The 72,089-nt window shown below is 38.4% G+C and overlaps 1 protein-coding gene and 3 pseudogenes across 2 annotated transcripts; 3 read left to right on the top strand and 1 right to left on the bottom strand.

Annotated features, from left to right (window-relative positions):
• Window positions 1-4,057: 4,057 nt before the first annotated feature.
• On the top strand, window positions 4,058-11,021 carry LOC143578979 (uncharacterized; annotated as a pseudogene).
• Window positions 11,022-43,081: 32,060 nt separating this feature from the next.
• On the top strand, window positions 43,082-46,438 carry LOC143578969 (protein DETOXIFICATION 43-like; annotated as a pseudogene). Its single transcript, XR_013143369.1, has 13 exons — window positions 43,082-43,155; window positions 43,249-43,370; window positions 43,501-43,794; window positions 43,872-44,064; window positions 44,457-44,592; window positions 44,663-44,759; window positions 44,864-44,964; window positions 45,326-45,489; window positions 45,560-45,631; window positions 45,713-45,828; window positions 45,916-46,011; window positions 46,178-46,299; window positions 46,396-46,438. The product of XR_013143369.1 is annotated as a protein DETOXIFICATION 43-like (transcript).
• A 4,647-nt stretch (window positions 46,439-51,085) lies between these two features.
• LOC143578968 (zinc finger CCCH domain-containing protein 30 pseudogene) lies at window positions 51,086-53,239 on the bottom strand (annotated as a pseudogene).
• Window positions 53,240-65,382: 12,143 nt separating this feature from the next.
• LOC143578983 (uncharacterized) lies at window positions 65,383-71,384 on the top strand. Its single transcript, XM_077062408.1, has 11 exons — window positions 65,383-65,438; window positions 65,521-65,588; window positions 67,153-67,234; window positions 69,988-70,071; window positions 70,166-70,205; window positions 70,311-70,356; window positions 70,444-70,502; window positions 70,590-70,657; window positions 70,748-70,837; window positions 70,925-70,977; window positions 71,171-71,384. The coding sequence occupies exons 1-11, from the start codon at window positions 65,383-65,385 to the stop codon at window positions 71,242-71,244; spliced, it is 720 nt and encodes a 239-aa protein (XP_076918523.1). The 3' UTR covers window positions 71,245-71,384.
• The last annotated feature ends 705 nt before the right edge of the window (window positions 71,385-72,089 follow it).

The raw sequence follows: 72,089 nt of genomic DNA, 5'->3' as shown, positions 1-72,089 counted from the left end.
AAGCGGTTGCACTCTCATCGTGTAGGTAGAGTACAATGGCGGCGGTTTGGCTAGAGGACTTGATAAGCGAGTTACTTGACAAGGAAATTTAAGCGGTGGTGCTAGCTACATATCGATAATACATCGGTAATAGCTCTCATGAAGAATAGGGTTTTCCATGAAAGGAGCAAACACATTAAATCCCGATTTCACTACATTCGAGCATATGTTGAATATGAAGAAGTGTTGAGCATGCATGTTAGCGGTGTTAATCAGTGTGCCAATATCTTGATGAAGGCTTTTGAAAGAATCAAATTTGAGGAGATGCGGGAATTACTTGGAGTTGAAGACTTGTTAGTTTCAAGTTTGAAATTTCGGGGGTGATTGATGGGAATTTCGCTTTAACAGGTTACTTGGCGTGCAATGTTAAGTAATAGCTTTTGATGACTTGATAATTATAAAAATTAAACATGTTTAGATTTAATTGTTTAAGATAATTATATGTCCTATGCTCCTATTATTTAGCAATCATAATTGTAGTTTAACGTGTATATGTTAGCTAGATTATCTATGTTAAGGTTATTGATTGTAACCGAGTTTTATAAAGTTCGTGTTTGGGTGTTTTGCCACATACGTGCTCATGTTCGACCAATACTACTTGGTACCAATTACATTAATACATACTTTGGACAATAGCCTTTTTTTTGTTTCATAAAAGCGTTATATTTAAATTTGACGAGTTTATACAAGCGTGACAAGTGTGGAAACAAGAATAAACCCGTTAGCCAATGGAATTTTGTGCATGTAACAACACGTGTTATTCCTATATATAATGCATGTTACCTAGATGTATTTAAGTTTTAAAAAGAGGGTGATAGATCTGACATGCACAAGTTATGCTGTACAATCCGTTCAAAAATTAATGTTGTACAATCTGTTCAAAAAATAATCAATGTTGTACGACATAAATAGTTTTAATACACGTTTCAAAGCTTCTTGAAGGGCTAAAATGAAATTTCTTTCCGCTACTAACAAAAATTACAACATGTCGCTTGCAAACTCAATTAAAATTGTGCGAATTTAAAAGAACTCTATTTAACGACATTTACATTTTTTTTTTATTTTTAACATGCAAGTTATATTTACCAAAAAAAATACGTGCACCGATTATAAAAGTAGATGTAACGAACGTTTATGTTAATGGACAATTATATAAATGGGGATACTATCTTATCGACGGGATCTATCCCCCTTGGTCGATGTTTATGAAAGCGTTTCCATTTCCCGTCAGGATGAACAAAAAGAGGTTAAAAAAAACTATAGAGCCGTCAAGAAAAAATGTAAGCAAGCTCTCGGAGTTCTAAAGGGAAAATGTAGTATTCTAAGGTGACCCATACGGGCTATGATCGTAGACAAGATTAGGAGAGTGGCGTATGTGTGCATTTTGTTGCACAACATGATTATAAAGAACGATGAATATGGGGTACAACCGTCAACCGTATACACAAGAAATCCTCTAATCGGGCCCATTTTTTACGATACTTTTTGATGGATGAAAATATACACTACCGACTTCGATTTGATCTTGTAAATCATCTTGCAACTTTAAATCTGCCACACCTCGACTTGGGCAAAGATAGTTTAGTTTTATATCCATGTAATTTATTTTTTTATTATGTTTTCCTATTTTTGGTGCATGTGATTAATGTGTTTTAGGGTAGTAATTAAGAACATTTAATAAATGACGTAAAAACGCTTAATTTTAGTTTATCTTTCATTTTTTTTAATAACTAATATTCTTTCACCCATGTTTTGAGTGAGACTAGAACCCACAACTATTTGGTTGAAGGCCATACATCTTTGCCACTAATCCAAGTTAGTGGTTGTGGTTAATTTTAGTTTATCGAGAATAAATTTATGAAGAAATAATAAAGAAACAATTATTTAAAAAGTCATTATGATTCTCATAAAAACAGCTCTATATATATAGTAGTAAATGGGATAGAGAAGGCACAACAACATCGGCCGCTGTTCCACACCGAGTGGAAGAGACTGGAGACCTCCTTCTTACACGTATGTTTCTCTTCCTTAACTTCTACCAACTTATTAATAATATAAATATAAATAACAACTTCTGGGCATTTCAAAGTTTCGATATTTACTATGATTCATTGATACATACTAATGTAGGAATTATAAGTTATCATTCTTTTTTTGTTGGTTGATAAGGATACTTCCCTATTCATATTTTCTTTTTTAACATACTTGCCGTTATAGAATTGCTTCCTGAGTAGGGTGTAAACAAGTCAAGTCGCTCATATACTCAAGATCCACTTCTTAAAGCTTCATATATCGAGCTTGATGCCATGAACAAAGCTTTATTCCAAGAGTACAAATTAATCATAAAAGCACAAGTGAACAACTGATCATTTGTAGACGGTTTTAAGTTAGGTTTCGGTTGCACCACCTATTACTTATTGCTACAAAGATTCATGTTGCATGTACAAGAATCTGGCAACATTGCAATGAAAACTCTTTAAAAGGTCTTATGGACAAAGGGTGGTTGACACTTTGGTGATCAAGCAAAAGTACATGCATATGAGATGTGGGAAGGGCACCTAGAACGAGGGGATAAATTCTCTTTGTTATATAGAAAATAACGTAAATGGTTTTCTTATGGGGTGATAGTTTTAATGCTAGTGATTGTTATGGTCTCATTTGAAACATGGTTTAAGTGGGTTTTTTTATATTAGTGGATTCTTATTTGATGGTGTTTTTACATGAGTCAGATCTAAATCATTAAAATCAGCGGTCTAAAAAGACTCACTCGGGAAGACTTTTATTGGGTAGTTCCAAACTGTTTTACAGTGTTTCTAAATTAAAATAAATCATACTTATACATTATTTACTACTTAATAATTGGTTAAGGAAAGTTAGAAAAACTAATTTGATACTTTATTTAATTAATAAAGTATTTTATATGAACTAAAATCTTCCTAACATTACTCGAACTTCAAGAGAGGAAGTATTGATGATAGGGTAACTCTGGACTTCTGGAGCACTTGTACGTATCGGTCATGCATCAACTCGAAACACTTGTCCTATATACGACCTTCAGAAAATGACAAGTGTACGTTCTAGATCACACATGGAATATACCTTGTGACATTTTAAAACACCAGCTAGAATATTCCAATCCAATTTATATGAACCAAAATCGAATTTCATTTTCTGTTCCATTAATTGATCAAACCGAATAATAGGAATTGTATTTTTACCTTTTACATGTATAATAAGTTACCCACGCCATTTGGTGTGGTGACAAGGATGATAAACTTTAAAATGGAGGTTGAGAGTTTGTCCTCTTGTTGAGGTGGTTGTAAATAATAATTTGGCTGTTAAAAAAAATGTATAATAAGTTAAAATAGAAAACCAAAAAATATTTAATAATTATTTTATTCACGAACAAATACGCATATTCACTTGTGAATGCGCTATAATTTGTAATCAACCGTACAAATAAAATGTACATACAGGCAGTATCATAGAAATCGTTAGGCGCTAGTCGAGTGGTGGTTAGTCTCGATTAATTGGATTAATCACATTTGAATTTATATATTTCAATTTGACCGACTTCAACCAAATAACAATTAATCAGCCACTTGTCGGTTAGTATTGCTTAGCGACTGATCAGGATTAATCAGCGCCTTGATACAATTTTTTCAACCATGCATGCAAGTAAATAATATTAGTGTATCTTTTAATAGTTTAGCATATATATTCACTAGCAAATACAAGTATTCGTCTGAAAATTAATTGTTTTTTTGCGTTTTCTAAACTTCAAATTTGCTTCATTTTTTATTTTATTTTATTTTTGGCTTAGTTATTCGAATGCGAATTTGATTCGTCTTAAAAGAACTATAAATCACACAAAGTAAAAAAAAACTGTAAACATATATAATTTCTTATTTTTTGTATAAAAACGTTCCTGATTTATTGAACTTTTATTGAACAGTTGTTATTGTTAAATGAATTTATGTCAACTTTACAGTTTGTACGTTCAATCTATCTTTCTGCTATGGAAGCGGACGGTATTTCAGCTTCGAGTGTCTCAAAATGGAACTTTCCGATCCTTGTTTTCTTCAAAGATTCTAGGTACTTATGTAGTTATGTTCTAGCTTTCTACCAATTAACAGCCATTTGTGTAGCATGCATGTTAGTCAAGTACTTATGTTCTTTTTGTATATGACTCGTTTTCATAGGATTGCACTCAAGTTGGACAAACTCGGTCGTGAAATACTTTCGGTTGCTATACCCGTGACCATGGCGTTAGCTGCCGATCCTGTTGCTTCTTTGATCGACACAATTTACATCGGTCGTCTAGGTACGCTTTCGTAGCTCATGCAATTGACCTATTGTCACAAACTATTATTTTCTTACGACATCCACTACTTTTATTGGTAAACGTACACCATTGTTCACTATAAGACTTGAACCATCAGTCTTATGAAAAAGGATAACATAAATACATATTTTGGTACCACCCTGTCAAAAGCCCTTGTCAGCTGTCACAAACTAAAAGTTTATGGCCATATACAGGACCTGTGGAGATTGCGGCTGTTGGAATATCAGTCGCGCTTTTTAATCAAGTTTCAAAAGTCGCAATATTCCCGCTTGTTAGTATTACAACGTCGTTTGTTGCCGAGGAGGAGACGATAGATAAAATCAACACGGAGACAATGGAGGCTGAGGACATGAAGAACGGTTATGTTGATAAAGTTGACACCAAAGGAGAGACGTTAGAGATTGTGCAAGTTGGAGAAGAGCAAAATGGTTTGACAGAAAAGGACGCGGAAAAAGAGTCTGCTACACTTGAAGACGGTACGCCTTTGTACATAGTTAATTATGATCTAGGCCATGGTCCCATTGTTTGTTTCTTTTGGTAAAGACGGTAAACTCTTTATATAAGTTGGATGAAGTTTATTAAACTTCAATTTGTGATCTTGTGCATTAGTCACTTACTTTTATCATTAATCAGATTCCAAAACGAGCCCAGGCAAGCCTACCACTATTACGGATGGTGTCACAAACGCACCAGATGCCAAGATAGCGAAAAGAAATATTCCTTCGGCTTCAACCGCACTGTTGTTCGGTTTAGCGCTTGGTGTTCTCGAAACACTCTTCCTAGCACTTCTTGCCAAACCACTTTTGAGTTTGACAGGCGTTAAACCCGTAAGTAAATTCTATTCACTCCTACAAATATGTGAAATATAAACCTATTTTCCCTCCACATTCAAATTTTGTAAGGGTTCTCCAATGTTAAAACCGGCATACAAGTATTTGACCCTCCGATCACTTGGAGCTCCCGCGGGTTCTTATTTCTTTGGCAACTCAAGGAATCTTTCGCGGTTTCAAAGATACTAGAACTCCTTTTTATGCCACGGGTATACTCTTACACCCTTTTCTTTCTTTCAGGGGCAAAAACAAGGGGGGCTAGAGGGTCGTACTGACCCTCATTCACCTGAGTTTGTCGGATTTTTATATATATAAATATGAGTTTTTTTAAGAAAAGATAACCTTATGAGTTATGATGACTAAAAAGTTCTAGTTCTGCCATCACCACTGTGGACAAACCTGTTTACAGAAATAGATTCTTTTAAAATGAATTGAAGTTAGAAGTGTGGATTCTTTTTGTTGGATTTTAAATAAGCAGCGACTTTAAATGAGAAGAAAACGAGTTAAATTTGTTATTTGAGATAGCAACCTTAATTATGTCATCATGTAAATTTGAAAAAAAAAAACACTATTTTAATGAAAATTCAGTTGTGCTTGATCTCTACTGATTAATCTGTGTTGTGTTATCCTTCAGTTGCAGGCGATGTTGCGAATGTTATCTTGGATCCACTTCTTATATTCACTTGCAAATTGGGTGTTAGCGGTGCAGCCATTGCACATGTTCTTTCCCAGTAATCATTCTATAATATTCACATACCATATGGGGTCACACCTTGATCATGTGCCTAAACACCTTTTTTCTTTCACAGATACTTGATATCATTAATTATGCTAGTCAAGTTGATGCAACAAGTTAATCTACTGCCTCTGAGTCTTAAGTCTTTGCAGTTCAGCAAGTTTCTTAAAAGTGGTACACTCGCAAACTTGATTCAGCACTTTCATAGTTGTTGTCACCATAAAATTAACTAATACTTTTGTGCTTTGTAGGTTCGTTATTGTTGTTTCGAGTCATAGCAGCAACCATCCCCGTGACATTGGCTGCATCGTTGGCTACAAGATTGGGTGCAACAACTATGGCTGCATTCCAAATTTGCTTGCAGGTTTGGTTGACCTCTTCGCTTCTTTCAGATGGTTTAGCCGTTGCTGGACAGGTTAGCACCTTATGCGTTACATTTATACTTTTGATATACTTATTATTTTTTTTTATGTTTTTGGCAGAAGTAGGTTGTTTAGGACTAGGGATGTAAACAAACCAAGTATGAAATTTACTAGGCCCGTGTTCAACTTGTTTAACTTACAAGAGCTCGAGCTCAGCTCATGAGAATTTATTCAAGCTTTAACTTGACTCGTTTATTATTTTAATAAACGCATATTCAATTATAATAATTTCATATACTTTAAATATAATTTTTTTATATTTAACAGAATACATACTATTTAGTAATTTTTATCATCACTTTATATATCATAATTATCATTATATAAATATATGTTTAATATAATAAGTTAAAAAGGTGGACAATATCTACAATCAATGATGAATTTGTGTCACAATAACTTCAAAATAGAGATGTGATCTAGGGCTTTACAAATCAATATGATTCCATGTCAAGATCGTTCTTTGTAAATAAAGAAAATAACTATGTAAATTAATTTAATATTATCTTCATCTAAAGTTCTTGTTTATTTTGTTTTTGTTTTTCTAAAATTTTTAAGTACTTGTACATTTAAATATTTTAAGTTTTAATTTTAATTTTTAATTTTAATTTTATTTTATTTTTATTTTTATTTTGTATTTTATTTTTATTTTTATTTCATTTTTATGCTTATGCTTAAGAGATCGTTAGTGCAAAGTTTAACAGTAACGGACCGACAAAAAAAAATTATAAAAATTAAACAAGTGCGTGGATTCGGTGAGTAAATGTTTTTTGTGTTTGAAAATGCAAATATTTTAAAGACCGAGGACCGAGAATGTATTTTTGGTGAATACTCGCGATGTTTTGACCTTATCACGAAATAGGCTGACCCTATATAAATGAAAAACCCAAAATATCTTTCACTATTCACCAAACACTTTCACTTTTCACTCACTCTCTTCTCTCTTATCTTCAACTCTCAAACCCTAAATCTTCTTCAAATCTTCAACGATCCGGACTACTTTTTATCAAATATGCCGTTGAATCCTGAATATCCTCCCTCGGTATAACTTCATAAACCCCTCGTTTCCTTCGATTCATCCTTGTTTCTGGGTTCTCATGGATCGAGACGGTGGTTATTATGAACCGTCGGCTAGATCTAAAGATAGATATTCATAATTTGTGTTGCTATCATGCTTAGATTCTGATATTAGGACTTTAGATCGAGTTTATCATCATTAAAATTGTTAGTTTTAGGTTTGTTTGTTGAACAGTTCGTAGATCTAGGCTTGTTCATATGTTCAAGGGTTCGATTGATCATGTAAATCTAAGGGGTTTGCCTTCAAACTTTCCAGAAACCTAATTCAGGTCTGGGTGACACCCAAGGAAAGGAAAAGGAATCAAAATTTAAGCCAGGGAACTTTTTCGCTTGGAAGGAGGTTTCGCTTCTCATGGTCATGCGAAGCGAAATGCCTTTTGTTTCGCTTCTCATGGTCATGAGAAGCGAAATGCTTTTGGCTTCGCTTCTCATGGTCATGAGAAGCGAAATGCTCTCTGTTTCGCTTCTCATGATCATGCGAAGTGAAATTCTCTTTGTTTCGCTTCTCATGGTCATGCGAAGCGAATTGAGTCCTTGTTTCGCTTCGCTTGGTCATGCGAAACGAGACACCTTTTTGTTTCGCTTCGTGATGTGTATCTAATAACCCTATAAAAATGACCCTCACAACTAAGCTTTAAATATAAAATGAAAATCCTAAAACCACACACAACCGGCAAGTGTACCGATCACAAGTAGTATAGACCTAGGAAGTCCGAGTATCGAACACGTGGACACGTTAGAACGCTAAAGATCACTAACCCTAGACAAGACCTACCTTAAAATAATATTATATTGATTTTTGATTTCTTTTAACTTAACTGAACTAACTAGATTAACTAACAAAACTTACCAAAAATAGAAAACTTAACGGAAAACTAATTGTGTTAACTTAGGAATGGAGAAAAACGTCTACCTAGGTCTGAATCAAATTGTAGGCCTAACAAGCTAATGGATTGAATGACTTCAAGACACCGGTCCCTAAAGATGACACAACTAAGGATCGCTCAGGCTCACTAGATCACCTCTCGGTCTCACTCAACAAGCCTAAACTACTCAAAATCGCCTAAAACGACCAAACCGGGAAACAATTGCTAACGTGTTCTAATGAAGGATCACCTCTCGGTCTCACCAACACTCGACCCTAATGGAAATGAATACTACACAACCAAGGATAGCGGAACAATTCAACTTAAACTAAAATAGATCAACTAGTTGCTCAAAACACCTAAACCTGACTCGCGCAATCCTTATTCTAGCATGCAAAGGCAATGAGACAACCCTAACTTCCTATCACCTCTCGGTCTCAAAAGTGTCTAACCGCTATACTTTAATCAATTAACCATGCAACAAAACCCTACGGTGGTACCTACCGCAAACAAACCCTAAACACAAAGTCTAGAATCAAACAATGCACCGATCAATCAATACAAAACTAATCAATCAACACACGGGGTTTATGCAATGAATCACCAAAATTTCCAGCCATTAAACACAACCTATTTCATGTCTAAATCAAACTTTGCAATAGCAATTAAGGTCTATTAATCAAACAATCCAACAAGCTCATCAAACACTAACAAGAATCATCATTCCTAGGTAGAACTAACAAATTTAGCCAATAATCATCTTTGGACAGCCATGAACATTAAATAAAACCATTAATAAACTCATACCAATCATCTTAACAATTTTCCAACGATCAACAATAATCATAAACACTTCAATCTCTAACACAATTGCAAAACAAATTAACAATTGATCAAGAAAATAAAGTTTGATGAACAATGAAAAAGATGTAAGGATATCGGGTGTTTCCGGGGCTGTTCTTGCTGTAAAAAACGATGGAGATTCAATCCCGAGGCTTGGTTCTTGTGTCTTCTTCCTTCCTTAGCCGCCACAACCTTCAAACCCTAGCCGAAAAAGCTTTTTTTCTTTTTTTCTCCCCTGCTGCTGCTGCTGTTCGGCTGCTGTCCAGCAGCTCTAGGGGTTTTAAATTCTTTATATTATAATATTATAATAGTATTTGGGCCTCCATGATGCATACGGGTTGGGCCTTGAGCTTTGTCTTGAACTTGTATGCGTAAAAGGCTCATAGAATGCTCGAAAAGTCCCGGTTTTTACCTTTCTTTTACCCAAAACCTACAAGATTAATAAATGTACGTAAAACCTATCTAAAACGAATTAAAACATATAAAATATAATATAATACGTAGATAAAACGTGCGGAAAATACGAGTGTTTTACAACACATCACTTCGCATCCCATGCGCAGCGAAATAAGTGTCATGCGAAAAAGTCATACTTAGCAAGATTCTTGAAAATTTCAAACTGAAGCTACAGGACTGTTTGGGCTATTGTGGACTGCTAGACTGTTTGGACTATCGAACTGTTTTGGACTTAATATTTGTACATATTGAACTAAATAACTTATAAATTAACTTATTAACCTATTAAAACTAAAATTGTATATAATTAATCAATTAAATTCTATAATATGTAAATACTTAATGCATATGTATATAACTTTTCTTGATTATTAATATGATTTTATATATATTTTATCATGTTTTAATGATGATTCTCATGATCTTATGGTTTAATTTCAGGGTCATAATAACTTTTGTGCTCTTGGGTTGCCAAAGGCAAAGGACGACAAAGTTTTCACGTCTATTGTCAAGGGGCTCAGGCAATCACCCCTGGCACATGTTATCACAGCCAATCCAGCCATTTATTATAAATGGGTCTTGGACTTCTGGGCGTTTGCCAAGGTTGTCGATGATTCTTTATCGTTTACAACAACAGTTGCGAGAAAAGAGTTGACCATCACTGAAGCTGATATTCGGGTGTTGAAGATTGCTGACCAGCCAGATTATACATATGAGAAGGGAGACAGGAAGAAGCCGGTTGATTTTGTTACACAAATGGGATACGACACTGAGTGGAACAACCTCGAGAAGAAACATCTTCCACCATACTGGAGGTTTCTATTCCACATAGTCACTCATTGCTTTGCTGATATTCGTGGAGGAGTTGATAGCATGAGTGCTGACTGGGTCCGCATTATGTTTGCATTGACGACTCGAGAGAAGTTCAATTACTCTCGAAGGATATTCCTATGCATGTTGGGGAATATTAAGAGTGGGGGGACATGGCTTATGTACCCAAGATTTGTACAGATGCTTCTTGATGATCTAATTCCAGATGTCCCTAGGCCAGGATCAAAGAAAGCTAGGGACAAGAAGTCGTTTCCCGAGCCCTATCATGTGAATGATATCAAGATGTCAATATTTGGTGTGTTGTTGAGCACCAAGACAAAGGGACATCAGTATGTGGGACCACGTCCATGTCCTAAATTTGGGTTGTTCGAGGAGACAGAGCCTGCTGGGAATGAGGCTTCTGAAGAGAGTGGAGAGATTCAGGCAACTGAGCCAGAAGTAGATGTTGAAGTTGAGGCAGAACAAGATTCATCTAATGAGCCTCCTGAGGATCGCACAAAAGCTAAACATGATCTAAAAAGAAAGGAGACTGAGAAGAGCAAGATTATTGAATTAAAGGAGGAAGAGGAAGACTAGCCGCCATTGAAGCGTCTGAGGAAACTTGGGGACTCCCAGAAGTCATCCAAGATTCTTGTCAAGATTCCCTCACAAGACAAACCATCTGACCAACCCAAAATCACCAAAGAAGCCCTAGCCCAAGCCCTCAAAGCATTAAATGTAACAAAAATCCAAATCCCTACCTACACGAAGCCAAAGACAAGAAAGAAATCCAAATCCAAGAAAACCAAAACCTTACTCCACGACTCACCTGAATCCTCACCCGAATCCACTCCAACAGACCAACCAATTTCTACCTTCCTACCCCAAATACCATCCTCACCACCCCAAGACCAGCCTACAACTCCAATCAAACAACTAACCCAAACCGAACCCGAATCTTCTCAAATCATAACACCACCTACCCAACCAACCACCTCAATATTCACATCATCCATCTTCAGCTCACTAATCCAAACAACCAGCTTATGGAGCCAAACCGTTATAACTTCCCCAACCCAAACCATAACACCACCTATGACACAACCAACACCACCCACCACTACAACTTCACCAATCCTTATCCAACACATCACCCTACCTTTGCAAACAACCTCACCACCCATAATGTCCACCACCCCACCATCCACCATTATTTAACCAAACCCATTGCCCGAGGAAAGTCTTCGACACCTCTAGTGTACTCCGATCCTATCCTCGATAGGATCGTCACACTGGAGGAATCAAACGCTAAAAGGGCGGAGCAAGAAATTGTGCTCCTCAAGTTTATCAAAGAAATGAAGCAGAAGGCGGTGGAGGATGAGGAAGAGAAGGCGGCTCTGATGGAGAGGATAAGGGTGTTGGATGAGCAAAAGGAAGCAAGCAACGCAATTGCTGAAAATCAAAGATTATTGACCAACACCTTCCACACCCGAATCCAGAATCTTCAAGTACTAATGAATCGAGAAGCTTCGGAAAACGCAAACCTGAGAGCAGATAATTCAAGACTTGGAGACAGATTGGCCACTCTTGAAAGAAACCTGCCATCTACAAGTGCTCTCAGGACTAGTGTCAACAACAAGATTGAGGATGCTACTTGAAGATGGGATGTTGAGAAAGAAGCTACAAACTCCAGAGTCACAAACTTAGAAAATCAGCTCGCTTCATCCGCTTCCCTTGATACACTCAGAGCTGAAATGCAGGCTATTCAAGAAAAGGTGATGGAACATGATCGTCTTAATGAGCTCCAACTGAAGACAAACGAAGAGTTGGTGAGCAAATATCAAGCAGCCTCAGACTTTATGGGTATCCATGAAGATGACTTTCATGGTTTGGAGGATCGACTTGATAAAGTTTTCAAGAGCTGGAGAAGGTCTGGTGAGACTTCTCAGGCTGGTGGTTCGCAGCCTACCGCAGGTCCGAGTGTGGCCTTGCGAGGAGTTAGAATGGGAGTGTCTGAAGGTGAGGCGACTGTTGGTCGTTTGGTACAACAGGGCGGCCAGTCTAGCTGTGTTGGTGGTAGTAATGATGGTGATGACGAAGATGAGAATGAGGAAGATGATGAAGATGAAGATGATGACGATGATGATGTTCATGATAGCTATGATGAGGACGACGATGGTGATGATGATGGCGGAGACGGTGGAAATGGAGGAGCCGGGGCAGCAGGAGGTGGAGGTGGAGATAACACTCAATCACCTCCACAAACTCAATATGAAGTTCAGGACCCTGCTGCTCACGACTCGGCTGGCAAAGTCAAGGAGCATGATACACAGATTACTGACATGTATAAAGATTTATTTCCTGATGACTTTGCAGGTGTTATGGATGACTTTATTGAAGCGAGAAAGAACTTGGAGCATCTTATTGAACATAATACATAGGAAGGGATTGAAGATGACTACATAAACTACTCACCTAATCCAGACACTCCTCCTGCTCAAGTTCAAGCTTCAGAGACTCCTGCTGCTGATCCCGTCTCCAATCAAACTGCAGACTTGACACAGGAGCCACCAAAAAAGAAGTGGAAGAATCATATTGTGTCAAGTCATGCAAGCGCCCGCGATCTCATCTACCCTTACCACGATGATTCGCTAATTGTATACGCGAAATATAATAAGGGGAACACGTGTTGGGCGATCAGATGATATAGTGGTGATCTGATTTATCTCAACCACCATGAGCTGAAGTCGTTACCAGAGCTTGACATAAACTATCTTCGAAAAGCTCTAGGCCATGGTGCGGTTGGAAGTACGTTGGAAAGTTGGATTCCAGATTATCTTCATCGTCAGTCGAAGGTTGACTACAAAGATTTTGAGCTGAATAAGGGTCGGAAGTACAAGAACCCAAAGGAGATAGACCGAGCCACCGGAGAGCCACGAACAATGTGGAGATACAGGGCACCAAAGAATTGTCATATCATCTACCATGGTGAGCCCTTTATTCCTAACATCCTCCGAGACTTCATTGACTGGGAATTCGACAACACGACAGGGGAGGTCGTCATTCGCTGCAAAGATCTGCCTGAGATTCGCATATTTGACGAGCACGAGCTAATGGGGCTGCACATAGAAGACATCAAAGAAGCTCTACAACTCTCCCCTGGGAACCATCGAGGATATCGGTCGTCAGAACACAGACCGGATAGTTGAAGCCTTCAACAAGTTTATTAAAAGAGTTGTTGAACTTCCACTACCCGAGGACGGCTGGTTAGATTACGACACCGACGGGTTCCAATACTAAAGACTAGAGGGAGATTGTTAGTCCCATTTTGGTTTAGTCTTTTGTATTGCAATTATATGTAATGGGCCGTTTTGGTTATGTTGTATGTTATAGGCCCAAGGGAAATAATGTTGTAAAGCCCATTAGGCATTTGATATGACTTACTTCTCATGCATGCTTCCCTATAAATAGGAAGCATGCCATGAGAAGTGAGTGGTTGTTCAATTGTTGATAATACAATACCTTTTGCAAACTCCCTTTCTTACTCTCTCCATTTCTCTCTACCCTAAAATAACATCTCAAGATCCGAGACCGCTTAGGTGGCTTAGTGTGATTTCCGCTAGCACTAAGCTCGGTTGATCCAAGATCATTGTTAGATCCACCCGCGTCGGGACCTACAATCCCCTGTGAATCTCATTATCAAGAAATGAAGTATATATGTTCACGGAGTGAAGTTGGAAGGTTCAATGAACTACGCGAAGGGCAAATCTTGGGTGCTATTGTTGTCTATATACAAGTGCCGTAGGCGAAACTGTGGCGACTCGTGGAGTAGACAGCAAGCTTCGCTTGAACAGAAAACAGCAAGATACCGACTAAGCAACATCTGAAGCGGCTATCAGAGCAGTAGCAACTTGAAATTCGCATACGAAGGAATTCCCCACTTTCTAATGCAATATGGCAAAACTTAGGAAGTCAGCTAGTCCAACATCAGTCATTCGAATGGAATATTTGACATTTCATTGTACCATTTATCAAGGTTGTTAAACGTGTCCAACACCAACTCAGATTGAATACTCCTAGAATCTTGGACAATGTTTAATATAATAATAATTAGTTTATTATTATAGATAAGTTAGTCTTATCTTTAATCCTAGCTGTATTTGGTTTCAAATTATGTATTTGAAAAAGGTTAGGATTAGAAACCTTGAGTTTATATATACCCTAGGTTCAATGTATTAGGTATTATTAAGTTTTTTTTCGTTAGTCGTTTTCTTAATACAAGTTCGTGTTCTTGATTCACTTGCTCAAAGTTTAACAAGTGGTATCAAGAGCAGGGTACCAATTTCGTTTGCACGGAATTAGGTTTGTTATTCGAAGTTCAGCAACACCAAATTTGTTCGGACGAATTCGGGGTTATCAATCGAAGTCCAGCAAAGAGTTTGTCTCACGGAAGATTGCCACCGGCGATTATCCGAGCTGTAGATTGATAACCTGTTGGTGAAGGGGAAGAAGAACAAGGAGAAGAAATTGAACAGAGGAACGCCATGGCCAACATGTCGTTTGTTGCCGGAATCAAGCGACTAAATCAGACCAATTACCGAGTCTGGTCGACGTGTGTTATGTTGTAACACCCCGGCTAAAGCGGAAACGCCTGAGTGTGACGTGCAGATTGTTCAAACATACGTGACACTATTAGGTGACCATAATAACATTATTTCATTTAAATCATTATGTAACACAAGTTTATCAAATAATACAAGTTGTAACAAATAAATAAACAAATGATAAGTTGTTCTTTGAATATCCTATAGGCATGCTATGTGTCTTCTAACTTTCATCCTCGTATCTTTATACCTGTAGCATATGTATAAAATAAAGTCAGCTATGAACATAGCTGATGAGAATCCCACAGTTTGATATAATACGTAAAAATCATACAATTTCATGAAACTTGTGAAATGAGCACATAGGGGTTCTTTACACTCGATGCAATGAACCTGAGTGTAAAGAATAAACGAAGGTCCTTTCCAGTTGGGGCTACCAACGTACTCGGATATGAGGTCCCTTTTTCACTCGATACAAATGGACCTGAGCGCAAAGGGGGGCGTATGATCATACTTATTGAGGCAACCACTTGAAATCCACGTATATAACAAATAAGCAAGTAAGCACACAAGTCCATAATATGAATTGTAGTTTGTAAGCAATATCGTAAATACTTGAAGTTTTATAAGATACATATGCTACCCAAAATATGAAAACTTTTAAAAAGGGGTTGTGAAAAACTCACCTCGAAATCGAAGATAAACATGCCATAAAAGCCGGAAGCAAGATAAGGAAACCAAATCAACCGAAAAATGCGTTAAAGAATCCGAAACGATTGAATATCTCGAACTATAATTAAAACAAAACAAAATCTAACTAACGATATTAGAAAAGTTATATGATTTGGTTTTAGGGATTTTACATTTTTTTTAATATGTATATTTTATTATTTTGTGGCATACAATATTATAATATTATATTTAAACCTTAACGGAATTTTAGCGAACTATATTTTAACGAATTTAAAAGATTTAAGTTAACGAGATGGGATTAACGAATTATAAATTAACAACCGGGTTATGGTTAACGAAATATAAATTATCGAATTAAAACAAATGATTTAAAGCGTAATGACTAAAAATAGAAGAATTTATTAACTGTTTATTAATATTTTAATACTATTTAATTAATAATTTATTATTAAGAAGAAAACTTTAATATTTATAGAATACGAATTATATCGGTCAAATTTTATCTCGAAAACGTTTACGTTAATGTATTATGAAAAACACTAATTATAATAATATTATATTAACGTTTGACACAAAAACTTGACGGGTAAAAAAAGTAAGATTCTTAGACGAAAGATGATAAGATATAATTTGTAATTTATTTTATCTAAGTTAAAAATAATTTTGCTAGATTTTACTAATTTTTAATAAATTTTAAATATTTATTTTATTAATATGTAAAAGAAAAGGTTCTTTAAAAAATACAAGAAAACCATGCTATAACCGGGTTCGAACCCGAGTCACTTAATTCAAACTCACGTGATACTACCACTGGATTAGATGGGTTTGTTGGTTTAAGGACACAAGTAAATTATATATATATTAATAACCAATATCATCTTCCTCCCATGAACCCTAGTTTCAATTTGCCATTTTAGTTCCATGTTTGCTCAAATTAGTATAGGGGTTTTGATTATTGGTTAAAAAAAATCAACAAACATAGAACAATTACCTTAAAATGTTCGGATTTGATGGAAAACCATAGTTCGCCGGAAAACAATACTTGACGGCTTTATTAAGGAATTTAGGGAGTGTTTTAGATGAATAGGAGGGTTGGTGCGAGTTTAGCAGAAGGTTTACGCCCTATATATACTAGTAATCGGAGCGTAGGCTCATTAATTGATGTTAATTGTGTTTGGCCGTTTTTCCGGCGAGATTAGCGGCTGAAACGGGGTTAATTGATCAGTTATTGATCATTATTACTCGTTAAAATTGGTGATTAATGGTCAACGGTTTGGCCGAATGCTGTTACAACAATCAAATGGGTCAAAACGCATGATTAAAGGCCGTTAGGACTTCGCCGGAAAGTAAATGGTGTTGCTGGAATCACTGTACATCAGAAAAACGTGATTGAAGTTGGGGCTGGAGAGTTTATTTTATTAAATATTATAATAATTTAAACATAATTTATACTTTTGGTCCCTCAACTTTTCAAATCTCTTTAAAACAAATTTAAAGTATACTTTCCTTTTAAACCTTATACTTTGATATGTTATTAAAGATGTTTTTAAAACTTAAAATTTACAAACTAGATTCCGAACTTTGAATTGTGATAGATTTGTTAAAGGTGTGTATATATATACATAACTTGGATTATTTTCGTATTATACTTGATAGCTTGTGAATCAGTTGATTTAATTAATAAACTTTGAATCTCAGCATTTCAATATTTGAACAAATTGAATAAAAACGAACGAATAGTAGACTTTAAATCATCGTAAATACTATCTTAACAATGAACGTCAGACACGGATAAAATGAAACAACGAAACATGTCGGTTTAACGAACACAAATCCAAATGCAAATGAAAGTGACGAATGACATATAAAACGCATGAAGCGAACTTGAGATATAGCATATATTTATACATATATAATTTATTAAACAAAGCCGAAAATTTAAAATGAGTCGGGTTTTCGGGTTTGAAAAGTAACGAATGTTACATATGTCCTACCTTCAGGGGCAGGATCTTTGGGAGGTAACCAACGGAACCGACACGCAGGTGCCAAGAAACGACACCGGAGGTGCTGTCGGGAAGTGGCGAGTAAAGGTCGGGAAGGCGATGTTCATGTTAAAAACAACAGTTGAAGAGGAGATGTTATATCACTTTCAAGAAGCCCAAACACCGAAGCATGCATGGGATATTCTTGAATAACTATTCACGAAGAAAAAGGACACCCGATTACAACTTTTTGAAAACGAGTTACTTTCGGTTACTCGGAAAGATATGCCGATTCCAAAATACTTCCATAAAGTGAAAGCGCTTTGTCGCGAGATTGCCGATTTAGATAAGCAATCAAGGATCGGAGACGCAAGGATGATACGGATTATTATTCATGGGTTGAGGCCGGAATTTCAGTCATTTATCGCTGCTATTTAAGGTTGGGCGACCCAACCGTCACTCTCGGAATTTGAAAAATTGTTATCCGGGCAGGAATCCTTAGCTAAACAGATGGCCGGTGTGTCGGTCCCCGCTGTACCGAAACAAGAGAATGAAGCACTTTTTGCGGGTAAAGGAAAGTTCAAAGCGAACCACAATTACAACAAAAAGAAGCCATGGGATCGATCGAACAAAGGAAATAGACCCGAGGAACGAAACCAACAGGAAGGTGGTGATGAACGAAAGGTTTGGAACCGTAATAAAAAGGGTAAACGTCCGTCGTTTAAATCTTTTTAAGTGTTATAATTGTGGTACGGGAGGACGCATCGCAAAGTATTGTACATCGGGTGCAACTTAAGAAGGGAAGGCCGTGACAATGCAAAATCGAACTGAAGAGCCTTGGGATGCCGAGGCCCATTACGCCGGAATTGAAGAAGTTCATGCATTAATGGCTACGGTAAAACCCTCTTTAAATTTGTTAAATGATTGGATTGTATATTCGAGTTGTTCGAATCACCTAATGGGGCAAAAGGAGCGGTTAAATAACCCGGTTAAGTATGAGGGTAATCAGGTAGTAGTTATAGCTGATGACTCACGACACGACATAGCTCATATGGGTGAGGTTGATATCTCATCAGATTCTGAAGAAAGTGGTTTGGTTCAAAAACGTGTTTCGTGTTCCCGGCATGAAAAAGAACCTGTTATCGGTTCCTCAAATCACCGACATCGAACGATATGTTTTGTTCGGGCCAAACGAGGTGAGTATATTCGATAAGTTCGAAACTAAATACACACCAGCGATTCAAGTTTTGTTTTCTTGTGAACAGAGTCGCATAGCAATGTATTTGCATTCATAATTCTTCTTCTGCAAACATCAGTTCTTATTTAAATTGGTTGAGATTAGTTCTTGATTAATTGTTTAGTCCAGAGTTTCAAAGTTAACAAGTGGTATCAGAGCCTAGGCTCATATCGAGAAGCGGTTTGAAGATCAGGGCAGCCTTCGCCGACGGGTGTGTTCGTCGGTGGAGGGCAAGCGTGAAGAAAGGCTTGGGTTGCAACTAGCTATAGATAATTAACAACAGCAGTAGACGAAGACATTGAGTTGTTTCGGGTCCACCATTTTCGAACGAAGGTGCCATTTGGGACGACAGGGGTGACCAGTATTGAACATCTAAGTCCGTAGCTGTTAGAGGAGATATATGGAGGTAGTCAATCTTGGTTGGCTAATAGCTCATGTCAAGATGTTTATCATGAAGCAGTAGCCGATAGATAAGGTGTGTCCAATCTAAAAGTTTTTCCATTCGTTGGTTTTTTTGTTTAAAAATTATCAAAACAAGATTCTTGTGTGGCAATTAATAGATTGAGAAGAAGCAATCTGTCTTGTAACTTCTTGTTCGTATAGAAGAAAAATACTAGAATACCATGTGCAGGTTTATTACCTTGGTAAACTAAAACAGTGGCTTTCAGCCAAAGAATACTAGAGGTAACTATTGCAATCGTGTGTTCTTGTTTGATTTTTTCTGGATCGGAACCGATCGCGATAATTTTTTCTTGAAGGTGTGTCCGTGTTTTGATCGCGGTAAGATCGATATCGAACAAAGGTGTGTCCCGGTTCTGATCGAGGTGAGTAATTTTTCTATCGATGGTGTGCCCTGTGTAAAGGTCATGAACGAGTTGCGACCTGTTTGTCGGGTTAATGACTGAAGTGATGGAAGTCGAAGGAAGCGAGGGCCGTCAAGGTGTGTCTAGGTTCCGATCTCGATGAGTTTCCGATCAAACATCTCTAGTTTTAATAGAAAGTGTCGCTAAATAGTTTAGCAAACATGCGCAAGAATTTTACCAAGATCAGTTCTTGGCAGTCGGGGTTTGTTGTGGCAAACAACGATGAGCTGTGAGGACTTGAACAGTCGATGTCGTCAACTCTTGGTCAACAGTTGGCGGTTAACACGACGTACACCAAACCGAAGAATGTGAAGTGGTGATCCTGGCAGCGGTGTTCCGGTAGTAGTTGACAGTGGATTGAAGGTTGTTTCGGGCTGCCTTGGCGATAAAGATCAAAAGGTTCCGAGTAACAACGGAAACGGGCTGTCATATTGGGACAGCAGCCGTATACGATTGGATTCGGCTTTGAAAAGAAACCAGGGAGGATTGCCGCCTGGTGTTACCAGTGGTTACCAAGTGGTTCGGGTCCGCCTGTATAACGGAGTGCAATGAGGTTATGTGTCAACTTTGTTTTGGCGTTCATCAAGTTAAAGGTTTCAGTGATGACGTGCCATCACCGTGTGTCGGGATGGTTAAATCTCCGTGTGTCGAGCAGTGATGTTGTGCCATGATCGTGTGTCGGTATGGTTAAATCTCCATGTGTAGGGATGGTTAAATCTCTGTGTGACGAGCAATAACAATGTGCCATGACCGTGTGTCTGAATAGTAAAATCTTCGTGTGACAGGGTAGTTTAGTGGGCTGAATCGGTGAGCCAACAGTCTAAGTGGTAGCGTTATCGGGATGTCTAAACGAGACAACAACATCGGATGTTCGGTCCGGTTTTGGGGCTAAATCATAACGTACAAGTCAGCAGCGGTTCAGGTTGTTGACAACAGTGAGGGATGAGTTACGGAGCTAGAATCGATGGCTAAAACTGGCTACATAGTTATGTTTTATGGCTGTCAAAATAGAAGACAGCGATGGTTTCGGTGTTGATTTGTACGAACAATGGGTACGTAGGAGACCATCGAAGATGATCAAGGCATGTGATAAGGCTGTTTGGAGGTTAGTTAAATATGTCCTAAATCTTGCGGGGATTAAGGAATAACCGACCGAGACGCAACTTCGTGTGAAGGTGTGTGACGAGTCTGAAGAATCAAGTCCAAAGAGATACGAGTGTTACGGGTTGTGAAAGACCTTAAAGAAACCCGTTTGGATCTAGAGGGAGTGTTAGTTGAAGCTGGAAGACGCGACTTGCTATGTTGAGTCGTGTGTTGTTTCGAGTCGAGATGCTTCGTATGTGTCATGGTTAAAAGAAGATTGGTGTTGAGAGGGAGTGTTAAACGTGTCCAACACCAACTCAGATTGAAGACTCCTAGAATCTTGGAGAATGTTTAATATAATAATAATTAGTTTATTATTATAGATAAGTTAGTCTTATCTTTAATCCTAACTGTATTTGGTTTCAAATTATGTATTTGAAAAATGTTAGGATTAGAAACCTTGAGTTTATATATACCCTAGGTTCAATGTATTAGGTATTATTAAGTTTTTTTTCGTTATCGTTTTCTTAATAAAAGTTCGTGTTCTTGATTCACCTACTCAAAGTTTCACAAAGATCTCTGTTTTCCCACGTCTTCTATCCAGTAGCCAGCTCCATCTATTGATGTAGACTGGTTCCGTTACCCGGATACGCCATTCTTTCTCCACATGCCAGCTTCATGGTTCTCAAAACACCAACACGTCGTGTCTCATTAACCTTATTATAGTGGAATACAAGATTATTGAATCATCATTGTTTCAAAATAATCTTCTTGAATCACGATATCCTCCCTTGAGGAAAACTTTAAGATAATGTCAGAATAACTTACTTGTCAAATAACTTTGTTGTAAACTCATCAAACATGTCACAACCTCACTTTTTTTTTTTTTTGCAGTTGTATCTTCATCAATCGCCCCGATCTGGTAATCCATAACCCTAAGAAAGCCCCTTGCAGAGAAGATGAAGAAGAAACGGTTCAACTGCCAACCTCAAAACTCGTTTCAATTTGCAACATGCGAAAATATTGCTGACTTACATTATGAATAGCATTTTTATATGAGACGGCCATCACTTAGTATTTAATATATATATATATATATATATATATATATATATATATAGAACCCACTTGAGTTGTGAAAACTCTAGAAACTCATTCTCAACCACATGTTTTTAATTAATGTTTAAATCTTGTGGTCCATTATTAAAGGAGAAGTATAGTTTGAAAACCCTCTTGAGTTGAGAAAACCCTATGTAACATTGTTTTTTTTTGTTACATTTAATATATGTTGTTACATTTAATACAAAACATAAAAAAAAATGTTTTGCTATTTTGTTTTACATTTTTTAGTAATTTTTATATATGTTTTCAGAAGAGAGAAAATGTAAATAAACTTTTACATTTTTTATTAACTTTAATTGTGAACCACAAGATTTAATTTTTAATTAAAAACATGTGGTTGAGAATGAGTTTTTAGAGTTTTTACAACTCAAGTGGGTTTTTATTCTAACCTAACTATATATATATATATGTATGTATGTGTGTAATTTGTCATAGGAAAATTTGCTATAAAACATGTGAGTGACAACACACATACATACTACACTTGTTATACTTTTAACCCAATTCAAGTATTATAATTACATAAGAAAGCTAATGGAATTAAACCAATTATGCCATTTTATACCTTCTTAAGCTAAACATACATAAATCACTTATACATCATTTTTATACACTTTAACATGCCTACGAGTGCAACACGTACGTATATCACTTGTTTGTTAATTTTACCCAATTGAAGTGTTATGATTACACAAGTTAAACATATGAAATAAAGCTGATTGTATCATTTTATACCATCTTAAGCTAAACATACGTAATCACTTATACACCATTTTAGCATTTTTTTACATTTCTTTCACGTTTCAAGCACTCTGTTACCGTCTTCAATTCCTCTCTCATATAATGTTTTCAGACCTGGCCCGGACGTCGACCCGGACTCCTTACCGGGTCAAAGGTCGGACCAACCCGGGAGGGCGGACCGGTGTTTGACCCGGATGACGTCATAAATAATTTAAATATATATTTACATATATATATAATTCATATACATATAAAAAATAATAATAACCAAAAATAATAATAATAACAAACTTTAATGTTTATTTATGTTTTATACATTGTTTCTTAAATATATGTGATTTATGTGTTATCAATAGAGACATCAATGAAGCTTGGTTGGTTGGTTGGTTTATGGGGTAATGATTAAAGTTTCTATCTTTGAAATGACCCAAGTTTGAATCCTGGCATGCACATTTCATTTTGGATTTTATAAAAAATGGGTTTTACCGGTCCACCCGTCTGGTCAACCGGTCCGGGCCGACCGCCACCCGTGAAACCCGGCCGGGTTTTTAGAAACGTCCAAAATACGTTGACCCGGCCCGGTATAGGGACTGAGTCCCGGTCGGGTTTCAAAACACTGCTCATATCACAATGCTGCATCTGCATGATCGACACCAAGAATATGTTGTGGCGTGTCTGAAGATCGCGCATTCATGCACTAACCCCAGTCGATGCAAATTCAAAACCCAAGTATTAATCCATTACTTTCTGCAACGAAAGTTGTTCTAGGTGCAATGATTACTTTAATTACACGATTGATGGATACTTGGCAATCTCAAAGATGAACAGAATTCTAGGATTAGTTTAACAAAAGCTAATATTATTATGACGGCGTTTGCTCTCTACCTTTCTAAAATTAATTAAGCCCATGCCCCTTCATGTTCACTCAACTGATAATACAAATGGTCATTGGAGTGAATAAATGTTAGTTTTTATGTTAAATTTTTTTAAACAATCATAAACTACATTCATATGCGTTGTGTTTTCACTCGTGGTCACACTAGAATTCCACCCATGTTCATATGTTTTTATTTCTTTTCACCATCAGTAACTGATTAGGTAGTCATGAGTTTGTAACTTATGTTAAACATGATTAAGTCTCAAATTATAGTTATGTGAGTTTCAAATTATAGTTAGTGTTTCTTCATTGGCGCCATCCGTGCATAAAGCTAGAACTACATTTTTCTCCAGTTTTTTCAAACTTCTACAAAGATGGTTAGAGAAATTCCGGTAACCACAACCCCAGCTACTGGGGGGAATACCGGTAACACAGTTTTTACAAACACTACCCCGGTTACCCAAGCCGGGGCAAGTGAAGTAAATTTTACGAACACTACCCCAGTTACTCATGCTGGGGCAAGTGCAGTAAATGATCGCCTACTGGGATCCACTGATACCCAGGTTGAGAAACGAAGACTCCCCCGCCAAACTCTCGATGAAGTCAAGGCATGGGCGGAGGCACGACAAAAGGAATTCCAGGCTGAGTTGAACGAACGCTTGCGTTCCGTACAACAGGCCGACGAATTCGAATACTGGGAGGATGACTCGGAGGAATCCGACTCCGACGCGAACCCTCGCCATAGGGCAAAAGGGAAGCGTAAGGAAATGGAATCCCAACCGAAAAGGCATTTTGGACAAGCCTTCAAACCAAAAAGCACAGGTGGAAGCCCACGAGACTTCTCCAAAACGTTCAGACCAAACGTTGCAAATGCAGGAACGTCCAAATTTGCAAGGGACATTGCGGAAGCAATCGCCCCAAAGAGTGCCAAACAAATGCCTAACATAGGCACATATGACGGTATATCTGATCCAGACGATCATTTGAACAGGTTTATAGCGGGGGCAACCGTCAGCAATTGGACGGAACCCACGTGGTGCTACATGTTCCAAATGACGCTTGTTGGGGCTGCTAGAGCTTGGTTTGATCGTCTACCGGTCAACCACATCTACGACTGGGCAGACTTCCAGCAGAAGTTTGGCCAACACTTCAGCCAGCAACGGAAGTATACCGAGGAGCAATGGACAATCCTCAAATGCATACGAGAAGAAAATGAATCTCTGCCAAACTTCATCACTCGCTTCAACTCAAAGAAGCTAAGTTTGGGCAATATCAGTGAAGATCTTGTTCGCGCTGCCTTCATCCAGGGCGCACATGACCCAGAGCTCATCCGCACCCTAACGGGTAAAGATGGCATGCCATCCACATGGGATGCCATCATGACAGCAGCAAAACGCTATGCGGAAACGGAGAAGCAACTGGGTAGAGATCTCCCACAGAGCACAAACCTCTACACTCAGAAGACGAGAGAAGACAATGTCCTCACCGCCCGATTAAATAAAAAGCGGAAGCTAGGCATTTGGCAGTCAAGGGTAAACTTTGACACCTCATCCGGCTTGCAACATCGATTGGGCGGAAGGGATAATGTACAGCCGCACCGAAACTCCAGATGGACGCCACTCACCAAAAGCGTCACTGAGATATTCGCCACTGAAGAGCTCCCGTGGCCAAAGCCTCCAATAATCCGACATCGTCACGATGCTGATCGGAGCAAATACTGTGACTTTCACAAGACAAAAGGCCACAACACTGAAGAATGCATAGACGTAAAAGACATGGTTGAAGCATTTGTCAGAGATGGGACGCTCGCGCACCTTGTGGCGCAATAAAGGCTGAGCAGGCAGGTGCGTGTAGAACCCCAGCTGGGGAAAACACGAATAAAAATTCCAGCTTCAATGTCGAGACAACATGCTGCGTAAAGAACGAGATCCCGAACCAGGTGCGTATCGGCTCGATGGCACTCCCATCCCAACAACATGGAAGGGAGCTCATTTACACAGTTTGCATGTAAATCAATTCCAATTTGTAAAGAAGGCCAAGAGCCACTTCTAATGGAAATGATTCTCTTTAGAACATCGAAGCTGATGATTTTACTTTTCTGCACTAATATGACGATTTTCACATTGTGAAGTCGTTGCGTGGGAAGGCGGTTCTACCCGCACAAACCCAATAATGTGAAAAAACCTTCACGCAGGTCAGTTGAAGGGGAAAGGGTCAGCACCCAAAAATGAAAGTGCCGGTCTATCCGCACGAATCATAATGAGGAAACTGAACAATAACCTATCAACAACCGCGCGTCGAACGGTTAAACTATGCAACACTGGTGACGGCATTCACATTACGTGAAGTCGTTGCGTGGGAAGGCGGTCCTACCCGCACAAACCCAATAACAGGAAAAAACCTTCACGCAGGTCAGTTGAAGGGGAAAGGTTCAGCACCCAAAAATGAAAGTGCCGGTCTATCCGCACGAATCATAATGAGGAAACTGAACAATAACCTATCAACAACCGCGCGTCGAACGGTTAAACTATGCAACACTGGTGACGGCATTCACATTACGTGAAGTCGTTGCGTGGGAAGGCGGTCCTACCCGCACAAACCCAATAACTAGAAAAAACCTTCACGCAGGTCAGTTAAAGGGGAAGAGTTCAATTATCCCATTAAATGAAAGTGTCGGTCTATCCGCATGAATCATGAAAGGAAACTGAACACTAACCTATCGACAACCGCGCGTCGAACGGTTCAAAACAAAATTCTCAAAAGGATGAGGAAAACCTACACGCAGGTCAGATAAGGGTAAAGTTTTGCCATCCTACTAAGTGCAAGTGATGGTTCCACCCGCACAATCACGAAAGAGGAAGCAAAACTTCACACCTATTATCAACCACGTTCAAAGGTTAACTTATCCTCAAAGGATAAGGAAGACCTACACGCAGGTCAGATAAGGGTAAAGTTTTGCCATCCTACTGAGTGCAAGTGACGGTACTACCCGCACAATCACGAAAGAGGAAGCAAAACTTCACACCTATTATCAACCACGTTCAAAGGTTAACTTATCCTCAAAAGATGAGGAAAACCTACACGCAGGTCAGATAAGGGTAAAGTTTTGCCATCCTACTAAGTGCAAGTGACGGTTCCACCCGCACAATCACGAAAGAGGAAGCAAAACTTCACACCTATTATCAACCACGTTCAAAGGTTAACTTATCCTCAAAAGATGAGGAAAACCTACACGCAGGTCAGATGAAGGTTAAAGTTTAGCCATCCTACTAAGTGCAAGTGACGGTTCTACCCGCACAATCACGAAAGAGGAAGCAAAACTTCACACCTATTATCAACCACGTTCAAAGGTTAACTTATCCTCAAAAGATGAGAAAAACCTACACGCAGGTCAGATGAAGGTTAAAGTTTAGCCATCCTACTAAGTGCAAGTGACGGTTCTACCCGCACAATCACGAAAGAGGAAGCAAAACTTTAACCCATTATCAACCACGTTCAACAGGTTAACTTATTCTACACTTGGAAAATTGCTAATTTAAACTAAGTATGCAAGTCATAAGTTTATAAAGCAAGAAACCCAAAGAAGGAAATAACAATCTTATACGCAAAAAGATTTGTATTTCACAAACGAATTATTACAAGAATGGCCGGGTAACTACCCGCCTACGAAAAGAAAATAAATACATCTGTACAAGACTATCCTAGCAATGGGAAGGGATCTTCAGGATCAAGCTTCAGGGCCGCTTCCACTTGGACCCGCTCCATCAGAAGAACGGGGCGGTTCGAGGAAGGCTTTAAGGATAGCTAACCCATCATCAGCAGCAGCTACTTGGTTCACCTTCTCCACCACTGGATGCGGGAAGGCGGCGTATTGATTTACTGCTTGGTCGTATATGGCTTCAGTATCAACATTGTACAAAGGGAAGTTGGAAGGCGGGAAGCCTTTCTCAACGAACCCTAGACCAAGCAGGAAGCCGGCCCGTTCCCCATCCTCGTGAGAAGCGTTGAGGGCTGCGCTCATGGCATCATCATAAGTAGTCTCTGAGAAGACCCGATGCACAACCTACAAAGAAAATATACAAGTGTCAAAACACCTTTTCTATGTACAAAGGAAAGCGTGAAGACGCAAAGCTAAACATACCTGAGGCAACGCTTCTCGAAGAAGCCATTCCTTGGCAACCAGAGCTTCTTGGAGGGCGGCTTGAGCTTGGGTACGGGCGCGTTCGGCTTCGCTTTTGTTAAGGTTGGCAAGTAGCACTTCCTTTGCAGCAGCCTCTTCAACGCCCTTAAGCTTCCGCTCGGTGTGATCAAGCACGCCCCTCTGGTCCAGGATCTCTTGAAGCTTCTTGGCATCCTCCATCGCCAAGGCATCATGAGCACGTTGGAGAGCCTCCAATTTGGCCTTGAGCTCCTCGTTCTCCACGCGTAAAGGCTCAGCAACGGCTTCAGCCTTGGTGGCCCTCTCGGTTGCGTTCCTCGCAGTCTCCTTAGCCAGCCGAAGCTGTTCGTTAACAGCTTGGGTGTAACACCCCGACCAAAGGCGGATTATACATCGGGGCGCCACATATTGTTTCATTACTCGTGACACTATTGGGTGTCAATATTTAATAAATACATTCATTCGCGCACGCGCAAAGTAAACACAAATAATATAAATCAACATAAATCAATATATTATAAGGCAAAATATTCGAACAACAATAACTTGTCTTGATACATTTTAATCTAGGTCCAAAATAAAGAAAACTTCCTACGTGTCCACAAGCTCCAAAAGTAGCTACAGCAAACCTGAACATGTATTAAAATAAAACGTCAAACACTTGCGTGTTGGTGAGAAATCAAGTTTAATACAATACATAGATAACCATAAATCTGCGCGCAACATGTGTATGTCTGGTTTTCAACAAGGGTGTAATCTGATCGGGACCAACTCTAAGATTCATAAGACTGCCAGTGCTCACAATTGAGCTCACAAACAAGACAAACTGTGCATGTGTAAACAAAAGAGAAAATCATAAACGATAGTTCTCCCGTGTTCATCTAATGGTACCATGAGAACTGCGGAATAGACCGACAAGACGGTTAATGATCCACACATACAAATAAACAGCCAAGTCTACGTCCTCAACACATGGGATACTGCGCGACTAAAGTTCATAAACAAGTTTAAGACTCTAAGTTTGTATGAACACATGAACATCCCAAAACATTAAAAGCAAAAAGGGATTAGGTACGAGATTACTCACTTGATAAACGATGCGGTGTAAGATAAAGCAAGAACCAACTTTAAACAAGCACAAGTTAACCTATAAATAAGATTATTGTTTTAATGATTTGTTTTAAGTCTTGATTATAAGTTAGCATAATTAATAAGTAAATTATTATATATAATATATATTACCGGAAAGCAGGGCAGAACAGGGAGGAAGACGGAGGCAGAGAGGGAGGCGGCAGAGAGAGCAAGGAGGAGGACAGGAGAGATTAAGTGTTTGTGTGTGATGTGTTAGGAAAATAATATTATCATTTATAGGGAAACCCTAGGAGACATGAATCCAGAAAAAGGGGAAAAGATTCCAAGACAAACAGAACAGGACAAAACAAAAGATAACAAAAGATATCCAAAAGCAAGAGATATCAAAAGATACGGCAGCTGCAGGGAGCAAGATAAAGCTGACAGGGAACAGTAAAAAGCATGGGCGGATCAGATAAAGGAACTGGTCAAGCATGGAAAAAGCAGATCTCCAAAGATAATGTCAGTCACTTTTTCTGCCAACCAATGGGGTTGGTGCGCATGCTGCGCCGAAAGTAACTTTTCAGACATAAAGCAGATTAGGTCAACAGCTCAAAAGATAAGACAACTCAAAAGCAACGGCTAGATTAAACAGAAGAAAACTCAAAAGGTTTAGCGCGAGAAGGCTAAGGCGCGAAGGCAGACACAAAAGGTCAAGAGAGCGCGAGCACGAAGGCAGTCAGAAACAACCTTAACGCGTCGCGGAAAGAACTTCATTTCTAAGCGCGCCGCGGGAAGAATCACATTTCTTAGCGCGCCGCGGGAGGAACTAGAATTCCTAGCGCGCCGCGGGAAGAACTATAATTCTTCGCGCGTCGAGGGATGAACTACGATTCTTAGCGTGCTGCGAGAAGAACTACAAATCCTTAGCGCGTCGCGGGAAGAACTACCGTTCTTAGCGCGCTGCGAGAAGAATTACAATTCTTAGCGCGCTGCGAGAAGAGTTCGTCTCGCGTATCGCTGAAACAGGTGGTCTTCACGCAGGATTCCTTGTAAGGGGTCTGGCGCGTGGAGCTGCGCAGACAACCTTAGGCGGGAAGGAACAAAGGACAAGCAAAGAGAAGAAAAAAAGAGGGAAACAAGGCGTAAGGGCGGGACGGCGACAAGAGGGAAAAGAAGGCGGAAAGAGAGAAGGAGAGGGACGGGACGGCGGAAAGAAAGAGAGAGAAAGAGGCGGGAAGGAAAATATATATATTATTATTATAAATAAAGTAAGTATAAATAAATACTAAATCATAAAAGAAAGAGATCGGGTCAGAGAAACGGGTACCTGGGTCGGGTCGGATCGGGGCAGATGTCACAGTCTCCCCTACTTTAAGAAATTTCGTCCCGAAATTTATCTCGAAGTAGGTTGCGCAGAGAACAGGTGCGGGTACTTGATCTTCATTTGATCTTCCCTTTCCCATGTAAACTCGGCTCCGCGCTTGGACTCCCAGCGAACTTTCACGATAGGGATACGACTGCGCTTGGTTTGCTTAACCTCGCGATCCATAATCTCAACAGGCTTCTCAACGAAATGCATAGTTTCATCAACTTGAACTTCATCAAGCGGAATGTGAAGGTTCTCGTCAGCTAAACACTTCTTGAGATTGGATACATGGAACGTTGGATGCACATTACTGAGCGCGGGCGGCAGGTCAAGTCTGTAGGCAACTTTTCCCACACGCGCGAGAATCTTGAATGGACCAACATATCGAGGAGCAAGCTTACCTTTCTTCCCAAAGCGGACAACACCCTTCCAGGGCGACACCTTGAGGAGAACAAGATCACCAACTTGAAATTCGAGAGGCTTCCGTCTACGATCTGCGTAACTCTTCTGTCGGCTTCTGGCAGTCAGCAGATGATCACGGATCTTGGCGATTTTATCGGTTGTCTCTTGAACAAGTTCGGGTCCTGTGATTTGAGCTTCTCCCACTTCGCTCCAACAAATCGGGGAGCGGCACTTACGACCGTAAAGTGCTTCAAATGGGGCCATACCAATACTGGAATGATAGCTGTTATTATAAGAGAACTCGATCAAAGGCAGGTGCGAATCCCAATTACCTCCAAAATCAAGAACACAAGATCGGAGCATATCCTCAAGAGTTTGAATAGTTCGCTCAGACTGACCGTCAGTCTGAGGATGATATGCCGTACTCATGTCCAAGCGAGTTCCTAGCGCAGATTGGAGAGATTTCCAAAAGCGAGATATAAAACGGCCATCGCGATCGGATATGATGCTCAAAGGAGTACCATGGCGGCAGACAATTTCCTTGACATAAAGCTGCGCGAGTTGCTCAACACGGTAGTTTTCACGAATGGGCAGAAAGTGAGCAGACTTAGTCAAACGATCCACTATTACCCAAATGCTATCATGTTTGCTTACTGTCAAAGGTAACTTGGTAATAAAGTCCATCGCTATACCTTCCCATTTCCACGTAGGAATTTCTGGTTGTTCGAGCAAACCAGATGGGCGTTGGTGTTCAGCTTTTACTTTAGAACAAGTCAGGCATCTAGCTACGAACACAGCAATATCTTTCTTCATACCGGGCCACCAATAAGTAATGCGCAAATCCTTGTACATCTTATCAGCGCCAGGATGAATAGAATACCGAGATTTGTGCGCTTCACTCAGGATATCAGCGCGAAGATTCTCATCAAAGGGAATCCAGATGCGATTGAGATAGCAGAGTATTCCACTCAGATTAGGCACAAAATGTGCTTCCGCGCCACACGCTAACTCGGCGCGAAGGTTACCATTACTGATGGATGCGCGCTGCGCGTCACGAATACGCGATTCAAGGTTGCTTTGAATCGGCGCGAAGTGAAGCTGCGTGCGCGGCAAAATACAGTTAAGCTGGCAGGGTTTTCGGCTGAGCGCATCGGCTACCACATTAGCCTTACCAGGATGATACCGGATCTCACAATCGTAATCGCTGATGAGTTCGTTCCATCGGCGTTGCCTCATGTTAAGTTCCTTTTGATCAAAGATATGCTGAAGGCTTTTATGGTCAGTGTAAAGGATACACTTAGTACCATAAAGGTAGTGTCTCCAGATTTTCAAGGCAAATACAACTGCACCAAGTTCGAGGTCGTGAGTTGTATAATTCTTTTCGTGAACCTTAAGTTGCCTTGATGCGTAAGCGATAACCTTGCCTCGTTGCATAAGAACACAACCGAGACCTTGGTTGGATGCATCGCAATACACGACAAAATCATCATTACCCTCAGGTAGCGCAAGAACAGGAGCTTCACACAACAAACGCTTGAGCGTCAGAAAGGCTTCTTCTTGCTTCGAGCCCCAAATATACGGTTTACCTTTGTGCGTTAGAGCTGTTAAAGGCAAAGCGATCTTCGAGAAGTTCGAAATAAATCGCCGGTAGTAACCAGCTAAGCCCAGAAAGGAACGGATCTCGGAAGGAGAGGATGGCGTGATCCAGTTCTTGATTGCTTCAATCTTGGATGGGTCGACATGAATCCCCATCTTGTTTACAACATGACCAAGAAACTGTACTTCATCAGACCAGAATTCACACTTGGAAAGCTTAGCATAGAGTTGCTCAACTCTAAGCTTTTGCAACACCAACCGAAGATGTTGCTCGTGCTCGGCCTTGGTCTTAGAATACACCAGAACATCATCGATAAACACAATCACGAATTTATCCAAGAAAGGCCTACACACCCGATTCATTAGATCCATGAAAACGGCGGGTGCGTTGGTTAAACCGAAGGACATGACCAAGAATTCAAAATGGCCATAACGAGTTCGAAAAGCAGTCTTCGGAACATCTTCATCGCGGATGCGCAACTGGTGATAGCCAGAGCGGAGATCAATCTTGGAGAAACAAGAGGCACCTTGGAGTTGATCAAAGAGGTCGTCAATACGCGGTAAGGGATACCGGTTCTTAATGGTGAGTTTGTTCAACTCGCGGTAATCAATACACATGCGAAACGATCCATCTTTCTTTTTAACGAACAACACCGGAGCACCCCAGGGCGAAGAGCTAGGGCGAATGAATCCTTTAGCAGTCAACTCTTGAAGTTGGCTTGCCAATTCTTGCATCTCAGCGGGCGCAAGACGGTAAGGAGATTTAGCTACGGGGGAAGCACCAGGGACAAGATCAATACGAAACTCGACTTCACGAGCGGGAGGGATACCAGGAAGATCATCAGGAAAAACTTCAGGGAAATCACGCACAACAGGGATATCGCGAAGCTTCTTCTCTTCAGCAGGTTTAACCACATGGGCTAAGAATGCAATACACCTTTTCCGCATGAGCCTTCGGGCTTCGGCGCAAGACATAAGTTTAAGACCGCGGGAGGGTTTTTCGCCGTAGATATGAAGATCACCATTTTCTCGAGGAATGCGAATAAACTTCTTGGCGCAAATAACTTCGGCGCGATTCTTCGAGAGCCAGTCCATACCAATGATAACATCAAAGCTTCCAAGAGGCATGGGGACGAGGTCGATTAGAAAATCGTTTTTGTTAAGGTTAAGCGTACAATCTTTAATCACAGAGTTAATTAAAACAGTTTCGCCATTAGCCAATTCAACTGAAAAATCTTCTTTTAAATCGCTGCGCGGTCGCGCAAGCTTCTGCTCGAAGGCGCGAGAGATAAAACTTCGATCGGCGCCAGTATCAAAAAGTACAGAAGCATAAAATCCGTTAAGCAAAAATGTACCATTAACTACGTCATTATTCGCTTGCGCTTGGTGCGCGGTTATGTTAAAAGCTCGTCCACGCGTCACTTGGTTCGAAATCTGGTTCACCGGATTTGCTTGTGTGATTTGCACTTGTAGTCTCGGGCACGCGTTCCGGAAATGACTGGGATCACCGCAGTTAAAGCACGATCTGGGTCGTGGGTTTTGGTAGATTGATTGTGGGTTCTGCGGGTAGACTGGTGGTGTTGGCGCAATTGGATTGGCGGGAAGGACTCTACAGTTTTCAGCAGTGTGACCAGTACGGCCACATCGGTTACAAAGTCGACACGGGGTTTGGGTTGGGTGGTGAAATCTACAGGTTGGGCAAAAGGGATGGTTTCCTGTGTAAGGTTTCTTAGTTGGCGGGGCAGGGAGTGCTGGATTGGTTAAGGCATAGTAGTGGGCTACAGGAGGTGTTGGGTAGGCTGACAGAGGGTTAGGCGCGTAAACTGGGGGTTGGTAGATGGGTTGCTGGACAATGGGCGGGTTGGTAAGCGCGTAAGCTTGTCTGCGCCTACGTTTCTGGTTATGGTTTGAGGGTTCAGGTTTGGTTTCTGCGGGTTCATGGACAGTTTTGGTGAGTTTGGTCTTTTCTGTTCCCCGCAGGAACAGGGTTCCTGCTCTGACATGGTTGTCGCTGAGTACAGCGGCCAACTCGATGGCGTCAGAGAGGGTTACTGGGTTTCTGGCCCATACAGAATCTTGAATTTCCATGGGGAGACCCCCAAGGAATTTCTCTATGGCTCGGCGGGAAGGGGTAACAAAGTGAGGGACAAGCAGGCTTAGTTCATGGAAACGCGTCGCGTACTCGCGCGCTTCACCACTGTACTGCTTAAGATTCCAAAATTCCTCCTCCAGGCGCTTAACTTCGTTGGGAGGGCAGAATTCTCGCGTAAGAATTTCCTTGAATTCCTCCCATGTCATGCTAGAAGCAGCCTCTGCGCCACGCGCATGAGCTACCCCATTCCACCATGTAAGCACTCTGGATTCCAGGACACTGGAAGCATATAGGGTTCGTCTGTCTGAGGGGCATTGGGTGTGGAGGAAAGTGTTTTCTATCTTCTCGAGCCATTGGAGCATCACGGTGGCTCCTCCAAGACCTGTGAACTTTGGAGGGTTACCCGCGTTAAAGGATTTAATGTTGTAACTGGAGGTATTGTTTTGGCTCAAGGCTTGGGCTATCGCGGCGGCCATTTCCTGGGAACGTTGCTGTCTACGCATGCGCGAGGCTTCTCTTCTCTGAAATCGGCGAGATAGCGGAGGCATTCTATAAAAATTTTAATTTTAGTTAATATCTTGGTTTTAGCGCAAAGTTTTAATCTTATAAAGCTTGGTTTCGCAGAGTTAGATACTATCAAAAGTTAAAGTAGATTAAATGACCCTAAATGCAGACTTAAAAAAGGTAACAAATTCGAATCAAGAATCGACAATTCATGTATCACCATGACTTTCCGAATTCCAAATTTAAAATATACGAGCAAACGAGTATTGGAGATTGACGATTCATGTATCACCATGACTTTTCAACCTTCAATATAAAACATACAAGAAAATGAGTATTGGAGGTTGACAATTCATGTATCACCATGACTTTTCAAGTCTCCAACCTCAGAACATAATCGTAAATGGAAATTGAAAATCAACTATTCATGTATCACCATGACTTTTCGGATTTTCAAACCCAACAAACGAATATGTAAGAAAAATCAATAAAAATCGAAATTCAACAAAAATCGAAATATCGCGGAGTAGAACATAAAATCATATACTGCGCAAGCGCGAGCATATTTATAAATAACGAGTAATTAACAATAAGCGCGCAAACATGAGATTTCTCTCATGCGCGAGAAGGGACTCTTAGGTATTCTAGGCCGTTACGTCTAACCACCTATCCTAAAGTCAACGAGCTCTGATACCAATCTGTAACACCCCGACCAAAGGCGGATTATACATCGGGGCGCCACATATTGTTTCATTACTCGTGACACTATTGGGTGTCAATATTTAATAAATACATTCATTCGCGCACGCGCAAAGTAAACACAAATAATATAAATCAACATAAATCAATATATTATAAGGCAAAATATTCGAACAACAATAACTTGTCTTGATACATTTTAATCTAGGTCCAAAATAAAGAAAACTTCCTACGTGTCCACAAGCTCCAAAAGTAGCTACAGCAAACCTGAACATGTATTAAAATAAAACGTCAAACACTTGCGTGTTGGTGAGAAATCAAGTTTAATACAATACATAGATAACCATAAATCTGCGCGCAACATGTGTATGTCTGGTTTTCAACAAGGGTGTAATCTGATCGGGACCAACTCTAAGATTCATAAGACTGCCAGTGCTCACAATTGAGCTCACAAACAAGACAAACTGTGCATGTGTAAACAAAAGAGAAAATCATAAACGATAGTTCTCCCGTGTTCATCTAATGGTACCATGAGAACTGCGGAATAGACCGACAAGACGGTTAATGATCCACACATACAAATAAACAGCCAAGTCTACGTCCTCAACACATGGGATACTGCGCGACTAAAGTTCATAAACAAGTTTAAGACTCTAAGTTTGTATGAACACATGAACATCCCAAAACATTAAAAGCAAAAAGGGATTAGGTACGAGATTACTCACTTGATAAACGATGCGGTGTAAGATAAAGCAAGAACCAACTTTAAACAAGCACAAGTTAACCTATAAATAAGATTATTGTTTTAATGATTTGTTTTAAGTCTTGATTATAAGTTAGCATAATTAATAAGTAAATTATTATATATAATATATATTACCGGAAAGCAGGGCAGAACAGGGAGGAAGACGGAGGCAGAGAGGGAGGCGGCAGAGAGAGCAAGGAGGAGGACAGGAGAGATTAAGTGTTTGTGTGTGATGTGTTAGGAAAATAATATTATCATTTATAGGGAAACCCTAGGAGACATGAATCCAGAAAAAGGGGAAAAGATTCCAAGACAAACAGAACAGGACAAAACAAAAGATAACAAAAGATATCCAAAAGCAAGAGATATCAAAAGATACGGCAGCTGCAGGGAGCAAGATAAAGCTGACAGGGAACAGTAAAAAGCATGGGCGGATCAGATAAAGGAACTGGTCAAGCATGGAAAAAGCAGATCTCCAAAGATAATGTCAGTCACTTTTTCTGCCAACCAATGGGGTTGGTGCGCATGCTGCGCCGAAAGTAACTTTTCAGACATAAAGCAGATTAGGTCAACAGCTCAAAAGATAAGACAACTCAAAAGCAACGGCTAGATTAAACAGAAGAAAACTCAAAAGGTTTAGCGCGAGAAGGCTAAGGCGCGAAGGCAGACACAGAAGGTCAAGAGAGCGCGAGCACGAAGGCAGTCAGAAACAACCTTAACGCGTCGCGGAAAGAACTTCATTTCTAAGCGCGCCGCGGGAAGAATCACATTTCTTAGCGCGCCGCGGGAGGAACTAGAATTCCTAGCGCGCCGCGGGAAGAACTATAATTCTTCGCGCGTCGAGGGATGAACTACGATTCTTAGCGTGCTGCGAGAAGAACTACAAATCCTTAGCGCGTCGCGGGAAGAACTACCGTTCTTAGCGCGCTGCGAGAAGAATTACAATTCTTAGCGCGCTGCGAGAAGAGTTCGTCTCGCGTATCGCTGAAACAGGTGGTCTTCACGCAGGATTCCTTGTAAGGGGTCTGGCGCGTGGAGCTGCGCAGACAACCTTAGGCGGGAAGGAACAAAGGACAAGCAAAGAGAAGAAAAAAAGAGGGAAACAAGGCGTAAGGGCGGGACGGCGACAAGAGGGAAAAGAAGGCGGAAAGAGAGAAGGAGAGGGACGGGACGGCGGAAAGAAAGAGAGAGAAAGAGGCGGGAAGGAAAATATATATATTATTATTATAAATAAAGTAAGTATAAATAAATACTAAATCATAAAAGAAAGAGATCGGGTCAGAGAAACGGGTACCTGGGTCGGGTCGGATCGGGGCAGATGTCACATTGGGCAGCCTTGGAGCGGGCCTCGAGTCGCGCTTGAACCTCAACCTCGAGGGCCTTGAAGGCCTTCTCCTTCTCCGCAGCAGCTGCGGCCAACTTTTGGTTCTCCTCCCGAAGAGCCCGCGCTTGAGATACTTCCTTGGCGCGAGCTGCTTTTAACTTGTCGTTTTCACGACAAAGCAGCTCGACGCGCGGCTGCATCCGGGCCTGGAGAACCCGAAGCTCATTGGTTAGCCTACCCTCCTGGTAGCTAGCCATGGCTTCCCCCAACGCACCATGGGGAACAGCGTGGCGAGCCCATTCCACGCACTCCACAGGGGTACGAAGGGTTGTTCCTCGGCGTATGTTCCATCGCGGAACATACACTTCATTGGAATCCGACACTGCAAAAAACAAAAAGCAGTTAGGAAAAGATGATAAAAAATAAGTGAAAAAGGGCCAAAGGAACCCTACGCACCTGTAGGGTCTATAACAGGCCGATAGCCGCCGAACCCATCACCTGAACCCAAAGGAAACCCATCCAAAAGGTCAGGCAGATGGGAAGGTGGCAAAGATTGGCGAGTACTCCCATGCGTACCTGATGGGCCGGCCGTCGGTGCCAGTGGCGGGGGCATGGTGGCAGCCGCCGCAGTCGCTGCTGCAGAATCCGCAGCAATCGTAACCGCCGGCTCGGTGAAAGATGCTGTAAAAATCGCACTTACCACCGGCGGTGACGTCATCTCGGCTGGAACAGTCGGCTCAAGGGACTGAGCAACTGATCCAGCGGAAGCAGGCGCAGGCGCCTGGGTCGTCGCCTCAGGTAGGCTGACCGAGCCTACCGTCATTGGCGGAGAGGTACTCTGCGCTCCACCCTGGAATGCGTCAACATCCACGCCTGCACAAGAAGATAAGTGTTAATAAATTTATGAAGTATGATAAATCTACAAAAACAAGGATGTTTTTACTTACGGGTTTTCTTGAGCCTGAACGTACGGACGGGCGGGGACGAGCCCGATGGAGCCGGTCTCTTGATGCCGGTCACCGTCGTCGTCAATGGTTCTCCGGAGGTAACAGTCGTAGCCTCCGGAACAGTGGTCTTCTCACCACCAGGGTTCCCCGCCACCTCTTCACTATCTGACTCGGTGTCAGATAGGAGCACCGGATCAGCTGTGGAGGCCACCTTCTCCTTCTCTTTCCCACCGGCAGCCTTCCTCTTCCGCACCAGCGGAGGACCATCTGCGGATTCCTCAGAAGAAGACAGGATGTCAGGAATTCCAGCAGCGGGTACAGCATTGAGGGGTTGAGGATAGAGTATCGCCTTACCTGGCCGCCGTTGGCTCAGGATCTCGTGGCCCAGCGGATAGACCTCCACAAACCGATCCGCCGTTTGCTCCAGGATGGGCAACTCGTTCTCGTCAAGAGCACGAGTACCCACCCGCACGGGACCGTCAGCTTCCCGTGGGTACAGGAGCGACTCCAAATTGTTCCCCTCTGAAAAAAAAAGAAACAGTTAGAAGACAGACTCATATCAGCAAGAAAGACAAGACATACCATAAGGAATAGAGTTCAAACCGTATTCGAGAAGGATGGGAAACCGGGACGCATCCTTCCATACCCGACTCATCCCCAGCATCACCATCCCGGACTCCGCAAACCGGTAAACCGGAGATTGGACCCGGGATATCTTCGCGAACCATTCCGCCTCCTGGTAGCTGGAAGCATGAAGGCTCGGAAGCGCTTGCCCCTTCTTAAACTTCATGGCAATGGGGATGGCGCGGGCAGAAACGTAGAAGAACTCCCGCTTCCACGATCGGAGACTGCGCTCGGTCACGCAGATCTTCAAACCCTTAATACGGGTTGTCAGGGTGTACCACCCCTGGATGCACCTCCAAGTATAGAAGGTCATCAGGCGGTCCACATAGGGCTCAATACCCAGAATCCGGCACACCCACTCGAAGTGCCGGATCTTGGCAATCGCCATCGGATGCAACTCGGTTAGGTGCACGCCGTGCCTCTCCAGGACACGGTACACAAACTTTGTCAATGGGAACCTAAGGTTCCCATAAACAAAGAATGCAGCATATACCCCGATCTTGCCACTGGGGGCATCGTACACAGTCTGGTGGGGTTCAGGAAACTCAGGCTCAAGAGACTCAAGCATGAATTTCCTGACGACGTACTGGTACTGATCGACAGGTAGAGCACACTGGCACTCGCCAGCAGTACTCCTATCGTCGGCTACAGCTTCAGCATCATGGGAAGACATATTGCAGAGAGAAGAAAACGATTTCGGGAAAATGCTTGCCTGAAAAGGGGAGTATTTGCCGGAAATCGCTAAAGAAGAGAAGGGTGAAAGTGTGGATTACAAAGAACCCTCTCCCCCTTTATATAGTAATCGCAATTAATGCGGTGAATTTAATGCGGAGGAGAGAGAAATCGAAGGTGCAATGAAACTATGACACGTGGCAAAGAGCAGGCTGGCAACAGCTGTTGACAGGACGTGTGCCAGCAATTTCGCGGCCACGCGCCCGAAAAATCGCGCCCACGCGCCAGAAAAAGCGTCTGGAATGACCATGTACTGTCAAGTCACCATAACTTCCTGCACGTCCTGACACAGTCAGAAGAAACCGTCGCACGACGTTTCAGAGGTTTGGACTGTTCCTATCTTTCCACCAACCCTTCGAATTTCAAAATTCAAATTTTGAAAATATTAAAAAGTAAGCGGGAAAATACCCCTTACCTTGGCAAACAAGTAACCGTAAGACGGATGCGGGTACAGTGTAAAGGCAAAACCCTTCACGTACCTAGCACCCGCAGGGAATTGAAGCCAAGTAAAACCTTGGCAAACAAGCAACCGTAAGACGGATGCGGGTACAGTGTAAAGGCAAAACCCTTCACGTACCTAACACCCGCAGGGAATTGAAGCCAAGTAAAACCTTGGCAAACAAGCAACCGTAAGACGGATGCGGGTACAGTGTAAAGGCAAAACCCTTCACGTACCTAGCACCCGCAGGGAATTGAAGCCAAGTAAAACCTTGGCAAACAAGCAACCGTAAGACGGATGCGGGTACAGTGTAAAGGCAAAACCCTTCACGTACCTAGCACCCGCAGGGAATTGAAGCCAAGTAAAACCTTGGCAAACAAGTAACCGTAAGACGGATGCGGGTACAGTGTAAAGGCAAAACCCTTCACGCACCTAGCACCCGCAGGGAATTGAAGCCAAGTAAACTTTGGCGAACAAGTAACCGTAAGACGGATGCGGGTACAGTGTAAAGGCAAAACCCTTCACATACCTAAACACCCGCAGGGAATTGAAGCCAAATATTCCTCGGCAACCAAGTAACTATAAGACGGGTGCGGGTACAGTGTAAAGGCAAAACTCTTCACATACCTAGCACCCGCAGGGAATTGACGCCAGGAATACCTTGGAAGTAAAGTAACCGTAAGACGAGCGCTGGTACAGTGTTAAGGCAAAACCCTTCACATACCTAGCGCTCCGCTGGGAATTGAAACCAAGAAGGATCTTCTGGGCAATGCTTGCGGAAACGGAAATAACATCCCCGCATAGCGGGAACGTCGAGAACTACGTTGTTTGAAGCTCCAGGATGGAATTGGTGGTTTTAACATAATTGATCACTATGTTCAAAACTACCAAAACCTCATGGAGAGTCCACACAAGTGGGACTCAACGCTCCTGACTTGCGAGGAGGTTACAGACCTACCCGCATCATACCCAAAGACCAAGCAGGAAACTCGGGAATTTCTGCAAGTGACAAGGACTTCCGCGGGAAGAATCCCCATGGAAAACCTTAAAAAACCCTTTTCAAAACCCTTTGCTTAAGTCCAAAAGTTCACCTCACTTTATTAAACACGCATGAGAAGAACATTGGACTGGGGGGACTTGAAGAGGTAGGTCCCAGCAGAGCCCAGTTGGACCCGCAAGACTCACCTCAAACAGGGACGTCTGCGCAGAAACCAACTGAATCCGCAGGACCAACCATGCTCAGAGACGTGACGTCCTTACGCGCAGTACGCAAGCTGGTCCCGCAGGAAATGCCTCCCAATGGTGAAGGACTCCGCCTGTCCCCGCAGCCTCGGATACAAGCCATTGGGGAAGGCCACCCGCGCAGCAAGGCTACACGCACAAGGCACTTAGCTCTCAATCGTTCAGTGTCACCTGAAGGAATGAGCGAAGCCGGGAACAATCCCGCACAAGGGCGGGAGGGGGAATACTCCCGCCCAAATAAGCCAGTCCGTACGATACGGGAAGATCTTCTGTACTGTACCTGACGAGGTATGGGAAAAAGATCTGACTAAAGATACGACAGCTTATAGACAACAGTATGGCGAGCAGCATGCTCCTACACTGTATGTCACTATTAGCCGCTGCCTACTCACCAACTCTTGTCATACCACGTGCGTAGCTGACAGTTGGTGGAAAAGGAATAGTATACAGCAGGCCTGGTCGCTATCAGCCGCTACCTACCCACCAACTACCAGCAGGGCACGTGCGTAGGCTACTGTTGGTGGAACAGGAACACTGTTGCAGCCGGCTATACCTCCTTGGAAACCTACCTTCGGCTATAAATACCACAAATGGTATGACCATCTCATCTTATCTTGTATTATCATATCTTATCACATTATCATCATATTATACCTGATATCTGCTCTAGCAATCTCTTAATATACTTTTATATTTAAAGAGCAATCTAGTCTGATTCTCACGCCGGAGGGTGGTCACAAGGAGGAACCCCCCCCCCCCCTTCTCAGTGACGAGCTCACGGTGTCTGTTTTGCAGGTTATCAGAAGAACCATCTTCAAAGGGTCTAACCCCTCGTGGGAAACATCTATCTAACCCCCAGGTTACCAGTAATCTGTCCGGGGTCCGGTTAGTGTTTCTTCAGTAACTGATTAGGTAGTCATGAGTTTGTAACTTATGTTAAACATGATTAAGTCTCAAATTATAGTTATGTGAGTTTCACATAATGATATGTGCACATTCATCACTCTTGGAAACGTATGAAAACCGAAATGTAACCAAGTAGGAGATCATAAAGTAACCTTCATGGGAAACTTCGTGTTGGTACCGCCAGTCAACAAGAGACTATGGTTGTACTTATATAACTTAAATGGTACTTTAACTAGGGGAGGTATTATGTGCTTTTACAACTCTTTAAATTCATGTAAAGTTTGTCATTAAGCAGTGTCCCCTCTTCCTGCTGTTACTTCCTTGGCTGGTTTGTCATTGCTGCGATGCCTTTTTAATATTCTCATAAAGGCTTATAATTCTAGTAAGTCCATATGTGAGTTGATCTTTGTTGACATTTGCTGCATGCTTTCTTTCTCAACTATTTACATGAACCATTTGTTTTGATTTATTCATCCTTTTTTTATTCTACAACAATATCTATAGCTGCATTGTAAGACAAATGCTTAACACACACTCATGTATGCATTTTACAGGTTCTAATTCTTTTAGAAGCTTCTACAGTTAATCCTTCTTGCTACTATATATGGCTGAGGATGGTAGTGTAGCCGTTGATAGAAAATGGAAACATCCGGTTTTTGTTTTCTTTAAAGATATTAGGTACATATTTTTCATTTTAAAGATTCTTTTTTCTAGTAATAAGATCTCATACTTTGAGGCACAAATTTGTTAACTTGTTTATTATTTTTGTAGACTCGTCTTCAAGATGGATTCACTTGGAAAGGAAATACTTGGTATTGCTGTACCCGCAGCCATGGCATTTGCTGCAGATCCTGTTGCTTCTTTAATCGACACCGCGTTCATTGGTCATATAGGTACCTAAACAAAATAAAAACTTATATAATAACTTATACATGTATGCAAAGTTACTTCCTTTATGAACAGATAACATTCTGCATATTTTAATCTCTTAAATGATATATTATTTTGCAATTAATTGCATAGGCCAGGTTGAAATTGCAGCTGTTGGAGTTTCTATTGCTATATTCAACCAAGTTTCAAAAGTAGCAATATTTCCACTTGTTAGTATCACAACTTCTTTTGTTGCTGAAGAAGAAACTATAGAAAGACTGAACAATAAAGTGCCAAAAGATGAAAACATTGTAAAGGGTGTCGTGAATAAAGGCGAGACCAAAGAGTTTATGAAAGATGATAATGGTGATGATGAGAAACTTGAAAACTTAGAAAACGGTTCAGTTATAATAACAGAAGAGCAAAAGGAGTTTCCACCAAAAGAGGGTGTGTTTTCAGTATTCATGAATCATGATCTTACACGCGTGTTTATCATGCTTACTTTTTATTATTTGTGAAATCAGGTTGCAATATGAGTCCATGCAAGCATATGACTGTAAATGAAAGTACCTCAAATAAGTTGAAGTTAAAGAAACAAAAGAGAAGCATCCCGTCTGCATCAACCGCACTTCTGTTTGGTGCGGTTCTTGGTATTCTTGAAACGTTGTTGTTAGTGTTCCTAGCGAACCACTTTTGAGTTTGATGGGAGTAAAATCTGTAAGTGTTTTCTGTTGAATTTTATTCAGTAGTTCTTAATTTATGTTTAGTATAATAGTTATGTTTTAAGTATGTTTTTCGTTCCTGGCATCAACTTTGACTTTTATGTTAAATAGAAGGGTGTTTCAGTCTTTTTAGACCTAAGGGACTATTTATGTAATTACAAAGATTATTTGGTACTTGGAGGGCTGTTTATGTACATAGTCTTAATAAGTTAAAACAGTTCTTATGTGAGGACTGAAATGCTCTTATACTTAACAGAAAAATCTAACAGAGTTAATGCGAGTGGTCTTACATAGGATTTATTTTTGGACTGAAATGGTTAAATAGCCAACCAAATGGACAAAAAACAAACTTGATAAATAATCATCTTTTTTTTTGTATGATTACAGGGTTCTAAAATGCTATTACCCGCACACAAATATTTAACATTACGCGCACTCGGTGCTCCAGCGGTTCTTCTCTCATTGGCAATGCAAGGTGTCTTTCGCGGTTTCAAAGATACCAAAACTCCTTTATACGCCACTGGTACGTCACGCTATACAGTCAAAACATATTTTCTTCTTAAGGTTCAAACATATTTCTTGTTGTAATGCAGTTATAGGAGATGTAGCAAACATAATCTTGGATCCAATTCTTATCTTTGTATGCAAATTGGGAGTTAGTGGTGCAGCCATTGCACATGTTCTATCTCAGTAATTTTTTCATATACACACTGCAAAGTTCAAATATATGAATTGAGTTACTCACTTACTTGTGCTTAACTAAAGTAATAAACATCTTATATATATTTGCACAGGTACTTAATATCAATAATCTTGCTAGTCAAGTTAATGCAACAAGTTGACCTACTACCTCCAACTCTCAAGACTCTGCAGTTCAGTCGGTTTCTTAAAAATGGTAATCGATATTTGTCACTACTTACAACTACTTTAGTTAATTAAACAGATAGTCCCGGTGGTTTGGGTGCTAACACTAACTTCTCCTAAGTGTAAATAAAATGACCAAAATGCCCTTGAACAAGGCAATACCATCACTGCGGCATTCTGGTCATTTTATCTACACTAACATAATAGTTAACAGAAGTTAGTGTGGATACACAATTAAAACCACTAACCCGAGACAAGCAACCTTTCAAAGTTAGTACCCAAACCTGTTACTTTGCTAGTTTGCTCAAACCGCATGAACCATCTATGTAATTAACTTTTAACTAATATCAAAGCGTGTGCTGCATGATCAAGTAACCTTAATATCTCTACAGGTTTGCTATTATTGTTTAAGGTATTAGCAGCAACTAGTAGTGTAACGTTGGCTGCATCATTGGCTACGAGGTTGGGTGCAACGCCTATGGCTGCATTCCAAGTGTGCTTACAGGTCTGGCTGACATCATCACTTCTTGCTGATGGGCTGGCAGTTGCTGGACAGGTAATAATGCCAATATCTTGTTTATATTCTTTATAAACAATATATAAATTCTAAACAATATCATTCGCAGGCAATAATTGCTACATCATTTGCTGAAAAGAATTACGAGAAGGCAACATCAACTGCATCACGAGTATTACTCGTACGTTGGTTTAACATTTTTTGTTCAAATGAATCCATATCGTCACTTATCTTTGGTAAAAAGATTTATTGTGATTTGCAGATGGGATGTGTGATGGGTGTGGGCTTGGTATGTTTATCGGGCTCGGGTTGCAGTTTGGATCTGGAGTTTTTACAAAAGATATAAACGTTAAACATATTATCACCATAGGCCTCCCAGTATGTGTCCATTTTTTATAACCTGAAATTATTAAAAATTTAACTTTAAATAATGTCTTCTCATTGTTCTACTTTTCCTACAATCAGTTTGTTGCTGGAACACAACCAATCAATTCAATAGCATTTGTATTCGATGGAGTTAACATTGGGGCATCCGATTTTGCGTATTCTGCATACTCCATGGTTACTATTTTGCTCCAAAACACCATTATTTTTGTTTATATATATCTAGATTTTGTTCTCACAATGATTTAGTTTTCTGTAATGAACCTCTCCCGTTTATATATACATATATATGTGTATGAGTGTGTCTATATATAATTTTATTTATACAAGTTTATTTTTTTAGATCATAGTGGCAATTGGGAGCATTGGATCATTATTTGCTCTATCCAAAGCTGCGGGTTTTGTGGGAATATGGGTGGCTCTATCGATATTCATGGGCTTACGGGCGATTGCAGGCATATGGAGGTACCCTTTGATGAATTGTAATTGTTATTATTATTTCATGATCATAGTAAAAATAAACCTGTTGGTATGATGTAATTATTGATATTGTATTTGCAGGATTGGAACAGGAACAGGTCCATGGTCTTTTCTTTGGAAGTAAAAGACATGCTTGTGGCTTGCTTGTAATAATAATATATCACCTTTGTTTCTTGCTTTTAGTATCAGTTGATTTTATATCATATGTGTCATAAATAACTTTATTCAATTTTCCATGTGAGTTAGCATATTTTATCTATATCGATTTAGGTGCGCAAAATGTCCCCATCCACTACACATGATCTAATACGAGCTACATGAAATTTTATTAAAATATGTCTGTATAGTTAAGAATAGGTAAAAGTTGACCAATAAATTGATAAAACAACCTAACTATTCATATTCAGCCGCATAGCTTCCCTGGCGGCTCCACTAGGCACCAAGGAAGTCCGTCATGTCTTAGAAACAAAATGTGTCGTAGACCGACTAGTTGGCTCCGATGATGCTTGACTATTAACGCCTATGCTGAAACGGTATCCGTGTGGTTAGGCTCCATAACTTCAAAATGGTTGAGCCATCTAAGTGCACTAGAATGCCTACTCTTTGAAAAAGGGGTATGGGCGTACCGCATGAAACTCGTTTTTAATTGTATGTATGTATCTGGTTTAATTCTAATTAGGGGTATTCTTCAGGTTAGTTTTTCGGGTCGGGTTATTCAGGTTTCAAAGTTTAAATTCTAGACCCGAAAACCAACCCAAATCTCTCACGATTTTTTTGGGTTTGGGTAGTTCGGGTTTTTTCGGGTTGGGTTAATCAAGTTTCAAGTATCCTATAAAACAAACAAATATTAAAAAAACTGCAACATTAAAATAAAAGCTAACATGTTCTTTTCACTCGTAGCGTAAATAACCCATAACAAAACAAAAATAACACGGTAAAACAATCTAAAAATAGTAAAATTTTACAAAGTCTAGCCATAATAAACAATACTAATATAATCGTCTTCGATATGTCATGATTAGGGTGTTCAATCATAGTTGTTTTTAGTCATAACTCGAAAACATTAATAAACTAGTAAACAGTATATCCATAATAGGTGAAATATGGCACCAAGGGCTTAATGGTCAGTATTCAGTTATAGAAAAGTAGTTTTGTCAAACTGTAGTTTTAAAAATTAAGTTGCAACAGGTATCAAGACTTGTCTGTTAGGCAAGCTTTTGCTATCAGTTCACAACCAGTCTATGGAGTTGCAATTTGATAAAAATGCTCTTCATATCATATTTGACCATAATGCCCATAACAGCAGATTTGACCAATGCAACAAAACCACAAAAGACAAACCTTAAACGATTCCGCCACCAGTCCACTTTGTAGCAAAAGAAAGTACGTATAATATCAGCAACATACGAAAACCGCCACAACCATAAAAGGAGACACATGAGTTACGAAAACACACCTGAACAATGGCATATGAACTAAAATTATCAAGCATCCAAAACACGAAACGCATGGCAACATGCGAAACACCTAATCTGTATGAGACATTGCATGCCATCTACAAAGTAGCCCGTCCATACAAATCTAACAGTACACTTTAAAAGTCAACAATTTAATAAAAACAAAAAAGTGATATGATTTCATTAAAAATATAAATATTTTGATTATATTGACGTAAATCTGCATATTTTTAATCTTTATAATTTATGTAATTAGTTATTTAATTAAATAAGCATGGATGCTAACATAAATATGTTTTCATTCAAAATAGAAGAATAGTTTAAGCAAGAAACTTAAGTTAAGAATGAACATTCAAGTGACATGTGTTTTCAATTATTTAAGTGACATGTGTTTTCAATTATTTTCTTTTATTATAATAAGTTATTTGGATTAGCTAGAAATGAACCTTGTTGGTAGTTAATTATTATTAAATTAATAAAACTTTTTGTTATTTGTGATCCGGCGTGACAACCCAAACCAACCGGAACCAAAAAAAAATGACTTTTTAATATTTAGTAACTTCCCGCAAAAGTTGCCATCCGATGAAAATTATTTCCACGCCCAGTTCCATAAATGATTTTTGTTCAAACCCATTATGGTTGCACGTCATCATGTCCACCACTCAAGTGTGGCATGATCCACTCATGTCATGGTACACTTTTCTTGTTTTTCCTTCATGTTTGGTTTAATGTTATTCCCCTCGTGTCATTACTTTATTTGTTTAATGTTTTCAGTTTTTGAAATTCGACCGTTTAATTGGATTAAAAAAGACATCGTCATTGTCACTATAAAATGAAAATCCATGGGAGTTTTTGGGTAAGAAATCATAGAGAACAAGTGTATGGATGCTAAGAGATCTCACAAAATGTACAAATGAAGAAAATACAAAAATTTTGTGTTCATTGTGTAATGACAATAACACCCTCATGAAAACATTTGTTTTACGTGATTAACCTAGATGCTATTTAATTTTTGAAAAACCCGATATCATGAATGTTTGAACTTCTTATCCAAAATAATTACTTCTTTCGGTCTCCCCTTTATATGTAAATAGTATTTACGATGAAGGTGTAAAATCATGAAAAAGGTAACGAAACACTTTATTGAGAACCCGTGTGTTGAAAGGGCGTTGGGCCCGCATTTTGCGACGGGGCTGTAAAACTGAACGAAAAGTATGCGTTAAAACGTTCAACCATGCAAGCCCGTTGTGATGTGTTAGCACACAACAATTAGACCGAAACGTAATACATAGAAGAGAATAAATAAGTCAACCTATGGCCAATGCTTTGTGACGGGGTTGTTAAACATGGCAAAGTAGATGTAAAAGCAATGAATCATACACACGCGTTGCAACGTATTAACTCACAAAAATTATACCAACACGTTAAATAAAAGTTTGTAAAGGATGAAAATTATTGAGAAACTTTGAAAGTTGAAAAGTGTTAGATTTTAAAAAATGAAAAATGCTTTGAGAAACTTTTAAAAGATAAAAAGTATAGTGATTAAAAGTAAAAAGATGGTAAATAAAGGGTTTAAAGTAAAAATTAAAAAGATAATTCAAAAGTTTAAAAAATAAATAATATGAAAGTAGCATAATGTACAAACTTTATGCACACCAAGGTTGATAAATCTATAACCTCAAATAAAACCTACAACTTTTATCACTAGTTATTTCAACGTTAAACCTCATGCTCTTTATCCATAATGTATTTGGATATTTAATTTCGTTTTCGAAACATATCTGAATACTATACATTACAAAGAAACTACGTATATAGGTACATATATGTTAATTAATCATCAATTGATTCCAATTTGCCTGCCAACTAATGCAAACAAATGAACAATATATATTGCATTCATTTCATTATTTTACTTGCAACTCCAAGGTTTCAGTTTGTTTAATCCTCTTTGTAAATGAATAGCTTAGCGTCCTATCCAAATTGATTTCAAAATCTTTAATGCATATAAAATATTCAACTTTTTATTTCTATTCTATTATCAATTCTATATTATATTATGGATCACATGTGCAGTAGAACTGAGTCTCAACCACGCTCACTAACTGCAAAATTCTCAAAAGTGTCAACATATATAGTGGGTTTTAAAGGGGATGATGTTCCTTGAGCCTCTTTGGTTTCTACTTTAATGGCTTGAATAGGTTGAAAACTGTAATTGGGTTAAAACAGATTAGTCCTTTTACGGTTTTTCGTTCCTACCGCAACACGAGGGTGTTAATACTAGTCGTATATAAACATAAGTGGTATTAGTTACAGCATTAAGCTTCCTAATCTAAACCAAGTAGAATTATAGTCGTTTGGTCACCCAAATTCAAGATTGATGGGCGAAAATGTAACTTAATGCAAGTATAAACCTATAGCTGATAAAGATGAATACACGAGATACCGACTATATTTGTAGTTAATCACTAACATCTCTATAAGATTATTATAACACATCATGTAATTTCATTATTTTTCCGTGTATATAAAGAAGCCAAATTAGTCTTTGCATCCCCTTTAGTAATGTACTAATAACAAAATTTATGACACTTGACCAAATCATTAAAGACAAAGAAAAGATGTGTCCAAATGCTTTTGAATGATAAATAAATTACAAGAATTTAGCAACAAAAAAAAACATATTTCAGTTTCCTTCCAGAAGATGCAGCGACAGTTGAAGACAATCCAAACTAGAAAATTGTTTATATCAATAATCTCCAAAAACACTTTTAACGTCAAAAACAATAAATAATATTGAATTTGTTGACATTCTGAACAGCTTATCTTATTCCTTGGTGATCTTACAAACCAAGTATATATATTCTATTAAATATTCATGAAGAATAATTATTAAACCAAGCATAATTTATAACTGAAAAAATAAATAAATAAAACAAACAAAATAATATAACTATAATAATATGTTTTACATAACAAAGTAGATGGGGAGATAATCTGTGACCAAAAGTGTCACAAATTAAGTACAGCACCACAAATTGCTGCTATCCCCAATGTCAGTACACTTTGGTTTAGCCAAAACACAATTGAAAATTGTTTCAACATATAATAAAAATTGCTAGAGAATTATAAAAATAACAGTTAACAAAGAAGAAAACAATACCCAAACCACAGCTTACAGGCCTTTGCTTCCTTTCTTCATCCTCCTGTCTGCAATTATAGAACTTTTAAAAGAATATAAATTTCCTTTTGTCAAAACATGTAAGTGATAAAAATGAATATGAGTTCATCTCTTTGCTTAAGCTACAAGCTGATGATCAAGTTGCATCTGCTCAAGCCAAGCACCTAACACTGGATGATCACTTGATTGATCGTCACCGGATGGTGCGGCCACACCACCCGCAGGTGGTGCAGCCGCCTTGTTTTTCATCATCTAGGGTGGTGATTCTTTCACAAGCGATTGAACCCATGACAGGTCTGGCTCCTCAGCGCCATTACTGTTACTATTATCGTTGAGGAGCCCGAAAGAAGACGACCTTTTCAGTTTACCAAGCCCGTCTCCGTTAACAGACCAGTCCACTTTCCCAGTTGGAGATCCCCATTTCGACCACGAAGATGAAGTGTTGTTGTTATTCACAGGTGACCCGACACTAAACGGACTGTTTGAACCAAGATTTGTTCCAAGTTCCCGGGAGCTGAGACTGCGAAGCTGTTGGTGTTTTTCGCGCTGTGCAAAAGCAGAAAGACGAGCGCCCATTGGAGATATTGGATCCATGCTTCTTGGAGACATTCTTAAAGGATGGTCAACGTTTTTCGGTGAGAACATGTTTGTATTAATGGGAGAGAGCATACTCTGCTGCTGTTGAAACTGGTTGAGAACCGCTGACTTGTGTGATGGTGAAAACACACCCGGAGATGCTGCGGAGTCGGAATATCTGGGAGAAGAAGTAAGCTCGGCTGTGAACAGATCTTCAAGGTTTGCAGGAGCAAGTGTCTTAGAGCGAGTTGATCGGTTCATTGAGAGTGATCCAGGTAGATTTTGTGAAAAGCAGGCGAACTCATTTAGCAGTTGTTGAGATTCAAAATCCTGCAATAAGCTTAGATCTTCTGGTGGGATGTCCCAGGCACTAAGAGAAGATCTAAGTCGACTCGATTGGAGATTACTTCCCGGGAGATGAAGAGTCGGGACATTTGGCTGAGGCCAAGCAACCGGAGAGTGTTGACCACCGTTTCCCGATGGTGACATCTGTTGACTGAACCCGGGGGACATGGGTGAGCCAGGGAAAAGGTTCATGGCTGCAGCCATGTCCATAACACCAGCACCAGCAGCTGAAGACCTAGGAGACGGGACAGCAGACCCGGTTGAGACATAAAGTGGTCTAAGCTCCTCGGGAACATGAGCAAAAAAGCAAACTCGCCTAGCACAACCAGTCCCGTCTTTACATAACCGTGTACGGTACTGAGCTGGGTGCAGCCAACACTCAAACACACCATGAGCATACTCACACATATCGCCGCGTCTACACGAGCCTTTCCTGAAATCGGGACAGGGTACACAACTATAATGATACTTTCGTGGGTCACGTCTGCGCGCGTTTTCCCCCGGATGAACAAAAGGGCACTCGGTCCAGTCATGAGAATAAGCCCGTGAACAAGGTCGAACCTTGAACGAAAACATACGGAACTCATCGGTAGAGTAAATGCTGTTTTTAATGTCAGGTAGAGACGGGTCAATCGGATATTCTTTCTTCTCGGAACACGAGTTGACCGAGATGTCATTAAACTTTGACATTATTGGAGACGATACCAAATCCGACGGAGAACATGGTGAATGATCCTCTGGTGAAGATGATAACGTTGGGGACCACGAGCTTGATGTGTTCCCAGATACAGTCAGCTTGCAGTCGTTAACCGATCCATCAGACGAACTATTAATACTATTATTCATGAGAAGTTCTTCAAGGGACAAACGAATACCCGACAGCTTCGGCGGTACAATAATCACATCAACGGGGCGATGTCCATTAGCAGCTGCAATGTCAGGATCTGCACCAACAGAAAGAAGCAACTTAACCACTTCAACAGCATCAAGCGAACCACCAGAAGCTGCACAGTGTAGGGCGGTGCACTTATCCGGGCCACAAGCGAAGTTCACATCTACTTTAGGTTGCGAAACTATCAATCTTAAAACACTCAAACTCCCATAAGTAGAAGCCACCATTAATGGGGTCCGGTGCTCGAGGCCAATCTGTTTTGAACCCTTCTTGCGCACGTACCACAGACCAACTTCATCAATTGAACTAGGGTCGTTCTCTATCGACCGTTTGAAACCCTCAAAGTCATTGTTAGCTGCGTATTCTAGTAAACTTGAAAAAGAATCTTCTGTCTCCACTGTTAGTGAACTCATCACCATTTTGCTAGATACTAAGAATATTTCTTCAGTCACTACATATTCAGAAAAAGAGGACATCTTGTTAATACCATAACAATGAACAAATACTTATGTTTTGCCAATCATTAAGCCAGAAAAATAGTAATTCAACTAACATAACATGCTAAAAACACCAGATTGTGTAAAAAAAACAAAATTTTACACTCATTTCCTCTTCATTTTCTAACAAATAATACAACCATCAAATCGAAACTAAACCGAAAGATCATCCAATTAATCATGCTAGAAAATAGTAACTCAGCTAACATAAAACATGCTAAAAACACCATATTCTGTAAAAAAAATTAAAAAAAAACAAATTTTTACATTCATTTACTCATCAAATTATAACAAATAACTTCAACTATCAAATCAAAAACAAGAACAAAAATCCCATCAAATTAATCATGCTGGAACATAGTAATTTAACTAGCATAACATGCTAAAAACACCAGATTATGTTAAAAAAACCAACTTTCACATCCATTTCTTCATTTTCATCATCATCATCATCATCATCGTACTCAGTATATCCCACCAATAGCAATGCTATGGTAGGGTCTGAGGAGGGTAAGATGTAGACAGCCTTACCTCTATCCCATAGGGATAGAGAGGCTGCTTCCGGTGAGACCCCCGGCTCGATAGTAGTTTTGAATCAAGCCTTGGACATAAGACACATAACACTTAATCATCGGGACACCGGCTGATTGGTGCATGTGCCCTTGTCTTTCGGCTATCAACGCCACCACATGATGCCTGATTAACCTTCCGCCACTTTTAACGTTATTTTCACGTGATTAGTAAAATAACGTCAAAATTAGTGCAATTTTACTTTTGCCCACCCAAGGGTTCACACATATATACATTATATGTAACAAATAAATTCAACTATAAAATAAAAAATAAACAAAAACAACATCAAATGAATCAAGCAATATCCACAGCTTCCACAGATCTTCCAAAACACTATCTAAAAAAACAACTTAACAGTCCAAAGGTTTTCTAACCATTTCATCTAAATAATAATCAATCTTAGCAGACTTCACTCAGATCTAACCACATATCAATATTATAAAATAAAAATTACTAAACAAATAATAATAATATCACCATCAAGGATCTAAACAAGTGAAAGAAACACTTACAGATGAAATCTCAAAAACCCAGATCCAAATACAACAGATCTTATAGATCAATCGAAAACTGGAAGCAAAGCGCTTCCATTTTTAGTAGAAAACGATTGATTCAGATAGATACATAACATAAGATGTCTGTCGAGAAAACCTATGATGACATATATACATACATATATTATCCACACATATAATAATATATATTTATATAACAATGAAAGCGAAGGTAGAGAGAGAACTGTGTAAAACGTACAGAAACTGAAATGCAAACGAAATGCGAAAGAAATGCGGGTGAAATTTAGTGGAGCGTGGTGTCGGTAAAAGGGGGTTTAGGTGGTGACTGGTTGAACCGGTAGCCGGTGAGTCCACTGAGGTGCCTTTGGTCTGGTCGGATAAATTTAATTGGAAAGTGTGTGTGGCGTCCGGAAGAAGACGGACGTCAAGGGGTTTATAAAGTGGGTTGGATGGAATTAGTTTAGGAATTAATTTAGGGGTGGAGTCCGGAGAAAATGAAGCACTCGGTGGATAAATATAAATTCAACTATATATTTTCAGATGGCATCAATATAGGGCTTTACTAGAACAGTTTTCTATTTTATTATCTCTTTTTTTAAATATGATATGGAGTATGTTCCTTTGAAAAATAAATTATTGTGTGATACAAGTCTCGAATTCAAAACCTCATGTTTCAAACTAAAGATGCTTAATAACTCCACTTAAGTAGTTGTTGTGTTAAATTTCTTGACTTCTAAATGATATATTGTTTATTCATTTATAATTAATGTATTATCATATAACAATTTTTTACTTTTATCATATTTTTCACCAGTGTGAAACACAGGCTCTAACATAATATATAAATAAATTATAAATCTATTGGGGGATGGATATATGTTAAGGGGTCATGCTAGGGATGCCCCCACACCCCACCAATACGTCCGTAGCATATTGATTGGTTTTAATAAAAAAACCACTAAATTTGTCTTATTATGTTTTTTGTCTTATTATCAGAAGGGGCGTATAGTATTTATAGGCCGCCTCTGATATATTTTTTTAATTTATTATTTGTTATTATTATTGTTATTATTATTATTTATTGTTATTATTATTATTATTATTGTTATTGTTATTATTATTATTACTGTTATAATTCCGATGAGGGTGCTGTAACATCTCGGATTTTTCGTATTTGTATTCATTTAAGTTTAAACCGATTCGAGATCGTAATTCGGATTTTTGAACTATTTAAAACTTGTATTTATTGTATTTAACTTGGTTTAACTTATTTTATAATTTCATAACTTTGGATTATGTCAAATGTCCCTTAGAAACCTTTAAAATCACTTAAAAAGGCTAAAAATCGTATTTTCGGGAACTACAGGCTAAAGTCAAACATCTTTGACTAGTCAATTTCTCATGCTTCTGGTCGGAACCGACTTTCGGTCTAGAAGACTTTTATTTTTGTAACAAAATTTAAGGCTACTGACCAAAACCTGACTTCCGACTCGCTGTTCAGATTCTGGTCAGTACCAGCTCGCTTAAACGTTTAATTTAACATAACCGGAGTTCTAAACATCTGTTTGGATCGATTCCAGCGGCATTTTAGAACCTGAAACTTTGAGATATGATAATATAAGTAAAAAAAAAGCTTAATGCCGCTGAAATCGATCCAAACGGATGTTTAGAACCCCGGTTATGTTAATAACAACAATAAATAATAATAATAATAACAACAACAACAATAACAATAATAATAACGAATAATAAATAAAAATATATATCAGAGACGGCGTATAGGGCTATACGCCCCTTCTGATAATAAGACAAAAAAACATAATAAGACAAAATTGATGGTTTTTTCTAGAAAAACCAACCAATACGTTCCGTATAGAGCTATACGGGCCTATTGGTGGGGTGTTTTAGCAAAAGGGGGTGGCTGTAGAAAACCCCATGTTAAGTTGTATAATTGGAATTTGGAAGAGGATACGTATTAACAAAAAAATTATGTGAAGTGGGAAATGGTAAAAGATTTGTGTAAGATTTTTGCTATATGTTGATGTAAAGATAAAGAAGGTGGATTTTTTTATAAAAACTATTTTAATTTTATTTTATTTATTATTTTTTTTTCAATTCATAATCATCTAATAATAATAATAATAGTGTTTATATCGAGAGAGGAGAGAAACGGGGAACAAGCCGCTACATTACCACCGCTTTATGAATTGTAAAATTGTGGCCGTCAAATCGAGTCTTATTGTGTTTAAGGTGTTAGAGATTTAAGTGTAACTTATTATCTTTATCTATATGGTGTTAAAAACTAAATAGTTTATTATAGCAAATAATTTCGTTATTAAAATGAACGTAATATGTGGAAATTTTAAGTATGCTTTTGTGTTGGATGACTTGTTTAGGAAAAAAATCATTAACGTGACCTATAACTATACTTTTTTATAAAGAAAAAAAATGCTCTTACATTATAGATGGTCTAGAAACACATACCAAAGGACCACAACATTGACGATCAAGAAACATTATTACAGATTTACAGGAGTGTAGGACTGTAGATGATGCCAATCATAAGTTGATAACTTTGAACAAATGTTTGATATCATTAGATTATGTGTTATATATTATTATTTCTATTTTCTATCGTTAATACCACTTTAGCTTTTCCTTCATCAGTCAATATCATTACATAACTCATGTTATACATCATTCTCCACCATTATATTTATTATATTATTTAACAACAAAAGGTTAATTAAAGAAAAATAAATAATTAAAAGAAGAAGAAAACCTTATTAGAGAGCAACCAGCCCTCAACCCCCTCCCCCCCCCTCATTTGCACCCCGTCACTTGCAACCAAAGAAAGAGGGGGGCAGTGTTTAAATGAGACCACGGGTGTCACTTAGGGCACCCCGTGGGCACCCAACATGTATATCGGGCAGCCTAGTAGCTCTTGAACATTTATTATTTACTTTTAAACTTGTAATGGAAAATTATAGAAAGAGAATATGGCATGTATTTTAAGAAGTTTTAAAGAATTCATTTCCTCTCACGCCTCACAACTTTAATTCATTGACAGGTAATTCAAATTTTTGATGCATTGCAACACAATGATACACTGACATTATATAATCACAAGTTAATTTGTGTTTGAGTTTGGTTTACTTTAATTTTTCAAAGATCAAAGAGCATGCAAGTTATTTAATGACTTGATTGATGTCATTTTGGATATGTTTAATCTTCTGATAAACAATTGTATTTGGTTCCTTCATATAGTTCAGCGTGTCATTAATCATGATATCAGCTTATTGCACACATGTCATTCCATTAACTATGCGTTTTCACAAGTGGCACACGTGAAATCTGTTATAAATCTCATTGACCTCCATAGATAGTTCTCAGGCTATGACACACTTCTTGCTCGTGTAACAATCTTGAATAGTCCATGGAAGGACTCAATTTGTCTTACCTTCACACACGAATCATGTCCCAATTTGATACAAGTAACAAATTGATCTTCCCGACAAATTCAAATAATTTTCTTGTTATCATAACGTATAACTTATGTCATCTTTGAGCAGCATTCTGGCGCCATGAACCTGGTCAATCATATAAGTTGTGGCTTATACTCCAAATCACATCAAGTTCTTGTTGACCAACTTCACCCCTAATAAATTAGGGTTCTATATTTTATACTATACAAAATTTCACAAGGAGTCATTCCAATACTCAAATAAATGAATAATAGATGTTATTATAAGAAAACTCCATCAAACTTCATAATACAAGCATGAGGCATGCATATAATATACGAAAATTTAAATTTAAAATGCTAATATAATAAAATAATAATATTCAATATACTAGTACATTGTTTTCAAGTGAAAGTTAAGTATTAAAAGCCATATATGGACTTAGTGACAAAAACCGCAAGGGTTTATGATGTTATTAGGTGATCTTGAACAGAAAACAGCGAGTACGTGTTTTCAGATAAGCCATGAGATATGTTCATCGACATGAATGACACATTTTGTTATTTATTTCTTTTTAATTACTTAAATGATATTTCTAGTATGGACAAGATGAAAGGGCACAAGCAAGTGAACAAACAACTACATTATTATGTTTTCTAACAATATGATATATTTACGAATATAAATCTTTAAACTTATATTTATTTTTCATCAAAAGAATATGAATTAATGTGTTTTCAACCTTTCTTAATTATAATGAACACAAAGCATGATTGGCAAGACATTGCATGTCTTACTAATATCAGTGAGATCTTCTCCCACAGGGTGAGGTCTTTCACTCTTTTTTGGCTAGACTCCATTTGCCTAATCATGCATGTTTCAACCATTAAGTATTGGTATGTTTTCAAATAAATATTACATTATGAACTTATGGTTATCGTACCTTGCCACGAGCTCTAAGATTCAAGCTCTGATTTATTTCTTTTATTTCTTTTTTATTAATTTACTACTATTAAATGATATGTCTAGTGTGGACAAGAAGAAAGAGCACACACTGATGAAACAACATCATTGATTGAATACATATAATAATTAAATCTTCATACTTATTTTTATTTTTTCAAATTCATGAATTATGTTTTCTACCTGTTCTTAATAAAAAAAAAGAAAGAAAGAAAAAAACAATAATGAAATATGAACACAACTATTGCTCTTTCAGGTTTGTTAGAGCATGATTGGTAAGGCATATATGTATATTTCTTCTTTTTATCACAATATTGATAATTAAACTTATATAAGATAATTTACTAATTTTGTATCTTATGCTTATCGAGAGCTTGACATGGTGATATGTCATTTATTGATTATTTTGCTATTTTGATTTATTCAATAATGGAGATGTATAATCTTTTTGTTTGAATTCGCCTCACCCTTTGATCGAACATTACCACCTCACGTGCCTTGTCTTCTATCACAATCTTTGAACCCGTCACGTGCCTTGTAGTACGCATTTTAAGTCATAAAAAGTAGTCTGTTATAATTTATAATATCCAACAAAGTCCAGACACCTGTAACGTACACCGACTACAAAAAAGCATCTATGCTCGTGATCGCAAATAGCGGTGGTGACCGGGACCGCCACTAATTTCATGAGAAATTCACCGCCTAACTAAAGACCCACTGTGGTAAAAATCGTTTCTCACACATAACATTTTGTCCCGATCGAACAAGACTCGAATCATTACACCTCCCTTAGAGAAAGTCATGAGGGTACCATCAGGAGCTAAGTCATAAGTTAGTTATGTTAGAGCTTACTTCAAGATTTGAGGGCTGGGAATATTGTTTATGATACTATTAGTCTGTGAATTATGGGACCATTAAGACTTTGACAAGTATTTGATTTGTTATAACACTTTAATACTAGTAGGCTGTTTTGTGCTTCATGTGATGATTGTTGGGATCTTTAGGCTACTCCTAAGTCATAAGTTAGTTAAATTAGAGCTTACTTCATGATTTGAGGGTTGAGAATATTGTCTATTATCCTATCAGTTTGTGAATTATGGGACCAACAAGACCTTGACAACTATTTGGTTTGTTATAACACTTTAATACTAGTAGACTGTTTTGTACTTAATGTGATGCTTGTTAGGATCTTCATGGTGCGCCCATAACCTTAGTATTCTAATCTATTATAGGATTACATGCTAGACGTCCGAGGCTCGATGCTAAACCTTCCGACAATGTTTGGATCACATTATTTAGTTTTCCTTTTACTTCAGTACTCTATTGTATATTGTGTTATTTAGATAATTTACTCTTTATTTACTCTTATACTCTATTACTATCAAAAGTGTCTGCGCGTTGCTGCGGGTAAGCGCAAGTTATCTTCTCGTATTGGTTTGTAGTGTTTGGTGTGGTGTGTAATGGTTTATCAGTGTGAGCGCGCCGATGTATGTGGATATGGTTTGTTGGATTTTTATTATTATTATTATTATTTGGGGGGGGGGGGGGTGAGGCCCAAATCTGAACAATATGTTTATCAGTAGTAATTAGCTTTACCCTATCGGAGTTGAGAGTTTGATGCCATTTGCTGTCTATTATAGGGCTTCCGTACCTGTTTACATTTTGGAAGATTTCAGGTATAAAAACTTCATGGCAGTTGTATGATGAACAGCCGAAATTAGTAACTTACATGTGATCTTTTACTCGAAGGGGAGTTGATGAGCGCAGATCATATATCATCACCTTTAAATTAGTAAATATCAGCCTTATGAAACTACTGAGTTGATAATTAAACTAACTTGACATAGAATAATCTCATTTGACTTACTAAAACATAATGCACAATACAGAAATGAAGCATTATATTTTAAGCATACCTTGCCACCACTACTTCCAAGTTCCAACAGCCATGTGATAGCCTCCATCTCCATCAAAGTCTATAGCAGTAACTTTCCTACATAATGCAAGAAATTTGGTAAACTACAGCTTCAAGTCATCAATCAATATATTCATCAAATTGTTGCAATGACAATGATATAAAAAAATAAAAATTGTAATCTGCATCGAGAAACAAGAAAAGGACTTCATCGACCTCACTTGCAGATGTAACAGCATTGAGCCTAGCAACAGAAGATGTTATTCTCATGTATGCAACAAATTGTAAACTAAACATTTGGATTGTGAAGGGTTACAACTAATTAATATGTATGCGGGCTGACAAAAACATGCCAACCTAAATACGACCCGTTTAATTAAACGGGTAACACATGGCAACCTAAACATAACCCGCTTAGTTTGTTTAACTAAACAGGCTAGATATAACAACCCAAAACGTGATTATTTTTTTGTCTGCAGGACAAATTTGGTGTGAAATCTTTAAGGAACAGTGAACCGAGATGATGGTTGCGTTATATTTACAAGTCAGTATCGTGAGCCAAGCTCTCATTTTCATGACACGTCCTAACAATATCAAATCCACATCATACCGAGTGTAATATGCCCTGAGAAGAGTAAGGTTTATTATTGCTAAGAACGCTAAGTTTTATGCCACAAGTAATCTAATTCCAAAATGTAGAAACTATGTAAAGATAAATAGGGGTGAGATCCGTACGGTACCGGTACCGAAATTCCCGATCCTAAAAATCGCAAATTCTTGGAATCGGTACCGGTATTGAAGGTAAACTTCGGGAAATACCAGTACCGTACCGTACCGGTACCGAAACCTAAAACTTTGGTACCGATTCGGTACCGACGGTACCAAATCGGTATTAATTTCGGTAACGATACCGGTTCGGTACCAATAACGAATTTTTTCATCCGTAAAGATAAATGCCAAGAATGCCCCTACATGCCTACAAAATTAAAACATATTCTTGCTCGCCACAGATCTATCTGATGCAAAAACTCAAAACAACCTTGTCATATGATAGTTTTTCAAACTATTTAAACGAGCAGACGCCTTTTGTCGAACACCATCTGTAGCTCTGAACTGAGCTTGAAGCTCTCTTTCCTTTCTACTATCATCATTTATATTTTCCCAACTGTTTTGGCAGCAGCTTCAGCTTTTAAAGTTCAATAATGAGTCCAGTTCTTTCCTCAAAGTGTGATAATGATTGTAAAAAAAATATTAACAAAAACAATATAATTTTTCTATCTTCATACGTTCCTTATTATGATCTTTCTTGCCAATAGCCTGTTCAATTTCTTTTGGGCATCCCATATTTGAGGCTAACTGATCACCAGTTCCATATTTGAGGCGAACTGATCATAAAGTCAAACAGTTTTAAGCGGTTTAATCTCGGAATGAACTGTTCTCATCTTTTAAAAGCAATGCTCATATTGTATAATATGCTCCATATTTGAACATTTGCATTAAAAGCAAACACTCAAAAGACTACCCAAGAATATTAACATACTTAAAAAGAAAAAAGAGTGAGTCATAGTATTAATACACTGCCATCAATATGTTCAACATACATTACATTTTTTAACCTGTTGATAACAGCATGAACTGAGTCTATATGCATTTCACTAACCCCTAGCTGCCATACTAATTAGAATGTGAAATTCTAAAATATTCCAAAACACAAATATGCCATGTAAAGAGAAATAGGGGTGAGATCGGTACCATAAATCCCGATCCTGAATATCGCAAATTATTGGTACCGGTACCTGTACTGAAACGCAAAACTTTGGTACCGATTCAGTACCGACGGTACCAAATCGGTATCAATTTCGGTAACAGGAACGGTTTTTAACTTGTTGATAATAGCATGACCTGAGTCTATATGCATTTCACTAACCTGTTGCTTCGATTTCCTCTGTTTTTGCTGCATTATATGCATTGTGTGCTTTCAACTTTGCCTGTAGAAGAAAAAAATAAGATAATAGCATTAAGCAAAATTCTAAACTCGGAAATCAAAGATTTCAAAACTTGTCACCCTTATTCCATGGATATCGATTTGAATTGCATCTCGAATGTGTGTCTTCTCCTTAACAACCAACTATTGGTAAATGACACTGTTTAGCAATATTCTTAGCAATCAATGAAAACTCAACAAAAGTTAAACCTATATCTTCAGCATCTTAAGAAATGGCTAGCATAATGACACCCTTCAAATCATAAATTGTGTATGGCTCATGTTTGTAGTTGCCAGTATGTTTCTGGAATAACAACTATATCAACCAAAAAAAAAAAAAAACTCTGGAGAACTGCAATCATTGATAATCACCTAACAAGTAACAATTTTGTAATATTGATAGATAATTACTTACCTCCTCTTGCAAAATTAGGAAACCTCCTGTTCTGCATGTCATGTCGTTATCCAAAACCCTAATTACCCAAATCAGGATGTTAATTGCCGGTGATGGATAGATGACTGAAATAAATAGGAGGTAACAATTGGAAGCGTTTGGTGATTTCAAGTGTTGGCGTCCATTGGGTAGTACAAATTGAATGCGGTGCTTGAAAGCAGAGGAAAGGTTATGCACCGGATTTCAATGAATGGATATAAATGGAGCAATTAACTTTGGCCGGAGGAAGATTGCCGGACGGAAACATTGAACAGCATTAAATTTATACAGCGTCTCTCAGTAAAAGACCAAAAAGCAATAAATTACCAATTTTGTCCTTCTAATATGTTTTATATTTTATAATATATAATATAATATATATATATATATGTAATATAGATTATATATGACTATGTTTGTTGATGACATTGTAGTCACCAAGAATACTCCTTGTGTCATTTACGAAGTCACTTTTCTTTTTTCTTTTTTTTATTTGAAACTCAAGTTCAAAAGGTTATGACCTTATTTTGGCTTGATAAAAACACATTTAAGAGCTTCTACAGCTAAAAAAAATTTTTGGATTCCATTCAAATCTGTACACTGTGACAATGAGATCTTCTCTAATTGTGTTCATTTTTACGGTTAATAAGGTTTGCCATTTTGTGCATGCTTCAGCTATAAATTCTTGGTACGATATTAAATAGACATTGTGGTCATTGTATAACTGATCATGCCATGAGTTCGAGCTTTTAACTTTTGCATATGCATATTGAAAGGTTTTTCGTCGTCTGCTGCTTCACCACTTAGTCCTCTGCTAGTATCTAGGGATTTCCGATATATACATGCTCTCAACTCATCTCATCGACAAACAATGTACAATTTCTCGTTCCTTAGCCGAGTTTGGATACAAAACATTTGTTGGCACTATTGTAAAAAATACCTTTGTATTAAAACCACTTTACCTACAAAGGGGCATTTGACCCAACTATATCCAAGCATATAATAGATGTTCCCTCCTTTGAAAGTTCGAAGGTTCAAATCTTGCATTAGGCAGGTTAGGTGGATTTAGGAGTATTTTAGAATTCATTAAAAAAACAAAATGTAAAACCACTTTAACTCGTGTTTTATAGTGATACAAATACTTGATGATTAAATATCTTCATGCATGACAAATATTAAATCCATTATAAACAATCAGCTTCTCCGTATTATCTAATAAGTTTGTCGTCCCACACTCTTTACATATGGGGATATACCCTTGACATAGTGGCCTAGTAGTATGATGTGTGTCCCTCCAAAAGTGTGATGATAGGTTTCAGATCCTTGCAAACATGATTGTAAAAATCATGTCTAGGCTAATCATCGGTTAATCGCCAGTCCCTATCCCACTGGAATGCCTAGTCGCTGGTAATAGCTAACTGTTTGGTCAAAATAGGTCAAAATTGAAAATTTATATATAAAAACGATGTATATATGTATATTTGATACACACACACATATAAATTCCAACCCTATTAATCGCTAGTCTCGACCTCACTGTTCGACGTTTGGCAAGTTACGTAACACTGCTTGCAAGTTCAAGGTTAACCGGATTTTAGATGGAAAAAAATTTGATGTTCATAGGAGAAAATTCCCAAAATGTTCTTACTTTGGAAAGAGATTACATTTTTGCCCCAACCTTTAGGACTCCAAAATGTCTCCTTCAAACACATATTTGACTATGTGTTTGGAAGTTTAACCCATCGTTGACGATTTGCCAAATATGTGTTTGACTTTCAAACACATAGTTAAAAACGAATTTTACCTGTTGGTTGTTTCTTTCAATATTATATTATTCTAACTAGTTTAGTTATAATAGGATTACAAGTTATATAAAACTTTATATAATAAGTACGCTTCATATGAAAAATTAGTTATAATAATATAATTATAAAAAAACAAACAACAGGTTAAACACGTCTTTGATTATGTGTTTGGATGCCAAACACGTCGTTAACTATGTGTTTGAATGCCTCACACATCTTTGACTGTGTTTGAAAGTCTAACACGTTTTGACGACAGACATGTCGTCAAAGACGTGCTAGACTTCCGAAGAACATTTTGAGAATTTTGTATAAAAAGCTTGTGGGGGTATATTAGACTAGACATAAATAAGGGCTAAAAGTCCACAAAACAAAATTGGGCCGAACCGAATACAGATCAGGCGGGTCATTTCCAGATCCGGATTGGCACATGTAATGAGTTTTGGGTTAGGGTTTGTTTGGTGTGAAAAAATGGCGTCTTTCGGATCCATCAGGTCTGCAATCTTCGACAGAGAAGAAAAGAAACAGTAGGATTGATTATTCTTTTATTCAATTGATCGATCATATTCTATTTTTTCCGGCTGATTTAATAATTTAATAATGTTGCAGGCAGTATCAGGCTCACATATTAGGGCTTAACGCGTACGATCGCCACAAAAAGTTCCTCAAAGAGTACGGTTAGTCTTACTCTCTCTCTCTCTCATTGATTTCCTTCATGTGCATCAAGGAGTTACGCAAATAGTCAGCAGTTTATTTGCGAAAACTTGATGTTCTATATTAATAAATATGGACGATGAACAATTCCCACCGTGTAAGTCAAGGCAGGGGGCTACAATCATTCATACATTTCTTATTTTATTATTGTTAATCTTTCAATTGCGGTTACTGCTTATACATTTTTCTTAATTTAGAATCAATTTTGACCATTTTGGATGACTATTGCAAGCTATGCAGTCAATGTCCGTGCTGATAATATCGACTATATTGACCGATATTAGTGTTTTAAGTCTTAATTGTCAATTGTTAGTGTTTTAAGTCTTAATCGGTTCCTATTTGCTACAATTGTTAGTGTTTTGCAAATTGCAAAAGGTTATTTTGTTAATGGTAGGAGGAGAGTATACTGAATTGTGGTGTTAAATTGCTATATATATAAATTCTGCATGGTATTAAAGTTACCGATATCCCTTCGCGATAACCTATATCTCAGATTCGGTCCTGACCGATATCCGATATTTTTCCGCATTAACTGCATAGTTTGCAAGTGAATCTAGGTGAAAATTTTGGATTATTATTTGTTTAGTTTGTCCATTTGTTTTCTAACTGTTTTTAGGGTGCATTCTGGGTATGTTATATCCAACTGGAGATGCAGTCTGCATTTCTTATTTGGATAATGGTTTCTTTTAGCTATTTGTTATCCATTTCTTTGGTGCTAGCTTCTTTTGTGTTGTGTTCTTAGGCATAGCGTGTTTAACTAATCTGAGAATTTACATATTTTCATTGATATGGAAGGTTATAACTGTTCTTCCTAGATATTGCGCCAATTTCACATGATGTGCTATGATGCACGCAACATGCTCAATTAAGGGTTTTTTTTAATTGCGTTGGTTTCCAAAATCCAATAAGCAATGCTTCAAAGAATAAAAATTGACTTCAATTGTTTCAATTGAAGTTCCATAGCCAATTAGCGACGCTTCAAAGAATCAAAATCAACTTCAATTGTTTCAATGGAGTTCAGTAGTTTTACCAATAGTGACTTGTGAAGTAGTAGTTTAAATTTCTTGGTTTATGGGTTTTAATTTGGCCGCAAACTTGTAAATCAAAGTCAACTTCTTGTTGTAAGATATGAAATTTTGGGGTGACTCGGAACAGGGGGATAGGATCTAGGTAAGATTGGTCTACCATTCCGTTGTTTTTTGAAATTGAAAACTCATATTGATCTTTTAAAGTTTAATGGGTAGGCAATTTTTTCTTGAAAAGTTTATAATACATATTAGTTGTGAGGTTACAGACTGGAAATCAATTAGTTTTTGGCTTAGAAATCACGAGAATGTCTTTATTTTACTAAAACTTTGAAAGGGTTGGGTGCCATGTATTTTAATACCTTTTTTCAATATAGAGCGCTTCGGATATGCGATTTTTGGACCAAGCGACAGAGTGGATCGCACAATTTAAAACCAGGCTTGGATGTTTATATTTGATTTAAAACATATTTTCATTGTGCCGAATCCTGTTGCTTTGCAGTTGGTTTTTATGGCGGAGAGAAGCAAAAACAAGAAAAGTTACCCATCAAAACTGATCAAGACACTCTTAGAGATGGCTACCGGTATGTTCGTCTGCTCTCTCTAGGATTTCAAAATTGATTTCCCTCTTATTATGGCCATGCTATTCTTTGTTATCCGCTTCTTTTTAGTTTTCAGTAAAAAATAGCTGAACATTCAATAAGAAGGAATATATCAGTGTTTTAAGAGATTTTGTTTAGAACCAGCATTTTCTTAGTGAGATTTTCCTTTAGATTATTCTGTTTGGGAACACAATTGGAATGCAATTCAATCAATCAATCAATCATACCCAGTATTTCCCACAAATAGCCTAAGTTATCATAAGTAGGGTCTGGGGAGGGTGGGATGTAGGCACACCTTACCTCTATTCCTAAAGATAGAGAGGTTGCTTCCGGCGAGACCCCCAACTCAAAAGTAAACACACACACACACACACACATATATATAATCAACTACAGCACTATGATATTAGTCAGTTTAATTCAACATTTCATTACATGTAAACTAAAAACACAACGGTAGAATTTAGTAAATAATAATAAGTAGAAAATAATAATTCTAATAGTAAAAGTAATAAAGATAATAATACTAACAACAACCACAACACAACAACCACAATAACAATAAGAATAGTAGTAGTAGTAGTACAAAATAATACTAACAACAACCACAACACAACAACCATAATAACAATAAGAATAGTAATAGTAATAAAGATAATAATACTAACAACCACAATAACTGCCTGCGCAGCAGCAGCAGCAGTAGTCTCATTCTAAAGGTCTTTAACCTTAATTCTACGTCTCCAGGAACTCCTATCCTCAACCATGTCCCTAGAGAGGTGCAAGTCTAGCAAATCACGCCTAATCCTCTCATCCCAAGTCAATTTGGGTCTACCTCTACCCCTCCTCCCCTCTATAATAATGCTTTCCACTGATCTAACGGGAGCCGTTGTCTGTCTCCTTTTTACATATCCAAAACCATCTCAACCTAGCCATCCCTAGCCTTTCCCGAAAAACCTCGTTTCTTATTCGGTCTAACATTGTGTGTCCACACATCCACCTTAGCATCCTCATCTCCGCTACCTCCAACTTACGCATGTGTGTCTTCTTGATGGCCCAATAATCTGTTCCGTATAGCATCGCAGGTCTAATCGCAACCCTATAAAACTTTCCCTTTAATTTAATTGGGAATCTCTTGTCACACAGTACCCCTGTGGCAGCTCTCCATTTACACCATTCTGCTTGGACACGATGGGCTACATCACTATCTATGACCCCATCACTTTGCACAAACGATCCCAAGTATTTGAACTTGGTTGACTGCGGAACCTCCTGGCCTTCAATTGTGATTTGGACGTCTTCATCATCATTTACCCCACCAAAGTCACAGTAAAGATACTCCGTCTTTGACCGACTAATCTTTAAACCTTTACTCTCTAGAGCAGAACGCCACTCCTCTAACCTCATATTTAGATCTTGTTTACTCTCGGCGATCAACATGATATCGTCAGCGAAAAGCATGCACCAAGGAACAATATCCTGAATCAACTTTGACAACTCATCTAGGACTACTGCAAAAAGGAACGGGCTCAATGCTGATCCCTAGTGAAGGTCTACCTCTACTGGGAAGAAGTCAGTATCCCCCACAGGTGCACGTACGCTTGTTCCAGACTAGGCATACATATCCCTAATTAGCTTTATATATTTTCCACGAACACCTCTACTCTCCAAGCAATCCCAAAGGAGTCGACGTGGCACACTGTCGTACGCCTTTTCCAGGTCAATAAACACCATATGCAGGTTGGACTTATTTGGACTAAAGACCTACAGCCACGACTCTTGGATTATTATTGATCGCAGCACGAAACAAAACTTCATATGAGACTCTTATAACTCTTTATTCATCATAACTTGTTTCTTAATCTAATTAAAACTCCTACTAGATAGGAATATTAAACTACTAAGTAATCATGAACAAATAAACTTTAATTAATAGACCAAAGGTCCAAAACTAATCTTTGTCTTCTTTTTTCGATTTTTTCATGACTCAAGCACTGCTCTAGTTTTATCCAAAATCTTTTTACATTAGAACCAAGTTAGGTCTAACACCATCAGCAACTGCAATTGTTAGTTTTTGGCTAGATGCCATTAATTTTTGAGAACACAATTTGAGAGTCCCTTATTATTGATGCTTAGTGAGTATTTGACTCAGTTTATGTTTTCATCGAGACTAGTTGTTTCTTCTTATGAATGATTATTTTTACTTGATTTTTCCTCTTAAAGCTTCATAAGTACCAGTATGTTTTAAATTTTAATGACACAAATTGTTTAAACATTTGATCCGTCATGAATTAGTGTCATCAAGTTTAGTGTGCATTAGACTGATTAGGATGTTCTTTAGTTTGGCACTTGTTTTGCACATTGTCTATTGCTGTTATAACCTATTTTTGTTTGATTCTCTATCTTAATTTATATACATACAGAATTTTCTGTTAATTTATTTAAAAAGTTAATAGTTATACCAGCTAGTTCAAGTCATGCATGGTTTCCGAATTCCAAAAATTAACTTGTTTTCATGCCTTGTTGATACTTGATGCTATGCTTTTTAAGTGTAAGCAACATTTCAGAAGCTATGCAAAAGGCTTTTCTCCTATTCACAACATCTGCTTTGTGTTTTGCATATGCAATTTGAATATGTCTGATCTGTCTTTTGACGTGTGTAACTAATTGAAATGCTGTTGTTGATAACTTAGTATCATATGAAAAACTTAATACTTTATTTCGTTTGTTCAAAGGTTCATACGTTCAGAGGAAGATGATATGGATCATTCATGGGAACAAAGGCTGGTGAAGCGTTACTATGATAAACTTTTCAAAGAGTATCCTTTGCGAATTTTTTTATTATATTTCATATTTTAATTCAAAGTTGAAGCTACTATGATCGTTTTGACATTTTCTTTAACCTTTTCAAAGATATTGCATTGCTGACATGTCACATTACAAGACAGGCAAGGTATTTTTCTGAGTAGCCATTAAATTAACATTTTTCACATTGAAGTTTCAATCAATACACATGAACTCTTGAACGTTATAACAGTAAGTATTTGTGTATTTTTAGGTTGGATTGAGATGGAGAACCGAGAAAGAAGTAATATCTGGAAAAGGTACTTTTTAAACTGGCTATTTACTTGCTTGTTATTTTTAGTAGGTTAGTTTAAACACATTTTGAGCTTTTTGGTCTTTCTTGTCAGGGCAGTTTGTATGTGGTAACAAGCATTGCGATGAAAAAGAAGGGTTAGCAAGCTACGAGGCAAGTGTCTAAAACAGTTATATTTGAAAAACAGTTGACTTTTATTTGGTCAAACTTCAGCATTAACGAGTGCTGTACTTTTTGCAGGTGAATTTTGCTTATTTTGAAGCAGGAGAGAACAAGCAGGCTTTGGTGAAATTAGTAACTTGTGAGAGGTTAATTTTTCTACATTTTACACAAATGATGATTTGGCGTTTTAAAATCCGAGCATTGAATATTTTGTTTAATTGTTATATTCATTTCAGATGTGCAAAGAAACTTCTTTACAAAAAAATGAAGGAAAAGGAAAACAAAGAAAAAAGACTAGAAAAAGGAGAGCACCGAAAGAACAAAAGGTATATGATGGTTTATTATTATTTTCCCATTAATTATTATTTTTATCATATGATTACTGGCATTACATTTTATCATAAAATTTTCAGAGAAAGGGAGGAAATTGATGATGATACAAGGAAGGATCACGAGAGGCCTAAAGGTTAGTGATGCGTATAGAGGGGAAGCAAGACGTTCGATTCATAATCATTCGTTTATAAGAAAAGTCAATGTTTTTGGTCAACCCAACCCAACCCGTTACAAGTCATTTGACCTATCTAACCCGTGTTCATTTTGTAGCCAGTTTTTTTTATTTTTTACGACATGGACTGATGTTTTGATTGCCAAATTTGTAGGAAAAAAGACGTGGAAGGCTGATGATGATGATGTGGATAATTTTGATACGTATCTCCAAGGAATGTTTCTTTAAATATTTGCTTTGCTACTTGAGATGATGCTGCTATAAGTAAATAAATAATCTGGGTTTCTTAATGTTTGATTTGAACGAGATTTATGTTGCGTAATCAAATGGATTGTTGTAACTTTTGAAACTTTGATTATAGAAGCAATTGATAAAGACAAGAAAATTATTATTGTTGATAAAGATATCAAGGGTGTTTACCAGCCAAACACGTGTATAAGTATGTGTATGAAACTATTTTACTATGATACGTTATGTTCTTACAAACTTTATGTGCATGCACAACTCATTAGGGTGGAAGGTAGGGTGAGCAGATCGGTTTGGTTTTTTCCTAAAACCGAAACCTATAATAGATTTTCGCTTTTTGAATACTCTTCATAACCGATAACCGAAAATGTTAGGTTACTTCGGTTCAAGGGCAGAGCCATTGAGAGATTAGGGATAGATAGCCTAGGCTATCTCTCAACTTAGTCGACGAACTGTGAATTAGTATAATTTTTTTTTGTTTTTGTTTTATGTATTGAATTTAGTTGACCAAATTTTAGGATACCCCTAGATTCAAAAACATTTTTAGGATTTGTCATTGCTTTGGTTAGAGTGATTGTTTTTGGTTTGGTTAGTAGGTTGGTTAATAACCAAGTCTAGTCTTGGGCTAATATAAAGGAGAGATTGAGATGGTTTGGGCTTTTAAAGAGGCGGTTATGTATGTTGGTTAGAGTAGTGAAAGCTCTCAATATAGCGAGAAAGAAGGGTAGAGACAGACCCAAATTGACTTAGATGAGCGGATTAGACAAAATTTGCTAAAGTTGCACCTCTCAAATGACATGATGCGGGATAGAAGCCTGTGGGGAGGC

Source organism: Bidens hawaiensis, unplaced genomic scaffold, assembly GCF_021521415.1.
Source record: "Bidens hawaiensis isolate Kalapana, Puna unplaced genomic scaffold, B.hawaiensis_p1.1 tig00029414_1, whole genome shotgun sequence".
NCBI classification, from domain to species: Eukaryota; Viridiplantae; Streptophyta; class Magnoliopsida; order Asterales; family Asteraceae; genus Bidens; species Bidens hawaiensis.
Note: the sequence above shows the minus strand (reverse complement) of the source record. Positions and strands in the feature narration are given on the sequence as shown.

What these genes read in the sequence shown, in the direction of transcription:
- LOC143578983 (XM_077062408.1), top strand. Translation starts at nt 65,383, where the DNA reads ATGGCGTCTTTCGGATCCATCAGGTCTGCAATCTTCGACAGAGAAGAA. An exon ending in CACATTACAAGACAGGCAAG is followed by an intron (nt 70,206 to 70,310) that starts GTATTTTTCTGA and finishes GTGTATTTTTAG; the next exon opens with GTTGGATTGAGATGGAGAAC. An exon ending in GGATCACGAGAGGCCTAAAG is followed by an intron (nt 70,978 to 71,170) that starts GTTAGTGATGCG and finishes CCAAATTTGTAG; the next exon opens with GAAAAAAGACGTGGAAGGCT.